General features: G+C 52.7%; 1 protein-coding gene across 5 annotated transcripts; it reads right to left on the bottom strand.

Annotated features, from left to right (window-relative positions):
• Positions 1-14502: 14502 nt before the first annotated feature.
• On the bottom strand, positions 14503-52823 carry CNTFR (ciliary neurotrophic factor receptor). Of its 5 annotated transcripts, none has more exons than XM_032307807.1 (10): positions 52764-52823; positions 44229-44338; positions 32423-32504; positions 28001-28234; positions 20961-21078; positions 20620-20786; positions 19283-19446; positions 15800-15980; positions 15214-15382; positions 14504-15121 (listed from the first exon to the last, which is right to left on the bottom strand). In XM_032307807.1, coding segments are annotated over exons 3-10 (1116 nt in total). In that variant the 5' UTR covers positions 44229-44338; positions 52764-52823; the 3' UTR covers positions 14504-15120. The 5 variants fall into 5 exon arrangements, with proteins under 5 accessions (XP_032163696.1, XP_032163698.1, XP_032163697.1 ...); XM_032307806.1 differs by lacking the exon at positions 52764-52823 and adding an exon at positions 52346-52459; XM_032307802.1 differs by lacking the exons at positions 44229-44338; positions 52764-52823 and adding an exon at positions 52346-52551.
• Between the last annotated feature and the right edge of the window lie 17927 nt (positions 52824-70750).

Below are 70750 nucleotides of genomic sequence, written 5' to 3'. Positions count from 1 at the left end.
AGGTAACAATGGTTACAAACAACGCCCAGATCTTACAAAGATGTATTTCTTGCTCGTGCTGCAGTTCGGCATGAGTGAAGTGGGGAGGAGTCTGGTCACTGTGACCCCCACTCAGTGATCTAGGCTGATGGAGGTTTCACCATCTTATGATGCCTTCCTTTCTTTCTTTCCTTCCTTCCCCCCTCCTTTCTTTTTTCCTTTGTTCCTTTCTTTTTTAAGGATTTTTTAAAAGTAACCCCTATACCCCATATGTGGGGCTTGAACCTACAACCCCAAGATCAAGAGTCACGTGCTCTACAGACCAGGCGCCCCTGTGCCACTTTCTTTCTTTCTTTTTTTTAAGATTTTATTTATTTATTTGACAGAGAGAGATCACAAGTAGGCAGAGAGGCAGGCAGAGAGAGGGGGAAGCAGGCTCCCGGCTGAGCAGAGAGCCTGATGTGGGGCTTGATCCCAGGACCCTGGAATCATGACCTGAGCTGAAGGCAGAGGCTTTAACCCACTGAGCCACCCAGGCACCCCCCTATGCCACTTTCTTGATAGGAACCTTCAGCATCTGTTGTGATAAAGGGAGGGAAAATGTGCAATGGCTTCTGCTCATATTGCATTGATCAAAACAAATCTCATGGCCAAACCTAACATCAAGAGACAAGAGAAGGGCAACCCTCCTGGTGCTCAGAAGGAAAGGAGAACCAGAAATATTGAACTTTATTGATATTTACCTCACTCATATCATAGCTCACTTCCAGATCAAAGTCTCACACGGGAGCACGTAGCGTATGCCTATAAAGAAGCTGCATAGGATGCTGCAAATTTTAGTTCTGACTTTCGCACAAAGAAGACTGGATTTTAAAATGTGAATTTTCCCATATAGGAAAACTAGTTAAAAGGTGAAGGCCATGTGTGAAAACAACATATTTTTACTACCATAATCAATACTAGAAATTTGTAGAACCATGCTCTCTGAATCCTCTGGTTTGCCACAAAAATGCAAGAGCTGTGCAAGCACTTGGAGTGATTTCTTTTCTTTCTTTTTTTTTTTTTAGATTTTATTTATTTATTTGACAAAGAGAGAGAGATCACAAGCAGGCAGAGAGAGAGGGGGAAACAGGCTCCCTGCCAAGCAGAGACCCCCCGCTGATGTGGGGCTTGATCCCAGGACCCCAAGATCACTACCTGAGCTGAAGGCAGAGGCTCAACCCACTGAACCATCCAGGAGCCCCAGAGTGATTTCTTTTTTAGCGCTATGTTTTTCAGAGTGCTAAAAGGGGCACTTTCAACCTCTCTAACTATGCCTTCTGGCGTCATGGGACATCCTAGGCTGGAGTGACAGGGCGAGTAGCCTTTCTTCTTCAGCCTGCTCTGGAATGACACCCTTCCCTCACCGGCATTCCAGTCAACTCGTTTTACTATGAGAAGAACCATGTTTGCCAGACAGGGTAGGAATATCCAAAACGGGTGGTCGGCAAGCAGTTAGGGGCCAACAGAGGAAGTATTTTGCTTGGATAAGGAAGTGTGTTTCAGCCTTGACCCCTAACTGCCAGAAGCTAGATGGTCCTGAGTCTTGCTGAATTGCAGAAGCTGAGTTCTTGGCTATTCTCTAATGTTGATGATGAGGAAACTTGAGAGGTTCTAGCAGTTGGAATGGTGGTCCACTGGGAGAATCTGAGAAACTGGGAAATCCTGCTTGTCCCCAACCTGTCTTCCCTCCTTTTTTCTCTCCAGACAAACTTCCTGTGCTTCTCTAGCCCATATAATAATAAACCCATAATAAACCCAGCTTCTGACAATTCTCAGCTTTACTGCTTAAATCCAGGTATACCCAGCAAGATGTTGGCTCATCTATTTCAGTTCCAGCTTACCCTTCTCAGTTCCAGTTTCCAAATTCCTAGGGACTTGCTTTTATCAGCCTGGCTTTGGTCAGATGCCAGTCCCTGTATCAGTGATCCACGTCAGGGGAGGGAGGTCATAACACTCTGGCTCCCATGATAACCGTGAATGAAAGGCTGTTCCCACCAGAAGGGAGGGCCATCTGAACAAAACATAAAGGCATCCACAAGACTAACATTAATGGATTCAAGAGAAAAGATGAATCTGCAAAATAAATATGGAAGTAGCTGTCACAGAGGTAGAAAGAAAACCAGGAAGGAACACAGTGTCAGAGAAGCAAAGAAGGGACAGAGGTTTGAGAAAGCGGGAGGGGTCAGCAATCCAGAATGTCATAGTAGAAGTCTCGTAGTTATAGAAAAGGGAACCATTGGACTTAAAAGAAAGGAGGTTGTTGATTATCTTGGCAAGAAGTTGTTCCAGTGGGCAGTGGACAGTGGGCAATGGAGATGGGGGGTGTGGTGGCCCCCAGATCTGAGTGGTTTGATGAGTAAGAAGCTGATACAATAGAGGTGACTCAAGATGATTATTGTAAAAAATTGGGGAAGAAGAGACACACAAGGAATGGAGCCAGAGGAACTTCATATTCGATTTCTAAAAATTTCTTTTTTAAAAAATATTTTATTTATTTATTTGTCAATGAGAGAGAGAGAGAGAGCGAGCACAAGTAGGGGGAGCGGCAGGCAGAGGGAGAAGCAGGCTCCCGTTGAGCAAGGAGCTGGATGCGGGACTCGATTCCAGAATCTCGGGATCAAGACCAGAGCCAAAGGCAGCTATTTAACCGACTAAGCCACCCAAGTGTCCCCTAAAAATCTCTTATGTGTTTCTTGCATGGGTGTGTTTAACTACTGGTGAGAAAGTACCTGGAGAAAGAATATAATTAATAGCTATTTTTATTAATGCTGTCCATCTCCCCTGGGCTGTGCAGATCCAGGCAGGCAGGGACAGGGATGGAAGAAGCAAAAACCTGGCAGAAGACATGAACCACTTCAACTTTTCTTAGGCCATACTAGCAAGTAGGGCAGAGCTAGGAGGTGCCTGACCTCAGCACTAGGTGACCCAGGTTCGGCCCCAGGACACGCCCAGGGCCCTGGGATTGTGCTGTGGTCTGTGCTCAGACAGAGAGGCCTTGTGTGAAGAGGAAAGGATCCCAAGGCTGGAGCCAGTCCTCAGAGGGTGGGGGTAGGGAGAGTGTGAAGCAGTCATACTCTGGGATAGGCAGCCTTGCCATGACTCTGCTCTGATTTCCTTATCTTGAAACCATGCCTATTGCTACCCCCTGCCCACCCACTCACTCCTCAGCATCCCTGCCAAGCTGTCACCTGCTTCCCCGCCTCCTGTCACTCCTCAGCTGCTGCCCCCACCTTCTGCTCTCATCATCCCTGGAGCTGGCTCGCCAAGGTCAGTTTCACCTCCTTGTCACATCCAGTGAATATTTTTTAGCCTTGTCTTTGTTGACTTCTTGGCAACAGTGAGGCTGTTGATTCCTTTTTGAAACTCGATCTTTCATTGTCTTGCATGAGGGTACCCTCTCTGGGACCATTTATTCCTCCTCTAAAACAATTATTGTATTGTTTGTTTAGTTTTTAGAGAGGGAGGGGGGAGCAGTGGGGCAGAGGGAAAGAGAGAATCTCAAGCAGGCTCCACACCCAGAGCAGAGCCCACATGAAGCTCCATGGATCTCACAGCCCAAGATCATGACCTGAGGCCAAAGCAAGAGCCAGACCCTGAACCACCTGAGCTGCCCAAGTGCCCCAAAAATAACCACTGTCAATTAATCTGTCAGAGCTTTCCGTTCATCATAGCTATCCCTTGCCTGCGTGCAAGACAGGCCCTTGGAACAGATGAAGGAACCGGGACTGAAGGGAATCAAGAGGTTTTCCTGAGGCCCCAGAGCAGCAGTGATAGCGTCTGGACTGAACCCTGATTTGCATTCTGTCTGTCTCCCTTACCTGTCTGGCCCCTCCTCGGCATTGGGCTGTTGCTCTCTGCAGCCACTCTCTCCTCCTCTCAAGTGATGAGGTCCTCCTCAGCGTTATGGGTTCTGTGACCATTTTATGCTGACGATGCCTTAATGCTAATTCAGACCCCAGTCCCAAGGCCCAGACAGGTTTGTTGTTGCTGCTGCTGCTGTTATTAAGAACTAAGATTTATGGAGTGTTTACAACATGGCAGGCACTGTGCTAATTTCTTTATATACATCATCTCATTAAATCCTTACAAAGACCCTATGAAGTACAACCCTTTCCCATTTTCCACTTAAGGAAACTGAACTGTAGGGAGATTAACCACCTTGTTCAAGGTCAACAGGGGCCCAGGTTTGTCTGACCCGAATCCATTCTCTTACCTACTGACCTAAGACCTTCTACCAAGAAGTCCCAACTAGTGCCTTACACTTGACATGTCCAATTTGAGCCCACGCGTGCCTTACTTGCTGTGTGACCATAGGCAAGTGATTGAATGTGGGAGCCATGATTAATTCCAACTTCCCCAAAGCCTATCCGGCCTCTGTGCTAGCTAGTTCAGTACAACAGTGCTACCGTCTCCCAGTTGACAGCATTTTGCAAAGCTCTTCCCCCTCCTTGCCTCTTCACTCATGTTCATCAGGATTTGGTGACTCTGTGCTCTAAAAAGCACTGTTGTCTCTGACCTGGGCTGGGTCCTTCTCTTACCTGCTCTCTTACCTGCCACGTCATTCATTCAGATCACCTCTCAGCTATGGCCGCTTTGTTCTCCTCCCTCCTTGCTCTCCTCTGCATGGCCTCCAGACTGGTCTTTCCCAAACACAAAGCTGACCAAGTCTTCCCAGCTCCCAGGGCCTTCTGACTCTCAATAGACGCCCCGGAAGCTCAGCCTCACTCCTCTGCAGCCCCCGCTCTCACCTGGCCCACCACTGACCATACAAGGCTCCTCACTATTCCTGCCCTTCCCTCTCATCCTTCCCCTGCCCTTCACCCGAGGGGCAAGGGGTGTCCTCTGCCTCTTCATACTGCCCCCCACAACTGGACACTGAGCCCAGAGGTTGGGGTGTTCAGGTGTGTAAAATTGGTAATGTTTCTCTATTTTATAAAAATGAAATCTAGTCGGGTGTGTGGGTGGCTCAGTCGGTTAAGTATCTGCCTTTGGCTCAGGTCATGATCCCAGAGTCCTGGGATCAAGCCCCACATTGGGCTCCCTGCTCAGCTGGGAACCTGTTTCTGCCTCTCCCTCTGCTGTTACCCCTGCTTGTGTTCTCTCTCTCTAATAAATACATAAAATCTTTGAAAAAAAAAAAAAGAAATCTAGGGGTGCCTGGCTCAGTCACTGAAGCATTTGTCTTTGGCTCAGGTCATGATCCTGGGGTCCCGGGACCAAGTCCCACGTCAGGTTTCTTGCTCAATGGGCAGCCTGCTTCTTCCTCTCCCTCTGCCCCACACTCTCACCTCTCTCAAATAAATAAATAAATAAATAAATAGAATTTTAAAAAAATGGAATCTATGGTTGTACAGCAATATATAACAGTATAATTAATACCTCGGGTGTCTGGGTAGCTCAGTTGGTTGAGGGTCTGACTCTTTATTTTGGCTCAGGTCACCATCTCGGGGTCCTGGAATTAAGCCCCACATTGGGCGCCACATATCAGGAGAGAGTCTCTCTCTCTCCCTCTCTCTTGGTTCCCCCTGCCTCTGCCCATTTGCATAGGTGTGCTCACTCTCTGAAGTAAATGGATTGATCTTTTAAAAATATCTATACATAATTAATACCACAAAACTATACACTTATAAATGGTTACAATGGTAAAACAAAGCAAAACTGAATGTAACTCCTTTCCCAGGTCTTTGCTCCTGGAGCTAGTAATAAGGTCATATTGGGAGAAACTCCTCACCCCTTCCTCCCCAACTGTGCAAAGGTCCTGAGTGTATTATGTTGTGATTCACGTGGTCTCTGCTGAGGTATCCAGTTTGGGAGATGTCCAGTTTGGGAGACAACATCCAGGGTCCTGCCTTCCCAAGTTCACCCTGCACTTGTAGGGCATTGTTAGGGAGTGTTTGAGGGTCCCACCTGCTCACGCAAACACAGATCCCCTCTTCATTTGGGAGTACTCTCTGAATACTTTGCCCCCTTTCCTCAGCATAATCCCCTGAAGAAGTTTAGGCTTCCAGAAGGCTAGAATCATGAAGAAGTCTGAAGATGACTCAGCTTTGGGCCTGCGATGCTCACCCCAAGAGACAGGGAGAAAAAAGACCCAGCCTTCTGCCTGAGATAAGAAAGGGAACAATGTACTGGAACAAAACTCCATTAACATCTCAGTAAGTTATCCCTGCACCCCAATTCCTGCCTCAGGCCATCAGATCTCTTGGGGACAGAGATCAGACACACTAATACACACACACACACCACCGACAAAGCAGAGGCACACATACATACAAGCAAAGACGCATGGATACAAAAATAACAAACCTGCCCAGGCCACAGGCGTGTGCACGAAAACACACCTCCATACAGAGTTATGCATGTCTTACCCTCACTACACACACACCACATATCCAGGAAATATACACAAAAGAGGTTCACAGGTCTCCATGACACACATGCATGACAGTAAACCTGCTGACAAACTCACAAGAGGCATGTGTTTTAAACCAAGGACTAAAGAAGTTAGTCTGAGATAAAGACACAGGTTGGCTTGCTAGAGATTGAGAGAGTATTTGTATGTGGGGGACAGGCTGGTGGGAGAGACAGCCAGGTAGTAATGGGGAAGGGAGAGATCCTAACACCCAGGGAACAGAGTGGTGGTTAGTTATATGGTATCAACCAATCACCTAGCCCTCATTTATGTATCTGTTAGTTTAATAGTTACCCAGCTAGGTCCTCTGCTGGGCTCCGTGGGCACAGAGGGCTAAGCCCTGCTTTCTTGGCACCTATGCCCAGCCTGGGAGGGAGACCTACCCATGAGCAGCCGTAACCCAGAGTGGGGAGTACTGTGAGGGGAGAATGCCTATCCCGTCTCCAGGCAGCAGTGGAAGGTAGGCAAGGCCAGGGAGACTTGAATTGAATATTGAACAAGTGGGAACTGGGGGATGAAAGAGATGGATGGGAAGGCCAAGAGAACAGCACATAGGATGGTGTATTAGTTTCCTGCAGCTGTTTTAATCAATTCCCATGAATTTAGTGGCTTTGAACAACATGGATTTATTCTCTTACAGTCAGGGTCAGAGGTCTGAAATCAGTTTCACTGAGCTTAAGTCAAGGTGTGGGCAGGGCCAGTTCCTCCTGGAGGCTGTGAGAATTGATTGCCTTTTCATCTTCTAGGGGCTGCCTGTATTTGTTGGCTTGTAGACCCCTCCTCCATTTTCCAACCCGTCCCTTTCCCTCATCCTATCACCTCATCTCTGACTCTAACTCCTACCTCTTTTCTATTGGGATGGTTGTGATTACATAGGGACCACCTGATAATCCAGGATAATCTTCCCATCTCAAGAGCCTTAACTTAATCACAGCTACACAATCCCTCTGCCATATGAGCGCACTCTCGGGTTCTGGCAATTAGGATGCGGAAGTATTTGGAGACCATTATTAAGCCCACCACATATTATTGCACACACTTCAAAACATCCCCTAATGGGAATCTTGTTGTCCCCAGATTGAAGATGAGGAATCTGAGGTTCAGAGAGGTTAAGTGATTTATCTAAAAACAAAAGAAATGGATAGATGGTCTTTTAAAAAAAAAATAGACTGAAAAAAGATATAGGCTTGTTATTTAAAAATTATACGACATACAAAAAAATACAAAGAAAAAGGCAACATCTCCCTGAAAGTCTCACCCCCAGAATCGGTCAGTATTAACACTTGGTGAGCATAACGCTTTGGGGTGGGGGGAAGGAAGTGAGGAGGAAGGTAATGTAAAAAGAGTTAGAGAAGTAGAAAAATTATACAAGAATGGGACATACTACAGAAGCTGTTTTTGTTGTGTGTGTGTGTTTTTTTTAAACACAACATACAAAATATACTTGAATTTAACTGAGGGAAAAGAAACACATGAAAATGAAAGAATGATGAACTGCAGCTAGGTATTTCTTCACCTCAAAAAATATTCACTCCTAAAAGACCCCTCTCAACAACAACAGTTCTGATTAAGAGGCTGGAGTAGGACTTGTATCATTATGTGTCAAGTTTTAGAAGCCATTAATTGCTTGCAACTATGAAGGCAAATGCTGGGAGCACCTCTGCTCTCCTTCCCACCCCTTCTCTCCAGATCATGTTGCCAGTGTTGTTCTAACTTTATGAGTTTTTATTTACATTCTGTTCTGCAACTGAAATTCCCAGTTTAATCTTAAACTAGAGGGAATTGCCATTTACCAGAGGTCCTTTTACCAGGACTCTCCCTTCCTCAGCTCATTTTGACTAACTCTTGGCTGACTGAATTTTGTTACTGTGTAGTTTTGTTTGTTTTTTATTTTTCCAGAAGAGCTCATGGGTTATCTATCCCCAGAGCAGTGACTGAGATCAGCCACTTTGTTGGTTATGCTTTGGGGTAATTCTTGTTTACCCTCACAACTTCATAGATAACTGCTTCCTCACTTTGGCTTGTGGCATGTTATGTTGGAGAGCATCTAAGATCAGACTGAATTTGTCCCCATATATGACTTGCTCTTTCTGCCTTGGTTCCTGAAGTATTCTTGTTTTATCTTCCAACTTTAGTGACTAAATCAGTCTATCTTTATGCCCATTATTCTGTATCTGCTATTCTGGCATAGGTTGTTCACTTTCCATCTGGATATTTGGTTTTTCCTTATTTTCAGGGGAAGTTTTATTCTACGTCATACCTTAAGTGTCTTTTTCTGTTCCATTTTTGGAACCTCAACGTTAGGGCAGCCAACAATCATGCTTAGGGTAGCTTGCCTTTGTTCTATTAACTTCACTCTAATTGCTTTAATATATTTACCTTTTCTTATCATATTTACTGTCAGGATCTCAAAGCCTTTCCTACAAATTACTTTGATTTTCAGCCATACCTATTCTGTGTTGTTACTGCTAGTCTGTCGTATCTGCAATGGTATTGTTTGCGTCCTTTGCTATTTTTCCTTAGTTCTGAAATCTCCCTTTTCGTTTCATTCTGTTGTCTTATCATCTTGTCTTTGAATTCTTGTTTTCTGGATTTCATACTATTATTAAGGCCTTTGATAACAGGAAGAACTTGCCAGGATTCTTTTATGCCTTTGGTTGTTTTCTTCTAGATTGGGTTCTTCCTTTATTTTTTGCATCCTGTCTTCCTTGTTCCTTTCCCTTTCCTCCCTCCTTCTCCCCCTCCAGTTTCCCTTTTTACTTCTTTCCTACCTATATTGTGGCTGTGATCCAAATGCCTAAGGGCCATTGCCATTAGCTTCCCACTTAAAACTCTCTAGCATGGCTCACAGTTAGCATACCTCTCTTCACTCTGGAGTGTAGGTCCTTGAGCCCCTTCCCATCTGGACCAATTTATCTGCCCCTGGGAGCTGTGGTTTGAACTTGGATATTGCTTTCAAACTCACCCACCCCATTTCTGTGCCCTGGCGGTGGTTTGGCTGAGGCTATCTGCTGACTTTGATGGGGCCCCGAGGAGCTCTCCTCGGGAGTCCCCCGAGGAGTCTCTCCTCTGTGGCCCTCATAGATACCTTTTTCCAGCTGGGAGGTGGGGCATATCCCATCCTGTAGACTTTGGCTTGTTTCCCCAGCCTTACCCCCATGCTCTGGAGGCTGCCAAGCCATGGCAGCTCTTCTCGCCTCTCCTGAGGTCTCACGGAGGAACACAGGATCTTCTATTTACAAAGGCTTTCCCCAGGACTTTTCCTAAGGCTACTTACTCACACAAAAATCCATTTTCCTCAGATTACAGGAGGTTAGTGCAAATGGCTGGTATTTTGACTCATCTTTTCTCAATGGTCCTTTTGGGCATGGGTTAGGAGACATACCACTCACTTGTTGCACCATTATCTTCTGTTACTTTCCTTGGCTATCACATTTTAAGGTTTATAAAAAGAATTTGCATGTTTGGTTGGACTTGAGTTTCTAGCAACATTTTTGTTTGGTTTGGGCTTTTTTCCTCTTGTTAGTGGTGGGGGGGGTACGAGGGAGTAAAGTGATTATGTGATACCTTCACTTTGCCTCCTAACCCAGAGATCCCACCCTTGCCTTGTCCATATGTCTCCCCTCAGATCCCTCCTTTGGGGAAGAACCTAGCAGCCCCTAGTACTTTCAGATCCCTGGAATGAAACAGGGGGCCAGAGGACTAGTACAAAGTGGGTGTTCAGTCCATGGCAGAGGAGTGAGCAGGAGGCAGCATCAGAGGGACCTCCAGTGCTTCTCAAGACAGCATCCAGGCAGTGCACAGCACGAATCGAGGCAGGGAAGTAGGACAGACAGGAACGATGACTGGGGAATGGGGGGGTTGGGGTGGGCAGGGGTGATATCCAGCTGGAGGAATGCCAGCTGGAGGAATGCCAGCTGAAGGGGGCAGGAGGAGAGAAGAGAGTATGGCAGGCCCTAGGAGTGCGTTCTGGTCTGGGGGCTGCACTGGGGTGTGACCAAAGCACTTAGACTCTTGGGGAATATTACAGAGAGCAACATTAGATACAAGTAGAAAAGCCTAGTTCCTGCCTCTTCTCATCTCAGCCTCTCCGGAGGAAGCGTCTCCGCCTTGTGTCCTTGTGTCCTGAGGGTGCTCTTGCTCCCTTCCCTACAGCCACAGGTAAGGCCTCAGCCACCACCACATGAGACGCCCTCTGCATCACAGGCTACACGCTAACATACCACAGATGTGCCCCTGGTCACCTAATCACACAAAACCACAACTCTGTGGTTGTATACACTCACCACAAACTTGCAGGTGATGGCCCGTGACACACGATACTGAAGGTCTGAAGGTACACTTTGCGCTCAGCTCCGCACTGTCTGGCTCCCCTCTCTGGGGCCTTTGCCTTTGATTCTCCTGAGAGCTTGCTCTGCCCCCTGGTGGCCACTCCCCTAACCACTGCCCTTCTGGAAGGATCCTAATTATCCACTCCCTTACAGGCCTGGTTCCTGGCCAAAGAAGCTTCTAGCCCTAAACAGCCTCTCCCCACAGACTGGCACTGTCAAACCAGGCCCCCTCAGATCCACGTGCCCTCAGATCGACTTTCCCATCAGTCCAGCACTCTTAGGCAAGGCCTTCTCAAATAGGTGACCAACAGTCTCAGTTTGCCTGAGACCGAAGGATTTCCCAAGACTTGATATATTCAGTGCTAGAACTGAGAGAATCCTAGGCAAACTAAGACTAGTTGGTGGTCCTGTTCTCAGACCTGTGTGCCTTCAGAGTGGTCTCTCCTCAGACAGGACTCTTTAGCAGCTCTCTTGATTAATCTACCCCCTCAGATTGGCCCTTCCAACAGAGATCTCTACAGCAGCATGTCCCAGACCAGCCTCCCCTCAGACTAATCCTGTCACACTGGCCCACTTACCTTCAGGTTAGCCCTTCCTCATTGGAGTACCCCTGTCAGAAAAGTTCTCCTCCAGCCTCTCCCCATGCTGGCTCCATCAGACTTGCCTCCTCAGATCTCCTTCCTCTCTGCCCTCCTCTAAGAAGGGAAGGGTGTGAGGATTACACCCAAATCTTTTCTCATCCTTTCCGTGTAAGATGAACTTCTCCGGAGTCCCAGTCTAGGGAGTTAATGAGCTTACCCACTGGCTCTGGGGAGTTCCAGGCCTAGAGGCTGCCCCAGAGGAATTCCTGCCTACTGTCTCCCAACAACCCTCCTCTCCTGGCTGGCTGCCGGAAGGCAGAGGTGGGGTGTGTCAACGATCAGATTAGCCCGCGGGACCCAGAGCAGGAATGAAGGGCAGGCAGGTGGCCGAGAGGGGGCAGCAGAAGCCAGGACAGTCCCCAGCTCAGGCCAAAGAGGCACAGTGGCCACAGGCCGGGGTCTGGACCAGGGCAGGAGCACAAAGAGGGAGGCAAAGAGAGAGAAGGGGCTGACAGAGTCAGGGAAGAGGAACAGAGACACAGAAATGGGGTGGAGATCCATGCAGAGCCAGAGAGACACAAAGAGACTGAGCTGGGGAAAGACACACAGAGACAGAGGAAGACAGAAAAGGCAAGAGTAAGAGACAGGGAGGAGACACAGAGAGACAGACAGGGTTGGAGACAGAGACAGGAGTTAGAGACATACACAGAGAAGGAGACAGGATAGAGATATAGAGAGAAATACAGGATAGGAACCAGGACAAAGACATGGTCGGAGATAGGAATGGGACAGACTGCTGGAAATGCGCAGTAAGAGGATGGGGCAGCAACAAGTTAGCCTTGTAAGAATGGGGCATAGAGGCAGGTCCCCATCTCCAGTGCCCCTTGGGGGAGCAAAGAGAACTAATGAGCTGAAAAGTTGAGCCAACATACACATTGGGCCTGGGATCCAAGCCACCCCGGCAGCCCCCCTCAGCAGTTTTGTGAGATCTGATTTAGCTTTAAGAATTGATGTCTATACTTACCCCAGCTCCCCAGAACCACCATGGGAAATAATGACATGGAGAGACAATACTTGGAGGCAGCAGCAGACAGCACTCTAAGACCAGCCCTCAAAGCGAGCAGCCTCTGTGAGGTTGAGGGTTAAGACTCTCAAAGAGGAACGACCACCTCCCCGCCCAGGCCTGTCAGAGGCAATGACACTGACCCTCCAACCACCTTGGCACTTTGAACAAGGCTGGGTCTCTCTCTTGAGGTTGGGGGCAGGGAGATACCTCAGTCCTCTCTGTTGGCCTCTCAGGCACGAGCAGGCCCCCTTCCTTCTTTCCCCTCCCCAGACCCTACATAATTGCTTTCCCATGTTGCTAATAGAGGCCAGATTGCTGATGCCCAAGCCCTGGGTGGGCGGTGGGTGGGTCAGGGCTGACCAAGTCACTCAAGGCAGGAAGGCAGCACAGGCCGGAGACCTCTGAACTTTAGCTACACTACCATGAGGGCAGGGAAGGGGGAGGCTCAGACCCACCCCAGGAATACAATGTCTTTCGCAAGAGTTGGTGGCCCCTACTCCCAGGAACCTGGAATACAGGTTCAGGCTCAAGCTACATCTCCCAGAAACCAGATAAACAGGCAAATTAGGGGTGCAGGGTTCAGGGGTGGGTCCACAGCCACTTCTCAGTATGTCCATCCTGGGAGCCTCTTCCTGCAATTAGTCATGTATTCCCACAGCTGAGGCTACTCAGCCTGAAAAGCCACAGGCCCCTCTATCCTGACATCAGGCCTTTGTTTTCCACGAGATCTCCCACCTGGAACACACCATCTCCTCCTGTAGTGTCTGGCCTGGAAGAGAGCCAGCCACCTTCACTCTGAGCCCCTTCCCCAGCAACAAGCCCTATCCAGGGGTAACTCGTCAGTGTGTGAGGCAACACGGATCCCTCCTCCTGGGAGCATGATCCCATGCAGGCCTATGAGACCAGCAAGCAAAGTCCATTTTCTGACCCTGGTCTGAAGAAAAGGGTTTGACTTGGGGTGTGTGTGTGTCTGTGTGTGTGCACGCATGCGCGTGTGTGTGGTCATGGGATGAGTGGCTTACTGCAGGTGTGGCACTCAGCACCTGCTGTGGGGACCGTGCACCGATGTCCGTGTATTCGTGCCTCTGATTCATCTCTCTCGTCCCAGACACCCAGAGCAAGGCCGAGCCTGGCTCCCCAGGTTGGGGCTCTGGTCTAACCCTTTGCTCCCACCCCCAGGCCAGAGGCATCCACAGCTAAGGAGCTGCAGTGGCCCCCCACCATGGTAGAAGCTGCAGCGGCTTCTACAAGGGGCTGGACCTGAGCAGGGGCAGAAGGGGGCTGGCACAGAGCCACAGGCCCCTCCTCTGAGGAGAAACCGAAGGGGCTTTGGAATCCCATTTTGAGGACTAGAAGGGTGTGGGGAGGGTATAGAGCTAGACCTCAGACTGGGCACCCTGGAAAACCAAAGCCTACTCCTCTCCCACTCACCTGGAGTCTCAACTGTTATCTAACCCTGGGGTCAATCTTGTATCCCACATTTCCAGTCCTGCAGCACAGGTCCAGTCCCTAGTCGCATTCCAAGTGGCCTTCTTCAGGCAGCCTCCCGCGCCGCCCAGGCCCAGTATACTCTGCACCCCAAGCCTCATAGCCTAGCTGAGCCCCAGGCCTGAACTGCTAGAGCCCCTGACAAGTCTGAGCTGCATAACAGGGATGGCCACCCCCCGTACCCCAAGGATGAAGTCCAGCCTTCTCGCCTTCTTGTATCTCTGCCCCCATGGGTAAAGCCAAGGCTTTCTTGGAGGCCAGCTCCGGAGATGACCCTTGACGGGCCTTTCCCTGTCAGGATTCAGCAGCCTCCAGGACTGACTGGACATCCCCACGTGGGACCTGCCTCACTGGGACCCCTCATCCCCTACAACTCTGCCTCTGGCCTCCAGGAAACCCTATCCTCCAAAGCAGCAGAAAGCCCCCACCTCCAGACACACCTGTCTGAGGGCAATACTGCCTGTCCCCATCTCTGTGGAAAGAGTTGTCTCTAAGCAGAATTTCTTCCCTCCTCCAGGCCTTAAGAGGGATCCTTGGAAGAAGGATACCCTCCCCAAATGGGTCTGGTTCAAGGACTCATGAAATGGTGACGTTTAATGAGAACCCCCCACCCTCCCACCCCTGTATATACATCTATAAAAAATTCAAATACAGCAAGTTACCATTGAGTCAGACTAGAAGGGACTGACAGGGCATTAAATACTGCGGGGTGGGAGCAGGGAAAGGGGAGGGTCATACAAAACGGGCACAGGTGGGGGAGTGAAAAGTGTGGGTGCTGGGGGGAGGGGGATGGCTGGGCCCCCCCAGCGTCAGGAGCTTATAATCTGATGGTGGCAACAGAGACCCTGGGACAAACAGGAGGCTAGGGCAGGAGGAGAAATTATGGATGTGAGGGGCTCCCCTCAGACCCCCCCAAGGGCTCCTGGGAGTCGCTGGCATTGGAGGGTCCAGCCCGAGGGGCCAGGGTTGGGGTGGGGGGTCTTTGGTGGGTGGGTTAGCTGCGGGGTCCTCCTCCCCTGAGGGACCAAGGAGGGCCAACATGGTGTGGCAGGGCTAGGGGGTGGCAGGCCCGGGCCTGCCGGGGTCTCTACAAATTATGTTTGAAGAGAATGCAGAAGGTCCTCCTGCCCGTGTGCAAAATAGAAACTGGAGTCTGCGGGCTCAGCTCCGGCCTCCTGCTCCTCTGCAGGTGCGCTGGCATGTCCTCACAGGATGCCGGGCTCTGGGGAGACAGGGCAGGGGGCTGTGAGGGATGAGGGTGGGATGGGGGGTCCCCTCAGGCTCCCCTCTACCACCCAGCCTCACCTGACTTACCAGATCAGAAGACTGTTGGCAGTGGCGGCAGCGGCAGCCAGGGCCAGAGTTACAGGGACACTGATCAAGAAGGGTGCTGAGGGTCCTCCGCCGCTGCCCAGCTCCCCAGGGTCACAAATCTTCGTGGTGGGTGGGGGTGCCAATGAGCTGGTGGTGCTGGTCGTGGTCTCTGGGGAACATGGAGGGAACTCAGGGCCGGGCCGGGGCTACAGTCCAATCCCAGGTCTGGGGGCTTCAAGAAGCACACTGTTCCTGCTCCCTGTGTTAGGCAAGTACTGCCTCCCCCATCAGACAGCCCCTGCTTCCTCTCTCAGACGTGTCCTGCCTCACCCACCAGGCAGATCTTGCTTCCCCATGGCTCTCAGATGACCCTTCCACCTGATGGCCCCTACCAAGAATGACCAGACAGCAAGGACCAGGACCAGGACCAGCTTCGGTAGGACAGACAGACAGGAGTGTGGCAGCCCGCAGAGTGCCTGGGGCAGAGGCTCTCAGGCTCTAAGTCCTGGGAGGATTTGGAAGGTGGGAGATAAAGCCAGGCAATAGCACAGGCCCCCTGGGGGAATGAGGGCGAGGGGGTGCTTACCCGGGGCCTGGGCCTCAGTGGTGAGGTGTCGTGGCTCCTCAGTCCAGGGTGTGGCATGAGCGGCCACGCTCCAGTCACTCCATGTCCCAATCTCATTGTCCTTGGCCGCCACCTGGATGATGTACTCCTTCCCAGCATAGGCATCTGTGATGGTGTGTGTTGTGCCATCTGACAGCTCTACCTGCAGCCAGACCACAGGATGGGGGTGGGGAGCCCTGGGGGTCAGGAGAGTGAGGTACCCCCAGAGGAACTGAGAACACTTCTGGGGAGAAAAGAGTGAAAATCCCCCTACTGGAGGAAAAGAGAGCTGCCCCCGGAGGGAGAAAGAGGGTATCGAGAATATTCCCGAAGGCGGGTAAAGAAATCTTGGGGAGGAGACCCCGAGGGAAGGAAGAGGATCCTGAAGGAGAGTAAGAAAATCTTTTAGGAGACCAGGAGCACCCCCGGGGGAAGAGAAGCAGGACTTTGCTCAATGTCTCACCCTGCTGTCATCCCAGCTCCCTCCCAGTGCCCAGCCTGAGCCCTGATCTCAGTCTCTGCCTGGAGGTGACAAGAGTAACAGGGTAAGAGAGGAGCTGGTGATGTGCTTAGAAGAAAGGTTGTAAATACAGATAGGGAGCTAGGCTGCCTGAGTCCAGGTTTTAGCTCTGTCCCCTCTCAGCCAGGTGACCAAGTAAATTAACCTCCTCATGCCTTGCTGGCCTGATCTATAAAATGGCATTCCTGACCTACCTCACAGGAGTAGGGTGAGGACTCAGGCGCATGGGAAGCACCTAACACACTTCGGCCAGCTCTGTCGTCATCATGGGTTCTAGCTCAGAGCCTGGCTTCCCAGATGCCCCATACGCCCACCAGCCTGGCCCCAACTAGGCTTCTCCCTCGGGAAGGCCACAGTACGGTAATCACCCTGTCTGAGGCAGAAGGAGGGGGGCAGTTCCCAAGCTGCGGGACAGCAGGACAGCTGCTCCATTTCCTCCTAGAGGCATCACCACCCCACCCCCGCCTGGGCCAGCCCTGTTCTGCTGGTCTCCCCCACCCTTCGGGCTGGCCTGCCTGTCCGGCGCCCCTCCCAGTCCCAGGCTGGGCTCTGGTTCATCTCAGCGGCACCCGCTGCCTCATTAAGCCTCCTCGTAAACAGGGGCAGCCGGCAGGGGCGGAGGAGGGGGCTGCTCTGGGCCACGTCTGGCTTCAGGGCTTTCTTGGTCCCTGTTCCAATCTCCCTTCCCGGAACACTGGGGTCTAGGCTACCCACCTGACAGGCTGAGAGTACAAGAATGCATGTGTGTGTGTGTGTGTGTGTGTGTGTGTGTGTGTGTATTCATGTGTGTGAAGATGGGTCTAAGGAAGCCCCTCCAATAACCTGACCCCTCCCGCTCCCATCTGTGGCCTAGAGGAGGAGACACTGGTAAAGGTCAGGGTCAGGGTGAAAGTCATTTAGGGCCCAGACCTGGGCTCAGTCAGTCCTACTCCCAGCTCTGGAAGATCGAGGGACCCCACAGACTCTCGCCACCCTGGAGTTGGGTCCCAGTTCCTCCTCTGGTTCCGTATACCATTTAGCCCTCCAAAGATCACCTCTGGCTGAGTAGACACAGAGAGAGCTATGGAGAACAGATCAAATTAGCACCTCATTGGTGGGCTTATGGTGGGCACCATACACTGCTAGAAACGTGGCCCAGGAGTCCAGTGCTTTCCTGGCAGCCATATCCCCTAGCCTCCAGCCCTTCTTGCTAGGTTGTCACTGATCCCTTAATCCACACCCTTAAGAGAATGGCTCCTCACTTGGCAGGAATTCTCTAGTAGCTGGCATCTGCCTCAGAGTCCTCCCTTCAGTCTGCCGTGGCACACGTCACACTCGCCCTCCAGCCTCCCTGCTGAGTCAGGCCAGAGCAAAAGATGCAGGGAACCCATGCTGGGTCCCAGTACTTGCCCTGCCTTGTCCATGCTGAGAAAGCCCCTGCCAGACCTCATGGTACCCATTCCTATTCATCCTGGCCTACAGCTCTCATTTCCCTCTGGAAATCCAGTGATGTTTTCTTCTGCTCTCCTCTCTATACCCGCTCCCGATCATACACCTGCTTCTTTCCAACGTAAAGGATCCGGCAGAGTAGATTCTATTCAGAGTGAAAGTCAAGTTCAAAAGAGCCATAAATCGAGCCAACTGTAATGCCAACAAGCTATGGAACAGGGCAAGCACGCCAGCGGCCATACATGCTCTTACCACAGAGTCCTCATACTCTGCGCGGCTCACATCGGTATGGGGGGAAGTCCTTCAGTGTGTGCTCTTGGCATGTTAGTCACACACATGTATGGAGCATGGTTGCTGCTGGGAACCACGTGTACGTGTGCATGTTCCCGTGTGTGTGGTGGGCGGCACGCCAGGTCCACCGCGAGGCGTGTGCGCTGCGATGCGCGGGGCTGCTGCCTGTAGCTCGTTAGCAGGGGAGGGGGGCTTGTGAAACTAGACCCTGGTTATTAGCAATGCATTAGGCGCGGGCAGCTGGCCAGGCGGGAGGGACTCCGGACTCCGTCAGAGAACATGTGAGCAGCCTTTGTGGGGGCCAGGCCTACAACCCGGACAGGCACCCTGGAATCAAATTACGTACTTTAAAGGGTAGCTGGAAGGGGGGCGTGAGGAGATGGGACTGGAGCCCAGTGGGTGGGTTGATCCCTGAGTACCAGCCCGGGTTAGCCTACAGAGCACCCTCATAGCCCCACTCCTAGCCAGTAGACCTCACGGGCCAGAAAGAGAGCCTGCAGCACTATGGGCCTAGGGCTGCCAAGGAGAGGGAACGCTAAGTCGGCTCCAAACGCCTGGATGCTCCTCAGAACGACTATAGCTTGAGTAACATCCCAGACCACAGGCTGACCCCAGACCGGCCCTCAACCACTGCTCCATTCCTGGCCTGGGATACCTTCCGACCTATAAACTTGAGCGGACCCCTCAGTTACATCTGACTTTGGACCGTGACACTAGTCATGGCCTGAACCCATACCATGGAACAAGTTTGACACCACTGCCTGATTTTGACCCCCTGAACCCTTGAGCCTGTGAATCCTTGAGGACAGAGATGTAATGCCCTTTGTGTCCAGTACAGGCCCACGGCCTGGGCCAGAGTCTAAGAGGGAGAGGCCTGATCAGGGCTGAGAGCCAGAATTAAGGAAAGGGAAATCCCACCTGTCCTGTCTGCCATCTCCCTTCTGGGATTTCTCCCCATTACCCTGGGAGCCCAAAAACAGATGTGTTCCCATCACACTCATGGACATCACAGGGAACCCTTTAGGGCTTCAGATCAAGATACCTTCCTGAGTCCCATCCATCCTTCCAGGCCCAACTGATCCCTTCTCCCCGAGGAAACAAAGTCTCTCTGGCTGCGCCCAGTCTTCACACTGGAACAGCAGCCTGCTGATACTGGTGTATGGACCCCTCCCGTGCCATGCGGCTCTGACTCAGGTGCTTGGGTTGTGAGGAGGGCACACACTCACATGCTGCCACTGGTCCAGGATGAGGGGTCGGTAGCGCAGAAAGAACTTGAGAGGAAAGGACTCAGGGTCAGGCCAGGTCGAAGGGGTCTGCCAAGTCACCTCCAGCCGGCGAGGGTTGCTGGGTACTGGTCGGGCTACCACATTTTCTGGAGGGTCAGGCTTCACTGTTAAGGAGACACAGCTTCATTATCTCACTAATTGCTGGGAATGACCCCACTTTGTCAACTCCAGTCGCATTGCCAACCACCATCCTAGTTGTCACAGTGGCCACCTCTCTTCTCTGCTGTCAGTTCTGGCAACTACCATTAACAACCATCTCATTATTTTCACCTCTCACATGCCTGTCACCACCAAGGACTGTCAGTACAGTCACTGTCACCAGCTCATGATAGCGATATCCCAAATTTCATCCCATCATCCCAACCCCATGCTAATAATGACCAGCATCCCAATTACTGTGTCTCTATGATGGCTCCACCATTACCAGCATTACCTCCATTGTCCCCTGGGTCACCCCCTCCTGCACCAGCATCATACACTCCTCTCAAGCTTGGCTTTTCACCTCAAGTCTTCCAGTTCCAAACTGAGATACACTGTTCCCCGGGAAGAGCCTGGGCTTGAAACTGCTCTTGAAGCTGGTCAAGGTTAAGAGATAGTCCACAATTGTGGCAGATATGGGTTGGAAGTAGGCTGAGAACATGATGGGAGTCTAAGGGCCCAGCTCATGTAGAAACAGTCTGGGGGACCCAGCCATGAGGGTCTGGCTGGGATGGGGCAGCAGCAGGCAAGGGGTCTGGCTGGGATGGGGTAGGGGAAGAGCAGGCAAGGGGTCTGGTGGGGATGGAGTAGGGGAAGGCTAGGGATCTGGTTGGGATGGGGCAGCAGCAGGCAAGGGGTCTGGCTGGGATGGGGTAAGAGCAGGCAAGGGGTCTGGTGGGGATGGGGGTGGGGTGAGGGCGGTATCTGTCCCAGTCCTGTCTCCTGTTCTGACACCTCATTCATCACAAGCCGTAAGGAAGCCATTAGCGTGGGGTGGGGGGGAGGCTGCAGCTGCACAAGGGTCTGGCCCAGCCTGCCCCCCTCCCCCTCCTATATACTCTGGGAGCCAGAGAGATGATGGGAAGAGCTGCTGGAAAGGTCTCTTGGCCCATGCAGGTAAAGGACATTCACGCCAATGTTCACAGGTCTATACATGCCATGAACATATGTCTGTATGGGCCACACATACCATGCACACATGTGAACATCCCTCCCGGTGCTCACACACAACTCTGGCACACATCCACTTACACACTCCCACCGGAGTGTGCTGCAGGGACCAACCCCATCCCACGCACCAATGGTGAACTCGTCGAAGGTGATAGCTGTAGCATTGTGGCCCAGGGCATTGCTGACACTTATCGAGACCTTGTACTTGATGGTGGAGAACAGGTGCATGTAGCGGATGTGGCAGCGGTTCTTGAGGGCTGGGTCCTTCTCACAGACCATGATTTTGGAGCCGTGCCTGGGGAAGGGTGAGGCCCAGACACTGTTACCAACATCAGGGGTCAGGTGCGGCAAAGGTTGGGGGAAGGTCAAGCCCAAGGCTGGGCTAGGGTCTGGACTGAGGGCACGGTGGGTGGCTGGAGGAGAGGTGAGAGGTCAGGGGTGGAACGGGGTCACAGGCAAGTTTACTCACAGCACAGTCACATTGAAGGTGTTGGGGATGTAGGTAGGGGTGGGCAGATGCCAGCTGCAGTAGAAGCCCTTGGGGTAAGTGTTGGAACGGCAACTGAGCACGGGCTCCCGCGGCGGCACTGAGGGGTGAGCACAGCATGGTCAGGAGCCCCTAGTCCCCTGCACTAGTGTGGGGACAGGTGGGCCCCAGAACTCCAGCTCTCCCCGTTCAACCCATCAGCAATGCCAGAGGTTGGGGAGGGGTGGCTGTCAGCGAGGGCCTGAGGCTTCCCAGGCCGCAGAGAGCCAGATGTTTAATTAAAGAAAAACAAGGGTTATATGAAGAGGGAGCCCCCCCCACCTGCTCAATGGAGGCGGGAACTGCGGGGAACAGGGGGCTGCGGGCCTCAGCTCATCAATCACAGGACGGAGGTGATGTCTGGGGGAATCGGCCCCAGCCCCACATCTCCTGACACGTTGTGTCCATTCACAGAGAAAAACTTTGCAAGGGAGGCTGCAGGGTGGGGGGAGGGGGTGTCCTGACTGGGTCCTCTGGTTGCTAGAATAATCAGAGTGCACTCCCTGGAGGAGTCATCCCAGGCTTCCCCCAGTAGAGATTAAGAAACATGAGGCCAAGCCCGGTGGTTCCCCAGGAACAGCCACACTGGGCGGCTAGGTGTCTACATGCATGGGTACATGTGTTACATGTGTCTCTGTGACATCAATGACCCACAACGGAATGTAGATACATACACAGGAGTATCTAGGGCATGGCTCAGACTGTGTGTCCATGTATGACTGACTGCATGTGTGTGCACATGCGTACTGAGAGGAAGCTATTGTTCCCTTGCTGCGTACCTCACCCAAGCCCCAGCTCCCAGCTCCACCATCACAGACCCCTTAGGAAGCCCCTTACTTGGTTAGCAGGGTAGCAGCAGCCTGCAATCTAGAGTGCGGAGTCCCAGAGAGAGATGGAGACGGCCTAGAGTCACACAGCAAGCCAGGGCTGGGACTCAACCCTAGGATGGGGCTACCTACCCACCTACATGACCACATGTACACACACTTGGGAAGTCCTTTCTGCTATCCAACCACATTTCTTGCTGCTGTGAGCACTCAGCCCAGCTGTCCCACACTCAGGCATTGGATAAGGCGTGAGGACAGGCGGCTCAGGTTCCTGGAAGGAGGCAGCTTCTGTGATCTGACCCAGGCAAGGAATGTCCGTCAGTGGCTCCAGGGACACTGATACCTCCCTCCTAGGTCCCCCTCCCCCGCCGCCCCACCCTCTGCCTGACAGGTGGACAGGAAATGGGAGGGGGGCAGTTCAATAAGCCAGGGACTGTGAAAGGGGGAGTACATGTCTATGCTTGTCGAGTGGCCATGGTGACACATGGGGAACTGTGGGCTTTCATCCACAGTGTACACGTGACTGTGACTCTGATTGCACGTACATGTCCAGTGTGTGGGAAGTGTATGTGTATCGGGGCTGAACCCCCAGGGCCCAATCTGGCTTTGCAGCAGGAGAGATGAGAGGGTCAGAGAGGCATCCGGGAAGCTTGGGTGTATGTAGCAGCTAGAGTGGACTACGCTGTGGGCAAAAGTGTGGCTCTATGCCCCAGGCCTGCAGGGATTGCTAGAGCCCAGCTGAGACCCCCACAAGGGGCAACCTGCATTCTATCCACTGCTGTCTGCCTCCCCTGGGGAGCCTTCCTGGCTCTGTGTCCATCTTGTGTCTGTTCCATGTTCATCCTGTGTGCCTCTCATATCCCTTCCCTAACTGCCCAGGGACACAGAGGCAGGAGGGTGGGGTGGGGGATGGTCAAGGACACAGGAAGTGCCTTGTGGGGGCCTGCAGGCCAGGCCAGAGTTGGCAGCCACCCCAGGAGAAAAGGACATTCTGAGGTCGGCTGAGAAGCCTCCACTCCCCCTCCTGCCACCCCCCCCCTTACCCCCAGCTTCAAAGGAGAAGGGTGCTGGGGGTGGGGTGGGTACTAAAGGCTGCAGAGTCAGCTCCTTGCTGCCTGGGACTCTCTGGAGGGCAGAGCGGGCCAAGGCACTGGACTCACAGGCCCGCCCCCTCCACCAGCCAGCCTCCCACTGACCAGTCCCCTCCATTCCCCCATGACCATCCTCTCCCATAAGACCAGCTTCCCCCTCAAACCAGTTCCTCTCTCTGACTGGGCAGGTCATGGGGGACCAGGGGGCCAGGCAGGGCTCTGTCTCTCATCTGGCTACTCCTGCCTGGCCTTGGGCCCTGAGTAGGGAAGGGCTTGGGTTTCCTGACAGGGACCAGGTTTCTCAGAGGGAAAAGGAGGAAAGAAAAACAAAGAAAGGAAGAAAAGGAGTGACTTGCTGCAGCTGGAGCCCAGCTGAGGGGCCGGGTGGGCGGAGGTAGGGGTGCTGTGAGAGACCAAGTGTGAGGTTGTGGGACAGTGTACGATCAGGCCTGTTATGAGTGGGCTGCAAGATGGGGAAGAAGCTGCTTTTAAGACATGGCAATTGTGAGGCTGTCTGGTAACTCTGAGAGGCTTCATGCATGTGACTAAAATCCTGGGCAAGCGTGTAACCGTGCGATTGGCTGTGTGTGACTGCAGACTGCATTTGTGTGGGACTCTGGGCGGGCTGTTTGATCTCAGGACCGCCTGGACGGGTCCGGCCTAGGGGCTGAGGCATTCTGAGAATACGTGTAAGTACGCCATCATGTCTGAACACGGGGAACAGCACGACTCCATACCTGAAATACTGTATGTGAGATGAAGCTGAAGCCTGAACATATTTTTCAAACTGTGGGTGTGGGAAAGTGCCCGGAATTCCAAGTGTGTCCACACGTATGAACTGACCACCACATGAGAACATGTTAGAGGCTGTGTGTGAGCAAAAACTCCTACGCATGTCAGGTCATTCTCTGGGCATACAGACATATTCCTGGATGCCCAGGCATCCCAAGCTGCCCCTTCTGGGGGTTCCTGAAATGCCCAAGTGACTGTGGCAGCCTATGGCAGGACATCCTTGGGTCCCACACAGGGCCATGTGTGCGTGTGTGCGTGTGCCCCCGCTGGCCCAGGGTTTGTTTGTTTTCCTCCTAATTGGCTTGTTTTTCCATGTCCATCCCACCAAACCGCATGTTTTTCCTCTCATCTCGCCAGCCCGCCTGGGCTGGAGCCCCCAGCACGCACAAGGCCTGCCCAGCGGCCCCGAGAGGAGGGGCAGGCTGCCCACACCCCTGGCCAGGCCAGCTCAGGCTGGGTGGGGCAGGGTGACCCTTCCAGCTCCAGCCCTGCCTGGGCCCCACCCACACTCCTCCTGTCTGGCATCAAAGCCTTATACCATGACATCTCTTAAGGCACCCCAACTCCTGGCTTCCCAGATGCCCCTCTCCTGTCTCCCACCTGTCTTTTTTCCCCCCAGACATCTTCATCCACAAGCTGCTCTTTCCTTCTCAGCAAACAGGGCTGAGGGGGAAGCAGCGCTGCACCAGGGTTTCTGAAGTTCCTGTCCTGACCAGTCAAATGCAAATATGTAAAAACTGGACAAGGAACTGTCCATGTCAAATCAGTAAATCACTCTGATTTGTTTTAGCTTAAAACCAGAAAGACACTGAATCAGCAGTGTCTAGTAAACCGAAGGATGCTACTAAAGGAAAGCAGGTGATCCTGTTTCCTGATGTGGGCACTCCTCTCACCATCCTGTCTGAGCAGACACCAGGGGGTGGGAAGGTGGACTGGGAGAAAGCAGTTCAGGGATCAGTCTGGTTAAGGGGACTTTCAATAGGATATTTTTATGATCAGTTTCCCCTGGAAATAGAAACATGAAAACCGTAAATGTTTCAGATAAATATTAAATAATTTGGCTTCAATGACTCACAAATCAGGGGTAACTCTGTCCTATTCTCTGAGTGCTGGCTAGAAGAATAATTTGATATTGAATGTTGCCAAACCCAGTCTCTTGTTACTAATATAAAGTGACTGAGACAATCATGATTAACGTCCCTTGTTCCTCTGACCAGCTCTTTAGAAGGAAATAAGGTAATGAGAGATAAGTACCTGTTACTAATGCTACAGCCAATTCATGGCCAGCTCTCCTCTGACGGGCAGAGCCCTGGGAGTGGTCAGCACTGTAAAAGGTCTGGGCTCTGGTCACAACGGGGCAGCTGTGGGCATGTCCTGTGGGTACAGACCACAGACATCACTTCTAAACCCAATTCCCCTCCAATGACCTTTCAAAAATCAAGTCATTAGGAATACGGCCTAGGGTCACCAAGGTCTAGCCATGATGGCCAGCCTTGTCCATCCTAAGGACTTCTAGGACTCAAATCGAGAAAAGAGGGGTGTCAAATTGGTCTCATGCTTTTTCCATGGCACTTTTCTGTGTGTAAGGACATGGGGCTAGGCTGAGTGTTCCACTTCCAACAGATGTCGTGGTGGGCCCGGGAGAACTCAGGTAGGTTGGTCCCGTATTTCTCAAGCTGGCCGACAGGGGTCATTCCACCCCTGGCTTGCAACTAAGACACTTGGCTATGATTGCTATCTTTCTAGTTTAAACACAGGAAGGCTCTTCTGTGTGAAAAGGAATATCCCCATCAAAACGTATTTTCAGGGCGCCTGGGTGGCTCAGTTGTTAAGCCTCTGCATTCGGCTCAGGTCATGGTCTCGGGGTCCTGGGATCGAGCCCCGCATCGGGCTCTCTGCTCAGCAGGGAGCCTGCTTCCCTTCCTCTCTCTCTCTGCCTGCCTCTCTGCCTACTTGTGATCTCTGTCTGTCAAATAAATAAATAAAATCTTTAAAAAAAAAAAAAAAAACTATTTTCACACCTCCTCTACCTGCACCAGTGGGTAAGTGTTTTGGGGATGACCATGAGCAGTCCTTCAGTCTAACATTTCTCATGCTGTCCATGCCAGTCTCCTGACAACAGGGAAAGGGCCTGCTCCTAGGTTGCTCATGTATCTCTTTCCCTCAGCAGCTCCCAGGGAATAAAGAAACCACCCTCAGAAAGTGGGGTGCATCCCCCATATGGGGTGAGGCCGGAGAAACGTGAATCTTTGGCTCAAGGAAAAGAGAAATGGAACTTTTTTCAGAATATTCTGTTGGTGGGTGCCTGTCCAGCTGACCCTCAGCAACACTGAGAAGCTCCTCATTCCAACTTCTCCAAACCTTTCTTCTGAATCACATTCACTCACTTTTCCCTCTATCTTCCTGTTGGCTCCTTCTTATCTCTTTTTGTGGCTCATCTCTCTCCATCAACCCTTTATAAAGTGATGATCTTCAGGGCCCAGTTCTGGGTCCTCTTTTCTTCTCATCCCAGAGTTCTTACTCTTGGCCATCTTACTCCCTCCATGTCCTTTCTCATCTCATCCTCAGCCCAGGCCCCAGACCCTCAGATCCACTGACTACAGCCATCAACTCCCACTGTCCCCCGAGGACCCCAACCCAACATATCTACAGCAAATGTCAGCGATGCCCTAGCAGATCCCTGGCCCATACCTACCGCCCTCTTCTGCATTTATGTGCCTAAGAGCTTTCATTGGTCACTAAAATCTGCATTGCCTGCTGAGGCATCAAGCCAAAAGTGTAGGGGAATTAAAGCATCCCCACCCCCACCCCAGGAGACTCCTTCAACCAAGGATGAGCAGGAGTTACATGAGCAGTATGTAAACTTCTGATCTCCCTCACTGCTCAGGGGGGAGACCTCCCAGGTCCATGTCCTGCCTGGGCCCTCAGAGTCCCTGCAGGGCAAAGCTGCAGTTGCCCAGAAGATAAATGGATAACTCCATCTTTACTGGTCCCCTTAACTTCCTTTTTCAAGCACTTTCTCATTTCCTTATGGTATTTCTGCCACCTGACAAATAAACTACTTGCATACACACTCTTCATCTTAGGATCTGATTCTAGGGAAATCCGAAATAAGATGACTTGCATACTACTGTCCAAACAGAACACACTATCTTTTTTTTTTTTTTTTTTTAAAGTAGACTCCACACCCAATGCAGAGCCCAACACAGGGCCTGAACTCAGGACCCTGAGAGCAAGACCTGAGCTGAGCTGAAAGCAAAGTCAACGCTTAACTGACTGAGCCACCTAGGTGCCCCCAGAACACACCATCTTTTCCTCCACAGACCCTTCCACTTTTCCTCTGTTGCAGTGATTGGTAGCACCAGCTGTCTTGATTCCCCTGCTCTCTACGCTCCTGCCCTCTCTACCTCCAATGCACCACCAACTTCTGGCGGTCCAACCAGCCCCTCTCAACTGCCCCGACTCCACGCCCTGGTGCCCAATCCTCATCATCTCCCCTGCATCCAGCAACAGCTTCCTTCCTGCCCTCGCACAGCCACCATCCAACCTGTCTCTCTTCACCACCATGAGAAGGATCTCTTAAGGACATGATGACCCTGCTCGTGTCACTCCCTAGCTTCTAGGCTCCTGATTTTCCCCATCCTCTCCTTTAGTTACCTTCCACCACCAGCACAAGTGGCCCTTCCATGCCCTCCCAGCCTCTGAGGCCTACAGCTGCACTTAGGTCTCTGTCAGAGGTGTGTCTGTCAGAGGTGACTTTGTCAATGTATCCTCCAAATCTCCCAATCTCCATGCGCCTCCCACTCTAGGAAGTGTTCTTTCTTCCCTGGAGCCTCCCAGAGTGCCTGTTCCTCTACCTGCATAGCCAGCCCCTGTAAGAGCGCACAACAGAGTAGGGTCTCTCCAGCTGGGAGCTGTGACCCTACAATTCCTCCTTCCCAGGCCCCAGAAGGATCAGGCCCTGCTAGCCCTCCTCTGCCCATCTTGTCAGAGGGAACAGGATTTCTGGATCTCACAGATCACTGGGGGGTGGGAGGGGAGATACACGTGCAAAATGCCCGGGGGTCTGGATTTTGTGGGCAACAGTGGGCTCAGAGGTCAGAAGAGGTTAGGAAAGGATCAGAGGGCAAGGGTCAGGGTGCTGCAGTATCCCCAGCCCCAAAGGAAGAGGACTGGATCTGGGCCAAGGGTCTAAGCCTCACTGACAAACCTCTTTAGTGTGGGGCGGGGGTGAGGGGAGGCGGTCAGATGAGGGGTTGGGAGCAACACTTACAGCCCACATGTAGGAGGACTTGGTGGCGCAGGTGCCAAGAATCACGGTGGAAGCAGGCATAGAGGCCGCTGTGGCCCAGTTCCAAGCCATGAAGAACAAGCTGAGAGCCGTTGAGCAGGTCGGGGGCCAGGTCTGTCCCATTTACCCTCCAAGTCACTGCTGCATCCCAGTTTGCTGTCCCACATGGCAGAGTCACATCTGAACCTAGGCGCTCGTACTGCACGTGGGGTACTTCTGTTGGGGGCAGGGAGAGCATAGGGCAAGAGTCACAGGTCACAGCCTGGCCCAGCACCACCAAGTGAATGTGAGCAGATGAGAGCCTATGATGAGAAGTCTAGGCCAAGAGGCTCTGTGTCTGATGAGGTGGGTGTCAGGAGATGAGGAGTGTGTAAAATTTCTCCATGGTTGTGAGGGTCTCCAAATTGTGTGTGTGTGTGTGCGCGCACGCACGCGTGCACGCACGCACATGTCTGGGTATTTTGTGTGTGAAGGGGTGTGATCTTCTGTGTGTATGTGTGTGGGAGAAAGTGTGTATTGAATGCTGGGAGGGGTTAAATCTCAGTGAAGACCCAGTTCACCTCCAGTCACTAGGTCCTTTAGAAAGTTTTCTTGACCCCCATGACCCTAACCTCTTGCCACCTACAGACCCAGCCCCAATCACTGACATCTGCTACCCAGGCAAGCTGGAGCTGAGGGGCCCTGCTTCTGGACTCCTTTCTCTGTCTCTTGTCCCCATCTTTGTCTCCTGTCCTGCCTCTCTCCCTCCCACTCTGGACCCTCTGACAAGCTGCCCCTAACCTGCCCACTTCAGCCATCCAGGGCTTGGGCAGCAGCAGCAGGGAGATCCAGGGCTAGAGAACTCCTAGCAGCTATCAACTTTGTGAGACAGGAACTGCTGGGGTTGGGAGGGGTGCGGGGGAGTGCTGGGGCCAGAGAGCTCTCTGACCATTCCTCTCCTGCCCCCAGGAGGGGCCTGTCAGAGCCAAAAGCAAACCCCAGCCCTGGCCTCCGCAACCCAGGCGTGATGGACTGAACCCAGGAGACTGGAGTGGAAGGGTGGGAGGGAGCACCTGTCGAGAGGCAGCCCTAGGTGGGGGAGGTGAATACGACACAGAAAATCGGAGACACTGATCTACAGACAACGCAGGAGAGGCAGGCATGCAGAGCTGGGCGGTGGGAATCTAATCTCCTCATTCCTCATCCTGCCCCCCAAGCCTGGAAGGACAGATGCTTCCCTGGTCTTGGCCAGATCTGTGGAGTGAGGATGGGAGGGGAAGAGCGAAGTGGGAGGGGGGCAGCTGGGGGGTGCTGCGGGATCCCTCGTTAACACTTGCTTACATCTCCCCTCCGGAGAGCCACCCCGCTGAGTTGGGGGATTTTCAGAGGCAATTCCTGTTAACGAGCCAATTAACTTGGGCCAGTGGCCTCTTAATTAGACTTGTTAACACCACCAGGACTGCAGGAGGTAGGGATCCCCCTATGTCACCAGCCGATACCCTCCCTCCATCAGGGCCCCCTCCCCAGTACTGCTTTTCTCTGTGCTGGAACATCTGTCCCTGTCTGCTACCTCTGTCACCCTTCCTGAGCCAGGATCTCTCTGCGTCAGGTTTCTCCCCCGCTGCCTGCCTCCAGTCTTGCCCCTCTCTGAGCCTCTCGGTCCCTGTCCCCTGTCAGAGGAGAGGGAAGCAGGAATCCCAGCCAGCCTTGACCACTCATCTGTGGGGCCTGGGACCAGCCAAACAAAGGATGAACGGCGGAAGGGCGGTGGCTGGGGGCCTTGGAGGCCACAGCTGTGAGGCTGGACCAGAGACTGAATGGGGGCCTCCTCCTGACCAGAGGCCCAGTGTCCAAGGCTCAAGCCATAGAGCTCCCCCAATCCACCAGCCCTAGCCATTGAGCGCCCCCCCCAACTTCCCCTGTCAAAACCTGGAGCTTCCAGGAAACATGCCAAGCCCCTCTCTGAACCGCCCCCCCCCACTAGAACAAACTCTGCATCCAGCTGCCTGAGGAGGAGGCTGAAAACTGACCGAAGGGGAGGGGGTGTGGCCACCACGGTCCCAGCGGCAACATGTCAACACTGACCAGCAGCAGCTCGGAACTGACTTGGACCCGATGTGGTTCTTTATACTCTGGGGCAGGTACAGCCACAAGATGAGGAAACAGCCACCCAACAACACAACAAATGAGCTAACGCTCCCAAGTCACCCTGTCTGCCTCACCAAGCAAACAGAAACACAACACAACAACAACAACAAACCAACAATGTGAGGGCAGGGCAGGAAGGACAACATGACAACGCAATGACAGAAGGCAACTACAGGCCACAGTGCAGAGACAGAGGGAGCAACGTGACATGACAATCACATAAGACACACACTGTCACAAATGCTGCAACAACACAACAACAGCAATATACACAGTCACGAAACAGCTCCAGAGATGGCAATGATTTAATCCTTTGTCTCTGGACAGCTTTCCTCCCGCCCTGTGGGTGCCCCTACTGATGTGCTGTCCATTTCAGAAATTAAATCAAGCGGCAGGGGGAGGATGGGGTTCTTGGCCTTGACGCGGTGACAAATGCTCCAAAGGAATCAGCTGTGAAAAGGTTGTTAGAAGCCAGGATGAGAGACAGAGACAGGATGAGGTCATGGACATGGAGAACACAGAAGGACAGAGCTGATGGCTCCCTCACACCTGTGCACACAGGCTCACATGAGGACCACATGCCGGAAACAGTCCCCCGGGAGTCCTAAGCAACTTCACATCACCACACACATAGGATGAAGACAGTCACCACAAGGAGAACACACACAGAACAACTGTCCACAAGGTCACAGCCACACAAGGACCCAGTCCCAGTTCAGGGATGGTTAACACCTAGTACAAGACGATCACACACATGCACAGGGAGGACATGTCCCCCAGAGGCACACTGACACATAAAGGCACAGTCTCCCATAAGGGAGACAACTGAACAGGGACACAAACATGCAAAGAGACAGAAACAGGGAGAAACTATCAAACTGTCATACAGGGTACAGTCTCAAGGACAAAGCCCCATGAAGAGCACAGTCACACATGAACAGACAATGTCACATGCAGGGCACAGCCCCCAAGAATACAACCCGAGAAATGCATTCGAACAGGAACATGGTCTCACCCACACAAGAACACAGCTTAATGCACTGGGACAGTTATCCACTCTCAGAGAGGCGGACTCACTGCTCAAGCCCCTGGGCACCTGTGGCTCTGCCTTTACCCACAGTACAGAGCAGGGCCCAGGCCAGGGGGAGTGGCCACCAGAGGTCCAAGCAAGTTAGATCAGCACACAAGCTGAAGACAGATTGACTGCAGGTGGGGGTTAATGGGCTGGCCTGGCAATCCTTTCACTCCCTGCCCACTGGGGAACAGCCCAGGGGGATGGGGGCTAGGCTTTTTCTGGGTCTCAGTGTCAGTCTCACAAGGAAGAAGGCACAGGAGCCTTGACTCATTGCCCTCCTCTAACCCACAGCCTTGAGGGTGGCAGCGTGTGCTCTGCGTCTGGGCCCCAGAAGTGCCCCAACCTTCTCTGCCTCTATCCAATCCAGCCAAGGGTGGTGGAGGGCAGGACACATCCAAGGGGAGAGCTCCATATAGCTCAGCACTTGTCTGAGGAGTTTCAAGGTCAGACCTTATGCTGATGGAGCCATGTGAGGTGTTGCCTCAAATGCAGTTTGAGCGCTGGTGGTCAAGTTAAGAGGGCACCTGTTTCCCAGCAGGGGGCAGCTTCTTGCTTTGTGGGCTGTGGGGAGAACTGAGCCCTCCCTGGACAAATGGTGGGGGGCCAGTGGCCCCACCGGAGCAATCCCTGCCCCCTCCCACCATTCCAGATGACAGACCCGTCCTTTCCTCAGGATGCCAGCCCTCCCCCACTGGTCGCCCTGCCCATCCCCACATCTTGTTCTCAGTCTGCCACCTCTGTCTCCACCTTCCCTCTGGGATAAGGGAGAAGTCTTGGCCTCTGTCTCTCTCAGTGCCTTCCACTGCACCCCCACAAGCCCCATTTCAAATGAAATCCCATTTCAATGATACTATACAGAGCCCTACCCCTCGCAGCCCCCAACTCCCGTCCCACCTGCCTGTACCCTCTACCCGCTCCCACTCCAGTAGGAAGAGGAACAGCTCATCAAGCCAGAGACACCATCAGCATGGGACCGTGTGGAGTGACTGGAGGACTGTGGGTATAAGACAACATCAGTGGGTCACCAGCATATCAATGTCATAGGACTCATGGGTGTTCATATGTGACAAGCCAGAACGTGCCAGGATATGGTCTTGGGTGGATGCATACAGCTGTGACGCAGAGGGCTCATGCTTGGCTTTGGGTGGGGGTGAGCAGGGAGCACCACCCCACCCCTCAGAATCCTCTCCTCCAGCACTCACCCTGAGGACTGTGTCTCTGTGCGTAGACGACGGCAGTGGCAGCGAGCACAGCACAGCAGGCCCACGGGACAGGAGCAGCCATCTGCTGGGAGAAATGGGGGTGAGGGGGTGTGGGGGGAAAGGAAGGGGCAGCATCAGCCCAGGCAGAAACCTCCTGGGGAGCCCCTCCCTATTCTCAGACAAGACTGGGTGATTCCAGCCCTAGGGCTAGGTATCTTGACCCCAAATGCCCTTCTTAATGGGGCTCAGGATTCTTTTTCAAGCAACAGAAAGCAACATTATTGGCATCTGGAGCCAAAGGTTTGCTAAGATGGTAGGAGGCAACCTATAGCGGTTTGTTGTTCGATAAGGCTGCTGGCTGTAGGATGTCATCAACCACGGATGAGTTATAGAACACGGGTAATGCTATAGCCATTTTAAAAACAAAAAACAACAACAATAAAAACTTTACTGGTGAGGTTGGCTAATTAGCTCTAAGCACTGCAAACCAAAAGAGTGATGTTTGAACTTAACAGAAGGTCTATACTTCTCCAAATTGCCTTGAATGGAAGGTCCTCTGCTGCGCCCCTGGGAGAGGGCCTGAAACCCTGATGCTCTAAAGCCCCTCATATCTGCACCCCCCAGCCCTCTGTGAGCCTTGCCACTGGGCTCTGGGATGTTCACAGCAGCAGGGTACCAAGGTCAGATATTGCTTTCGCTTCAGTGTACAGTGACCATGAGAGAAGGAGAGCATGTCACATGTAACTCCTTGTCAGGGGCCCCAGCCCATCCTTCACCCTAGACACATGCCTCAGGAGCCTGAGACCCACAGCCCAGATGTGCACTGTGTCTACACACACCTCTGCAGGTACACAAAGCAGTCAGGATGTCCCCAGAAGCCAGGCTGGATCCAGGGGTCCCCTCATCTGTGGTCCTGCTTCGTGGGGTAGCTCCAACTGCTTGCCCCCCACTCTACCCCAATACATGATCACACCCGAGGGCAGAGAAGTAACAATTTCCTGCAGAAAAAAAGCCTCAAACAGGACTCTCCTACCCCAGTGTGAAGACAGAGGGGGCCCATCAACCAGACAGAAAGAGAGATCCAGAGTGGAATACTGCCAGACACTCAAGCAGAGTAAGTGGTACTATTAGGGATACAGCCTGACGCACAGCCAAGACACTGTCTAAAACAACCAGACAGAGTCCCAGAGAAAGAGCTGCATGCACAGCTGGAGATACACTAGAGATACTGTGTGAGGCACTGTCAGGTAAAGCCAGATAAGCAGGTAGCTAGGACCTGAGAAGCAGGCAGAGGCTTGGTCAGAGAAAGACTGACACACAACCAAAGGGTCCACCAGTAAATACTTTAAAAGGCTCGGCCAGATGCAAGCAGACCTACCCCCAGAGAAAGAGCAAGAAACCCAGGCACAGAAACCAGCATCAACATAGCAAGGGAGCTAGAGACACTGTTGGAAACCACACCGGAGAAACTGCCTGACACACAAGCAGAGAAATACCAGAGAAACTGACAGACACAAACAGGCATCCACCCAAAAACACAGCTAGAAGGAGAGCCAGAGCCAGAGCCAGATGCTCAGTCAGGAAGTCTCTGCACCACTAAGAACACTGCCAGGGACACTCAGACACACAGACACACTGCCAGACACAGCCAGAGACACTGTCAGAAACACTGCCAGACAAACAGCCAGACATACAGCCAGAGAACTGCCAGAGAAACTGCAAACAGAGCTACAGCAGGGAGGAGACAGATGTGGGTGTCAGCCTATAGCAGTGAGTGTGAGAGCTGGGAAGAATCTGACTTCCAGGGGCTCCTTTATGGGACGGGGCTCCTGCCTGCCCGTGACTGCACTGAGCCCTCACCAGGCAAGCCCTCCCCATCTGCACCTGGCTTTCTCTAGCCATAGCAGCAGGTGCGCCACCGCCCCTCCCTGGCACAGCTTGTCTCTCTAGGCCCAGGTGGCTTTGGCTGTTCCTCCTTCCACATCAGTGACTCCCAGGGCCTCAGCTACCACTTGGCCTGGCTCCTGCTGACCCTCAGCCACTCCCCTATCTTCAACTACTCTTCAGGCTTAGAAGGTTAAGACAATGGCCAACGTCATAGTTCATAGTCTGAGAGCAGTGGGGCCAGGAAATGAACCCAGGGACTGAATTCAGAGGGAGGGAAGGAGGAAGGAGAGGGAGAGAGAGAGGCAGGCAAGAGGCTACAGTCCTACCTGGTTCCCCACCTCAACCCCTGCAGGCAGCTCTCAGATGCTGCCCCACCACCTCTGCTATCTGTCCGTGCCTTTGTCCTTACAGCTAGGAAGATACACTACCTCAGTGCCAGGACCCACTGCCTACCACAGGGGGCAGGAACCAGGGCCAGCAGAAGCAGAAGGGACCAAGGTTAGATCTAGGACCCAAGAGGGACAGGGTGGCCCTCTGCTCCCAGCTCCTTCATGGTCCCAGTTGGGGGTGCAGGGGCAAAAAGACAGCCTGGCATGAGTGTGCACACACACACACACACACACACACACACACACTCAGGCCCCCTCAGGGGGAGGGGTGGCTTCTTCATCAAAGTCGCCTCCATCAGCCCGATGAGTTACTGTAAGGGCCGGGCCCTGGGCCAACGGGGCTGCAGCCATGGGAGACGGGCGCTGCCGAGAGCGAGAGCAAGTGCTGCAGAGAGTGGGGGATGGGGTACCGAAACAGACACCGCATGGCTGGGGGCACCCAGCAAAGGCAGAGACCCAGGGAGGGGGGAGCAGAGAAGCAGAGAGGGAAAGCCATGAGCCAAAACACAGGAGACAAGTAGAGACCAAAATTGGGAGAAATGGGAGAGGAGACCCAGAAAGAGAAATGGGAACCACAGGGGATGGGCAGAGATCCAAGGGCAGAGGAAGGGACAGATCCAGAGAGGGTCTCTGTGCCCATCCTAGAGCATCTCTCTAAGCCCACGTACCTCCCCCAGTGCAGAGGGAGGATGCTGTCGGTGCAGCCTTCCTGGAGGCTACAAGGCTTCTCCCTGGAGACCGAGAAGTGCAGCACCCAGGGGATAAGGGAAGACTAAAACCCTACCCTACCCCACCCCACCCCATCTCTGCCCCTGCAGATCCAGAAAGCCCCAAGCCAATTTCACTCTTCCCTTCCTTCAGAGTCCCAGCTGGTTCCACTCCCAGGTAGGGAAGCTGAGGCCAGAGGCATCCAGGCTCTACCTCCACCCTGCCCTAGCTCATCTCAGGCCACCCATCCCAGGGCAAAGAGCATCTTCCCCAAGAATTTTCCAAGTCCACACCCCATGGCTCTGGGATAGATCAAGAGGATAAATCCCATGGCCTCAGATAGGGGCCATACAAACTGGCTGAAGCTCTCTGTAGACCCCTGCACCGGCCAGCCTTGCCACTAGCCCCAGCCGCACGATGAGGAGGCAACAGAAGACACTCTACCAACAAGGAAGGGGGCCAGTACCTAGCAGCCCACACTCCTGTTAGCACAAGATGCCCAGCACCTCTCCTGACACAGAACCTCACAGTGCCATCATTACACACATACACAGGTGATGCATTAAGAGACAAATCCTGGGCCCCCAATTTCCTGTCACTGTCCCACTGTGACACAAAGACACCATTACACAGTGAGAACAACACCCAGTGAAAATGACACGGGTATAGTTGACAATGGCACACAGGGGTGCTAATAGTCATTACAGTGAAATGACAAATAATGACACCAACAAATGGGACAATGATACCTGTTGACACAGACACAGTCACAGTGACAATAACCCCAGAATCAAAAACGCAATGAGACTGACAGTCACATAGAGTAACAACTAAGGTGCATCCTCAGTAACACAGAGATGCTGACAGTCAGACTTAGTAACACGGACAGTCACACAGAGTAACAGCAGCCCACAGTAATACTGGCACCACAGAGGCTGGCAATCACTAGCAGGAACGCTGGCAGACACAGTGACAGGCTCCAGCTTAGGGACCTCAATTACTTAGTTTCTAAGTCTGGTTTAAGATCTAGGATCCAAGACTCTTCTCTCTAGCCCCAGCAAGGTCCCTGGTGCCCTGTGTCCCCAACCCGCAGCCCTTGACCAGCTGAAGGTGCAACCTGAGGGAGGGGGGGTGTGAGTTTGGAGAGCTCCTATGTATCCCTGCAGAAGGTTACACAGGCCCAACCCTCAGGAATCCCTGCCACATCCAGAGTCAGAGTGGGGGGTTCTAAGCACCCCTGGTTGGGGCCCAGCTCTAACCAAAGTCACTGGCCTGCACTACCCACCCAGGGTCTTGGACCTGGGTGAGGTCAGGAACATTTGGATCTGCGGGAGGGCACCTAATCTATGGCATGGCCACAGCTTCTAGTATGCCTAGGTAATGGACTCCAGAATCCCTCAGTGTGAGGGAAAAGACACTTTGTCCTAGGGCCTCATCCCCTTCCCTCTCCCCACATCAGCTGTAGAGGACCCATCCTGAGAAAAGGCAAGGACACAGGACAGGAGATAGCATGGACTAAAGGACTCAAAAGTGTGGGAACTCTAGAGGCCTCAGACCTGCAGAGGAATTAGGGTGGAATAAGGGAAAGAGACACCTTCATTTGGAGGTGGAAAGAGAAAATGAGAGAGCAGAGGCAGAGACAGAGACAAGGATGTGGTGGGCAAGGAGGAGCAGCACTGGCTGAGGGAGTGCCTGGAGAGACAGTCAGGGCTGGCTGGAAGCTCCAGGAGGGGGAGGAGAGGCTGAGACCAAGAGGCCCCCAGATCCCACCAGGCCCAGGCAGCCTGGACAGCGTGGGCGGTGGGGGCGGGGGCAGAGGCCTAAGCAGTCCAGAGGGTGTGTGTGTTGGGGGGGGGGGGGTGTGATTCGCTGAGGAGGGAGGCCTGGCCCCTGGCAGCTGGCCCGGCAGACCCCCCACTGGGGAGGGGGTGGGCCTGGGTCAGGGGCCAGCTCCTGGGGCTGGGGCTGGCTGGCCACTGGGCAGGCTCCCATTCCCTGTGGTGTCTCTACCTCCTATCTCTCAGTTTCTTGTCTCTGGCTCATTCTCTCTGAATCCACAGCTGGTCCTTCTCTCAGCTATTGATGCCCCCACCCCGAGGGGCATAGGAGTGCCTGGGTTTAGGATTCAAGCCTTATCTCCTCCTGGGCTACCACACATTCACCCACTCCAGGGTCAAGCCCCAGTGTTCAGGGGAAAGGACCCCACCCAAATGTACGCCCCTGTCTCTTCCCATAGAAGGGGGCAGGAGAAGCTCAGCACCAGTGGGAGGGGGGCCAGGAGGAAGGCAGGGGGAGCAGTCCCCCTGCTCTAGCCGCTGGCTGGCTGAGGTTGTGGAAAAGGAGGCGGCTCAGTGTGAGTGAGTTGGGGGGGGGCGGGTATCCGCACCTGCTAATGTGACCTCCACAGCCGGAGATGGGGGCCTGGGGGGGACAAGATTCCAGTGGATTTTGGCAGCAGCCCGGATTCTGAGTGCTCAAACCCGCCACCCCCAGCCTCTTGCACTGCGGGGACCCTGAGATCAGCATGTGCGTGCCCTTCTGCACGTGTTGTGGGGGAGCTGGGGGCCTTCCCACGATGGGCCTGGGTGGGCCGTGGGGAGGTGCCTGGGGGAGGCAACAGTCTGAATCCCACAGCCCATGCCCCTGATGTGCAGCCCTACCGAGGGCCCTGCATGCTGCCTGGTGGCCTGGCATGGGCTTGTATACACACATATATGCAGGCCTGGGCTTAAGCAACCCTCTAGGTGCAAAAGGCCTGGGCTTTCTCCCTCAAAAGTCATCTGGACCAACCCCCCGCCCTTCAAATGGGGAAGAGGAAGAAGCAGATAAGTGCATATCTTCCCTTTGGGCACATGGGCTCTGCACAACTTCACAGAAACTGGCGTGCAAGCACCAAATCCCCTACCCCCAGTCCGGGGTCTCCTCTGGCTTCTAGAAGAATTGGGAGGACACCTCTACCTAGAAAAAGGCCATGTACCAGTCAGGTTAAGTTTGCAGGGAGTGGGGGCTGCTCCTCTTGGATGGAAAGACCACTGCAGCAGGAGGTTAGACATCTGGAGGAACTCCCACAGTGGTAGGGGATGGGCAGAGCAATACGGTTGAATAAGACTTCCCTTAGCTGGTGGGGTGGGGGGACATCCCACAGGAACAGGGCTCCCAGCCGATGAGGCAGGGCCAGAAGGAGGCTGCAGGCCCTCCATGAAGAGAGGATGGACAGAATAGCTTTCAAGACTTGGGGGCTGGGACAAAGACCTATTTGCCCAGGATCTCTCACTAAACCCCACCACCCCACCCCTGGCCCCATCACTGCTATGGGGCTGACACACCCTCAAAGGCCTATGCTTGCAAGCTTGTGTGTACACACACACACACACACACACACATGCGCACACGCACGCAAGCGTGCGGGGTTGGGGGCTGGGGTGGGTGGGGCGGGGGCTGCATTTCATAGAAAGCATTGGTTTTTAACAAAAAGAACCGAAAATGGGCTTTCTGACAGCTCAAGTTGAGTGGAGGGAACAGAAACTTCGCCTGTCTTCATGTAACAGTGTCCTGTTCTCCCTGCCCCCCTACCCTGCACTCACATTGCACACACTACTTCTGGGGAAGCTTCTGGTCTGCTGGGCAAAAGCAAGCCATCCTTCCTCCCCCTTCCTCCCTCCTCGCAGTGGGGAAGCCAGAGCAATCTGTTCCTGATGGGTAAACACAGGCATGAGTACGTGCACACACAGGCTCACACACTCCCCAGCAATTCAGGGTCACACAGCACCCAGGGCTCACCTCTCCCCAAGATGTAGCCCACACGTGGATTTTCACTACCACCTGGCAGCACTCTCCAAAGCCCTCCCCACCTACACACACACACACACACACAGCCAGAGCTTCACAGACACAGGCCGGTGGCCTCTCACAGACACTGGCACTCAGAGTTCACCGCCGTGACCGCACATCTTGGCCTCCCACGTGGACACCCACTGCCGCAGCTTCACACACACTGTGCACACACATGTACTGCAGTCACAGTCACACACACAGACTCTCACACGTGCTCGCTCACAACAGTCACGGGCTCACATATGGATGCCATCACACACTCAGAGCAGTCTGTCTTCCACACAGATACCATCGCACCTTCAGAAACCCAGAGTCCCCCAGTCACCCTCAGCCTCTTGCGCTCCCACATCCGGCAGTGGGAAATACAAAGATACACACTCACAACAGTCATTCCATGCTGGGACCTCAGATGGCCCAAGCTGCACTTGGGGGGTGGAGGTTAAAGCTCAGGGTGGCTAAAGGAAGGAAGGAAAAGGGAAGGACAAAATTTCTTGGGCCCTAAAAAGCAAGTAAATAGGATAATTTCCTAGATGGCTCCTTCCTCCCCTGACCCTGCTTTCCCAGCATTTGGGAATAAGCAGACAGAGACCCAGGCCAGATTGGGCAGCGGGGGGGGGGGGGGGGGGGGGGGTGTTGGTGGTGAGAAGCCCCTGGGTGAAGAGATGGTGGCACTGATAATAGCAGGAGCCAGAAAACCCCCCAAACCAGCCCACTCCCCAGGCACCTCCTGCTTCCCCTCAGCAACTCCTCTTCTCCAAGATGAGAATCAGCAGCAGCTCTCAGCCTACCCACCTGCTGTGTGATCCCGAACCTCTTCAAAACCTCTCTGTGCCCACAACTATCTAGAGTGCACCTGCCTGTCAGGCCTGGCTGCAAGAGGCAAGGTAAGGAGAAGGAGATGTGGCTCAGACCTTGACCCCCAGGCCCTGCCAAGGCCCTGTCATCACTGTTAGGCCCAAAGAGAGATGGGGACAGCACCGGCCAAGCCAGTGCTCCTCTAACCACTGAGGACAAGAATCCTAAAGGTCTTTGGACCCTGTAGCCCTGCACCCCCCACCCATCACAAGAAAGGACGCTGTGTCGCTGTCCAGGCAGAATGGAATTCAAGCTGTGCTGATCAGGCCCCAACCCGGGAACAAATGGCAATGCTGATGACATCCTTAGCACTTACTGCTCCAGGTGTAGTTGGGGCCCTGATGCCCTATCTAAAGGGAGCATGAGAGGCTCCAAGGAAGCCAGGCAGGGAAGCAAACACCAGACAGCAGGCACCACAGGACATAAGGAAACCAGGTAAGGCAATCCTACAAAGCCAGGTGATAGGGACTTCAGGAAAGCTGACAGTGCCAACAAAAGAAATCAGGCAGCAGTGTCTAGGGAAACCAGGTGACATGGCCCAAAAGAACACAAGCTGTGGGGACCAAATGAAACTAGGCAGTGGGGACTAAAGTTTGCTAGGAGGTGGGGACAAATGAAGCCAGGCAAGAGGCCCACAGGATGTGAGAAAAGAAAGATATCAAGAGCTCATCCCCCTCTGTGTAGATGTCACCCCCACACCCTGGGCCTCTCTCTCGGTAGCCCTCTTCCCACCCAGGTGGTGGTCCCCTCCCCCAGGCCAATGGACACAGCCAGAGCCCCCTCCTCTCTCTGAGGCCTGGGCCGATTGCAGCCAATGGGCCCCAGCCCCATCCCTGGGACCTCAGGAAGTCCCAGTCCCTCCCACTGGCTGCAGAGGCAGGGGGGCTGGGGGGGGGGGGAGAAAGAAGAGAGACAGCTTGGCAGGGGGAGCGCGCCGAGCAGCCGCGGGGGGCGGGGGCCGAGAAAGGAGCGGGAAGCTTCGAGGCGGGCTGGTGGGCGGGCGCGGGCGGGGGCGTCTCAGCGGCGGAGGTGGGGGTGACAAGTTCTCCGGCCCCGCGGCCGCGCGGCCACTGACCTGGGTCCCCGCGCAGGCGCCCAGTCGGTGCCTCCGGCGCCCCGTGGGTCCGCCCGGCAGCCCTCGGGCATCGGGCCCCCAGGGCACAGGGCTTGGGCCCAGGAGGCCCGGGTTGGCCTGGTGGGGGGCTATAGGAGCCCCCCGCAACAACAGCCAGAGTCCGGGCGGGCGGGCTAGGGGCCGGGCTGAGCTGTGAGCAAGCGAGCGAGGCGGCGAGCGGGCCGGGAGGAGGGGAGGAAGGAGCGCGCCGCGAGCGAGCGAGGCGAGCTAGCAGAGGGAGCGAGTGAGGGACGGCAGGCAGTGAGGTCATCCTTTGAATCTAATTGTCTGAGTCAGGAGGAGATGTGGCACTTGATGCTGGGGGAGGAGAGGGAGGAAGGGGCCCTCGGCTCGGAGCCGGGCCCCTCCTCACGCCCAGGGCGGCCCGGGCCTCCCTTTCCCCCCTCCCGGCGCCCAGGGCAAAGTTGCCTCAGGCCAGCTCCGACGGACCCCTTCCTGTCGCAGGATTGACTGACCTCTGCAGCCAGGGGGGATCAATATGCCATTAGATGTGGGACCCAGTTCCCCATCACCCCAATGAGTGGCCCTCTTCCCACTCTCGGGGGTGATGGCCCAGGTCAGGTCCCTAAATTTCTGAGGTTAATGGAAAGTCCTCTACCCACCTCCAGGTCTTACTCCTACCCTTTAAGGATAAAGGGAGAACTTCAGCCAGCCTTCCAAGTTACCTTTGTGCACTTTAGGAGCATGGAGTCCCCAATTCTATTCCCCAAGTTACTTCTTGCTCTGGGAATTTGGCGGAATCTGGACATTGGACCCCAGTTCACCTTCCTGCCCTGTGAGAATGATAGTGCTGTGCCACCCAGTCTTCCAGTTACTACACTTTGGGGGGCCTGAGGACCCCCAATTGACCCCAGAGGTCTCCGTATTCTATATGCCCAACTCTTCAGGAAGGGCAAGACCCAGGTCAGATTCCAGGGCTCCTCTATGGTGGGGGTGAAGGGAGACAGGATGGGCCCTGGGCCTGTTGGGTATGCACACCCATGCACGCACGTATAAGCTCATGTGCACATGTGTAAACACACTGGGGGGAGCACCAGGCAGCTGGGGATGCTCACACCAAGGACCACACACCCCTCCCCTCACCCCATGGGGGAGGGGTGATAAATATTTAAGGGGCTTTTAGCTCAGAAGGGGTTGAAGCTGGAGGAGGGAGGGGGGGACCCACGATGCCTGATTAATGGGGTTACGGGCTTGGATCAATCCATCTGCCTGCTGCTCCCTGCTCCCTGCTCCCTCCTCCCTCCTTCTCTATCCTCCTCCCTCTCCCTCCCTCTCCCCAGCCTAATGCGCTTTATCAGGAGACGCTTTTCTGACTTGGCAGCATCGGGTGTTTTAAATAGACCCATTTAGAACAGGGGTTGGGGGAGAAGGGGGGGGGAGGGAGACAGAGATTGAGACAGGCTGGGAGACAGAGACGGTTCAGGAGAGAGACAAGCCCTGGAAGAGAGACCCGGAGGAGAGGAGAGACAAAAGGAGATGCAGAGACACAGAGATAAGAGACTGAGGATGAGACTCCCAGGGAGGCTGATATGGGAGATGGGTAGGGGGAAGCCAAGGGGAAACTAGAAGGCCATGGAGCAGAAACAAAAAAAAAAAGAAAGAAAGACAGAGAGAGGGAGGGAGGAAAGGAGCCACCAGAAGCAGGGAGAAACCGGGAGAGAGTTTCTCTACAAGGGCTGAGTGCTAGCCTAGGAGACAGCAGATATCTTTTATTTCCAAAAACAGTTTTTCATCCACTTTGTTAAATTAAAAAGCTGTTTTTAAAGTGGTGCTGGAGGTGCTGCAGAGGGAGGGTGGACAGAACTGCCAAGTCTTGCCTCCCAGCCTCCTCTTGGGTGGGTGGTGGGGGCCCACAGAAGCTGTCTAACCCTTAACCCCCGGGGGTGTTCTCTACCTCCCCGGCTCTCTGCGATCCTCTGGGATCCCCAGAGATATGGGTCAGGGCATCAGAGCTACTGTTCTTGCGGAGGAAGACTTTCCTGCTGTCTGGCCTCAGTCCCTCCTGCTGCAGGGAGCCCAGCCTCTTGCCTGACCACTACTAGCCTTCTCTTCTCCGGCACCCTTCCAAGTAGATAAGGTGTTCCCAATTGTGGGGGAGGACTGTTTACCCTCACAGCCAGAGCTCACTTTACTAACAAGCCTTGAGACTCCTCCCAGTTGTGCCCCCTATAAATATTTATTATCTGTTGCTGCATAAATCAGAACTTCTATCAGATACCCTACCCTATGTCCTTGGGTCCTCAGGGAACAGTGAGATTGCAAGCTTAACTCTCTATAGCCCCTCTGGAGCCTCCCTTCCTCCTCTTCAGAACCCCAGCTCCATTTTAAGTTTCTTTTATAGCCATGTGTCAGGCTGGGATACCCCACCCCACCTAACAACACCCCAGTCCTCGTTCTGAAGGGTCAGTCAGGCCCCCATTCCTGGGCCGGGAAAATGGCCAGTCTGTTTGGGAGCTGAGATGAAAAGCCGGCTGGCCTTTGTGGGCCTCTGGCGGGTTTTGGACAATAGGCCCTTCCGTTCCGCTCCAGCGCCTCGATTCCTTGGACGCCCCCCACCCAGGGCTGCCAATCGGGGGCCTTGGCTGGCCTTAATGAAAGGCAGGGAGAGTCAAGCCCAGCCCCAAGGCTGGCCCCAGAAGATTTTGGAATTTCTGACCCCCATCCCATCTATTGCAAGCCCAGCTGCTCCCCCAGTCACGCCAGACAGATGCTTTGGGGGCAGAAAGGGAAACAGACAATGAAACAGAACATACTCCCACATCCAGGATTCAGCCCTCTCATTGCAGACCTGGCTTTGCCCTTGCCTGTGTGACTGCAGGTAAGTCCCTTCCACTTTATGGACCTATCAGAGGGGCAGGAAAAGCCTCAGGAGGAGGAACAGAGGAAGAGAAGGAAGGGATCTCAAGCCCTTCTTCACTCACATCCTCAAGCCTGTAGCTCCACTGCACCAGTCTAATGCCCAGAGATGGACCTGCCTCATTAGGTCCCCAGCACATACCTCTTCACCACTGGCTGCAAACTGAGCACATCAATGTCCTCCTCCTCCAGACCGACTGTTTCCAGGACTTCCAAAACCAAGGGGGCAGGATGATGTGACAAGGCTGGATTCTAGGAGGGCAAAGGGCACAAATCAGAGGTCACAGAGGAGCCACAGGCCTAAGTCCAAAAAGAACTCATTCCATACAACCTCACTGAGAGAAGGGGAGACTGAGGCAGGCAGCAGATAAGTGTCTCCAAGAGGGAAAGTTGGAAATAGTCCAGACTCCCTCGAGCACTTCCTTTGCTAACTTCAGGTTCAAAGCCACAGGGAGAAAAAGAAGGCCAGAAGTGGCCTAACACCATATATGCATACATACTCATACACCCCCAGACAATCCAAAGTCCCCACACAACCAATTCACAGGCACAAGTACCTGAACATCACAGGCTTTCTTACGTGGCCACTGGCAGGGCAAAAACACCCACCATTATACTCTCCTCTTCCCTCTGCTTTGTCAACACGATGATTTATTGAGCATCTGTTATGTACCAGGAACTGTGTCAAGCACTTCATATGCATTATCTCATTTAATCCTCATGACCTCTCCATGAAGTGGGGTCTATAATTATTCTCCATTTGACAGTTGAAAAAACTGAGATTCAGGGAGGTTAAGTAACTTGCCTAAGACCACATAGATGATTAGTTCCAGAGCACAGATTTGAGTCCGAGCCTAGCTCTGAAGCCTGTGTGCTGTACCAATTTACCTCTGCAGTTCTCTCTTGCCTGCACAGTGCCTTTTCCAGTAATAACTGTAACAGCTAACACTTGTTCAGGGTTTGTAATAAGTCAGATATCATGGTAGGTACTTAACATACATTTTGTACAGAATCATCAAAGCAACCTTTGGAGGTAATCCTGTTTCCATTTTACAGATGAGGAAACTGAGGCTCAGAGAACAAGAGCACCTTGTCCAAAGTCATACAATTGGTAGTTGATAAAGGAGCTAGTATTGTACCCAGGGCTGTCTTGAAAGCCACAATTGCTTCTATGGGCTCCAGTCACTTAACAGAGCCCTCACTTTCTACAAGACCCCAAGAGATCCTCAGGGTCCAACTTCCTCTCTTCCCCTTAAAAAAACAGGTCCCAGATGTGTCTGACAGAGGCATGATCAGGTACCTAAACACCCATGAGAAAGGGCCTCCACATCATCTAATTTGGCACAAAGATGCAACCAGAGAGACATGGCCACAAACTAAAATAAGGTGTCAGAGACAGGCTGGCTGGTGGTGATAGATACAGACACACCAAGAGACAGGTCCTAAGACAGGGAGACAGAGAGGACATTAGAGACAGAGACACTCATCAGGCCAAAAAATAGTCGGGAAAGGAGACAATAGAGGGACAGGAGGGTACAGGCTGACATGAAAAGACACAGATACACACCAACATAAACAGACACAGATACACATAAAGAGCTCTCCAGAGGTGCCTGGCTGGCTCAGTCAGTACAGCATGTGTCTCTTGATCTTGTGGTTGTGAGTTCGAGCCCCATGTTGGGTATAGCAATCACTTAAAAAAAAAAAAAAAAAAAAAAGCCCTCTAGCCTTCACAAGAAAAGAATTGTGTAAGCAAACAAGGCTCAGACTGCGCATGGCTCGTGTGTGTGTGTGTGTGTGTGTGTGTGCGTGTGCATGTGTTGGGGAGGCATGCAGAGTCTGTATCGCTACGCACATTACACCAGCTGCTTCCAGCAATTTCATCTGATTAATAATAAATGCCCCATAATTACAGCTGCTCCCCCAGCCCTTCTTCCTGTTTTTTGTCAGATGCCGCCAGGCCAGCTGCTGTGGGCCCCCATGGCCCTCTGCTCCTCACCTACTGCCTTCTAGGAGGCTGAGGGGACACAGGCTGATGGAGGAGGCCTGGCTCCCAATTTGAGAGGGAATACCCATCTCTCTATTTGGGATTAATGCCCTCTGCCTCCAAGCAAAAGATCATCTCCCTCAGGTCTCATTTAGCTCTCTCCCCTAACCTGGGTATAACCTGAGACCCCTAACATGGCCTAGAAGCCCAAGTCTGGGAAGCAGAGAAATGAGCTTTGAACTCCCCTTGCCCACTCTTTATAACTTGTTGGTTGGAAAAAGTCTTCATTGTTAAACTTTCCCTAGCCTTGGAACCCCACAGGCTCAAAGGAGGAAGGGACTAGTTCAGCAGCCCCACCCCATCATTCCAACCCAGGCAGCCCCAGAATCTCTGCCTACTTGTGCACCCTCATATTTTGGACACTTCGTGGCTCCACCTCCATTCCTGAGCCCCCCACCAGGTCTACCTCCTTCCAGGCCTCCCACCCTAGCTCTCCAAGGCAGCTCTATCAGAATCAGCTGCGGGTTTGTGCTGATCTGTTTCTAATCGCTGGGGCCTGGTTCACGCTTGCCCCCCCCCCCCAATATTGATTCCATTATTTGGAGAGTCATTGACGTCAGGGACCTGGATGAGTGCCAAAACCGCCTTCTCTCCGGGCCTGGGCCAGGGCCCAACCCCCCATCCTGCGATTTCACAGAGGGGCCCAGAAAGGTCAGCTTACAAGCCAAGGTCACACGGCATCTGCCCTCAGAGGCTGGGATCTTCTTACCTTTTTTGGGACCACTGTGCAACATCCATCTCTGGGAAGAGGAGATACACAGAGGCCTCAGGGTCAGATGTGAGGTCAGGGGGCCGATGAAAGGGGGGGTGCAGGAACTCCACTGGGACTCAGGCTGTGGGGAAGGGCTCCAGGAGGTAGGGTTGGGGGCAGTGGCTCAGAAAAGGCTACTTGGGGAAGGTTTTTGGTTGGTTTTTTTTTGTGGTTTTTTTTTTTTTTTTTTGTCACATACTTATTTTGGAACATCCCGAAGCTGGACTTGAAATGGTTACTACTGACTATTTAATTTTTATGTCCGATTTCAGACGTATCTTCAAACTTTCCAAGAAGGAAATTTTCTGCAGCGTAAGACAATAGATTACTCTACGTGTTGCCACAATTTGAAGAACTGACACCACTAATTTTATAAATCTTTGTTCCAAATAAAACAGAGACTCTGTCTCTTGTGCATCTCCGGCCCATGCTGCCTCAGTTTCCCCATACTCTCTAGTGTCTCCCAGCATCCATCTTATCAGGCTGCACTACTGCTATACCAGCCCACACCAACAACTCCTAGGCTCTGGCTGGATAGGGTATTTTTAGGATCAGAACCCCGTGTTCTCAGACAAACATTAATAACTAATACAATTTGTGGTGTCTACAGCAGCTAAACAACCTCAGAGCCTAGCCTCAGTGGCTCAGAGGTGGGGTCCATTGTCTTGGCTAGAGTCCAAGAAACCCTGACCTAGAGAGACCAAGGGACACATTCCATCACATGAGGAGAAAAGGGCTTTCCCACCTTCTGAAAAATCCTGAAGCTGGGAGAGGACAGAAGTGACCTCCAACCCCTGCCACAGAATCAGGGTCATCACCCTGTCCCAGTCTCCCTTAGTCCTGACCTTTTCAAGGAAGAAGCTGCCTATCCTCCACACTACTTCCCTGACTGCAGGCAAGTCCTTCCTTAGTGTAGACTGCAAATCATTCAGCGTTTCTTTGAGCCAAATAGGGGTAATACAACAGAGTGTGTTGGATCTCAAGCCACAAACTCCAGAGAATCCCCTCTCGCTATGGTTTGTCCCACTCAAGGATTCATTCCTCAACATTTAAAAAAAGATTTTTACTTATTTGAGATAGAGAGCACAGGAGGGGGGTTTGGGGGGAAGGCGGGAGTGGGGGGAGGGTGAGAAGGGGAGAGGGGGAAGGGCAGAAAGAGGGAGAAGCAGGACCCTGGGATCGTGACCTGAGCTGAAGGCAGATGCTTAACCAACTGAAGCTACCCAGGCGTCCCCCCACATTTTTTTTTTAACATTTTATTTATTTATCATTCCTCAACATTTATTGAGCACCTAATCCCTGTCAGGTACTGTGCTGGGAGTTGAGAATATGGTTCTGCCCACATGCAGCACTCAGTTGGATGGGAGAGGAAAAGATGCATTTTTTACTCCACATGGTCTTCCTACTGGTGACAAAGTCTGTGCTGGGGCAGTGTACACCAATGAGCAAAGCAGACCCAGTCCCCCCTCCCACAGAGCTCACAGGCAATTACTATGTAACCCTGATGTGTTCTGTGAGGAGAAAGTATAGGTTCTGCCTGGTGGGGCATACTGACCCTCCCAGGTCTGGAAAAACTCCAACAGGATTGAGGATTCCTCAGTACCTTCCTAAAGTCTGACCAAAAGTCACCATCATAGTCTGGCTTCCATTCCTTCCACTGCAGCTGTAGTCCCAGCTTCCAGGACTTGGTTCTGCAAGCAGTTGGGTCTAATTCTGCCTCACATCTGCCCCAGCTCCCTCTTCCACCCCTTGGCCCCCAGAGCTCCTGGCTGTGGTGACACCCCCCCCCCAGCATGGCTCTGGGCTCTGGGGGCTCTCTCTGCCCTCTCGAGACTGAGATAAAGGAGGGTAATGACCTCAACACTCTCAGCCCACAGGGACCTCTTGTTTCCCCACCCCCTCCCCACAGGAAGCTGGAGCCTGGGTGGATGTGGTCACCGAGGGCCACAGTTTACACAGCTGAGGTCTCCCCAATTCCCTTCACCTCATGGTGGGTCTGGAGGAGGGGTCAGCTCTCTTCTCAGCCTCCTAGTTCTCTTGGACCCCCCCCCCCCCAACCCCCCCCCCGCCCAACCAAACCAGGCACACATGGTCCCCCCAACCCATCTGCATTTCAAAGAAAATCTGCTCCATATGTTTTGATTCATTTACACTTCAACTCACCATGGGGGGGGCAGAGAGCAGGCCGCCTTGCCTTCAAGCCCCCCACCCTCATAGGGGGGCTGGGGAGCATGTGTCCCCTCCAGGGACAGGGAGTTGATACAGCCCAGCCATCTGAGCCTAAGGGCCAGATTCCTACTGCCCTCAAGGTGCCCATGGGGTGACTGTGTACTTCAGGAAGCCCTAACTTGCTGGCCTCCATAACAGGGAGGGCGTGTAAGCCCAGCAGCATCTCTAAGGCAGGTGGAGTCCTAAGATAGGTTACAACCTAGCCCAACTCACCCCCATAGGGCTACTGTTCTCTGCTCTAGGGAGAAGAGAACACTGGTCATACCACAGAGATAGGATAAGAGCATAACAGACATTCCAGGAGACATTGAGACATCGTGAGACACAATATAACACTCTGCCCTTACCCTTCCTCTCTAGCCAGGGCAGAGGAGGGAAGGTGGGTTTCAGTCCAGTCTCCTCCTTCAGCTACCTTCTCACCACAGATCTGGCTACCATCTCCCTTCCAATCAGGGATCCCACGCTCTGGAATGTTCAAAGGAGCCAGAGGTCTACCCTCTTATCAAGTCAGCCTTCATACTCCTTCCATACTAAGGATGACTGGGGTGGAAAAAATGTCTTGGGAGGACAGGAGTCTTCCCCCACACTCACATGTGATTCTCTTACCACAAAAGAGGTACCCAAAACTATTTAAGGGGGATGTGATGTACATGGCACATGGGAGACTCACATGTATATATCATATATATCAGTGATATATACAGGAGTATATATCACTTCTGTACCAAAAAGCCACTCAGACATTTCTGCCAATATAGTCTAGTCTCCATGTGGAAAGAAAGACAGAAATGTTCAAGCCTAACTGGGTCAGGGTTTCCCCACCACCCTCTCCATCAGCCCATAGCCCAAGTGAGTGACATGCCTAAAGATGTATCCCATCTCCTCCCTACCTCTGGAGGGGACAGGTCTTGTCACAGTCTCTGCTCCTTACCCAACTACCCTCATAACACCATAAACCAAAGAAAATATGGGTGTATTTGACTATGAGTTCCAAGTTTCACTGGGAGTGTAAACACCACAACCCTAGTTTGGATTTGAATGTGAGCCTCAGGATGGAGCCATTACTAGGTGTGATTCCAAGTGTGAACCCCAGGGCCCTCATGGGGAATATAAAAGTCTTAAGATGGAAGCATAAGTCTGAGTTTGAGCACTAGAGCTTTAGTGTGAGTCTAAGCCCCAGGATGGAAGTGAGTTTAATGTAATCGCCAGGAATATAAGTCTGAGTGTGACCACCGGGTCTCTAAGTAAGCCCAGGATGGAAGTGATCATCTTGCTAGTGTGAATCTGAGAGTGAGCTCTAAGATGGAAACATGAGTTCATGAACTTCAGTGTCCTGTGTTGGTCCTTGAGTTCAAATGTGAGCCCCAGTTTCCCCTGGGAGTCTGAGTGTGAGCCCTTGGTCTTAAAATGACTCTGAGTATGAGCCCCAGCATGTAAGTGTGAATCTGAAATGAGGACCAAGTATGAACTTTAGAACCCTGGGAGATTCTGAGCATGGGCTCCAGGTCTCAATGTAAATCTATGAACCTCAGGACAGAAATGTGAATCTAAGTGTAAGCCTGGAGTCCCAGTGTGGGTCAGACTGTAAACCCTAGGACTGGAGTGTAGAGCTGGATATAAGCCCCCAAATTTAAGTATGAATGTGAGTGTGAGTCCCATTGTTCTGAGAATTCTAAATGTGAGTCCATATGCATTTACATGTCCCAGTGTGAATCTGGGTATGAATTCTGAAGCTCCAAGAAGCCTTGAATTTGAATTTTAAACTCCTAGTCTTTGTATAAGGTCAGGATCTGCTGGAGTTATTAGCCCTGATGGAGTGTGAACCTTAGCTCCCTGTCACCAATCCTGACCAGGAACCCCAAGAACCAATTCAGAGGATTTGTGTAGGTTTTGACAGTGGAGACAGAGAGGCATAGTTTATTGAGAAACACAGGCCCCTCCACCCCTCAAGCCCTGGCTAGCCCTGCAGCCATAGGAATATTCAATTGTTCCAGTCCCATCCCCACACAAGCAATGATAGACCTATCACACCCAGAGTTAGACACACAAAAATACAGTTTCAGACCCCCTGGACATACAGCAATTGTAAAGGCACAAATACACCCAGCATTTCAAAGTCCCACCTCCGTGATTACAGCCACATGAACACTCCCAGTGACACAGACACAAATATACCAAGTGTTACAAGCAAAACAACTAGAGTTACAGACACACTCCCCCAGTGGCATGCAGACATACACCTAGTTTTGCAGACAAGCTGCCAGCCACAAAGACACACACAGAGGCTTCTCAAAAGAGAGGACTAGACGGAAAGGGAAAGAAAATCCTGAATTTTCAACAAGGCGTGAAATAGTCCTGCCCGCCTGAAGCTACTGAAGGGGGGAGGGGACGAAAGGAGCGAGCGAGTTCGAAGAGCTAGATGCAGGAGGAGAGGCTCGGGAGAGAGAGGAACCGAGGAGCAGAGCTGTCCGTCTGGTGACCTCCCCGCGGCCCAGCCCCCACGTACGGGGAGGTACACTCCTTGGAGCAACACAGGGACACCCAAGCCGTCTCACACAGAGCCGCACCAGAGGAAACACACACGGGCAGGCTCACAAAGAGATGGGGATACCCCCACAAGCGGACTCACACAAACACACAACATAGGAGGTCTTACAAAGAGACCCTGAAGGAAACCCACCACATGGAGGGGCATACAGGCGGACTCACGAGGAAACCACAGGCAGGATCTCACACACACACACACACACACACACATACACGCGCGCGCGCGCGCGCGGATTCACAGACGCTGGCAAACGCGCAGCGTCCGTTCACACCCCTGGGCGCTTTGTAAGTCTAGATTTCTGCGGGAGAAGGAAGCCACCTCCGGGCGCGAGGGGGTCACTATACGACCCCCCAGTTTCCGGAATTTTCCCGACCCCGGCGCGCGCCTGCTGAGGGGTTGAGAGAGAATAGGGACCTTAGGACAATCCGCCCGGCCACCTCCCCCCAGCCGATTGTCCGCCCCCACCATCACCACGCCCAACCCCCCGACGCGCCCGGACGCGGGGGGCGGCTTCTCACGCGCCCCCGCCCCCGAGTTTGCGGGCAAAGTTTCCCTTGAACTTTCCCCGGGTCGCGGGCCCACGCGTGTCCTCTCCCTCTTCCCGCGCGCACGAGGCCGCGGGTCTGTCGGTCAGCCAGAGGGTCTGAGGGTCCGGCCGCGCGCGGTCCGCCGCGGGGTACTCACCGCGCCCTCGGGCCACCGGGACTCCGCGCCTCGCCCTTCGACCACCCCCGGCAGGGAGCGAGGCACGGAGCGCGGAGCTAGCACTGCTGCCGAATCCCGCTGCCGAGCCCCGCGCCGCGCGGGCTGGAGCCGCCGCCTCCTCCTCCGCCGCCGCCGCCGCCCGCTCTGCACCGGCTCCTCGGCGCTCCGCGGCTTTAACCCCCCCATCCTCCTCCCTCCCTCGCGCGCTCCCTCCCTCCTTCCCTCGCCCATGTGACCGCGGGCGCCCACTCGGCCGCGCGCGCCCTCGCTCCCCTCCCCCTCCCGCCTTGTCTCCCCGCGCCTCCGCGGCCGCGCGCCACGACCCCCTCCCGGCCACTGCCCCGGCGCGCCCCCGCCTTGGCACGCTCCCGCGCCTGGCACGCGCGGACACACTCACTCTGCTCAGGCCTCTGAGCCCCCACTCCCACTCGACTCGCGCTCGCACGCACCCTCCCCCCGCTGGCACACTCGCCCGCACTGGCACGCGTGGCCCGCTCACATTCGCCCTTTCCTGGGAACGCCCTCCAGACGGCTGTGGCCCCTGTGCTTCTTGCGCAGGGCCGACCGCGGGTCTCAAAAACGCGCGTGCACACGTACCCGCACCCACTCAGCCGGATCCCCTAGGGACGCTGGGCGCGCCCCCCCTTCCCCCTCCTCCCAGGTCGCTCATTCACGCTCCCTCTCTCACTCAGCCTTGGCCAGGTCTCTACTGCTGAACGCTCCCGCTTGTTCAGGCCCTGAGTGCCTCGTACCGACACCCTGGCACACCCTGGGCCCATTCTGAGGGTCCTGCCGCCGGCATCTCTGCGAGAGGAGCACAGCCAGAGCCCCCAGACCCCAATTTGGGTACTGGAGGCCAGCAGTCTCTGCCCCTCCCCTATTCCTGCTGCTCCCAGAAAAGACTACCCTCACAGTCACAAACACACACTCCCCGCGCGGAGGGAAGGGGGCTTTACGCCCCCCTGACCAGGATGGACCAGGCTGGGAGCCCCGGCCCTCATCTCCCACCAAGTCTCCGGTGACCACAACCACCTTGGCCTTCTTCGCCCCACGGGACCCATGGCCTGGGGAGAAACCTCCGCTGGGATAAACCGGGTAGGGAGGGTGCCCTCTCTATGCCTGGATGGGCAGTTCCAGAATGCTGAGCACGCGCGAGTTTGGCGCTGGAGGTTCACCCCTCGAGTTTTCCTTTCGCAGCCTGGGCCTCTAAGCGTCCAGTGCGCTCACTTCACTTGCCCCCAGGCCTCCAGTCCGGCTACAGCATGCGGGATTAAGGTTAGACAACCCGACCAATTTCTGAAGCCAAGCGAGAGCGGAACAGAAAGGTTGAATGCCAGAAACGGAGAACGAGTGACCCACCCCCCGTCTCCACCCCATGGATTTTTTCACCTGACCTCTGACCCATAATCCCTGCGCCTTGCCCCTCCTGGAGCTGGTCCAGGGCTGGGGGCGGGAGAGAGGGGAAGGAACTATCTCGCAGTTTTCCTCACGCCCTTCCCCAGTAGGGCTGCCCAGAGTGCCCGGGCCCTTATCCCAAGAAGTGCCTCAGGGATTCTGGTTGCAAAGGAAAAACCTTCTTCGCGCCACTGCCGGGGCTTTTCACTTTCACTTCCGTGGCTTCAAAAATCCCCTCGGTGCAACCGGTAGGGGTCAGCCGGAGCTGAGGCTCAGAGAGGGCTGACTGGCGCTTAAAGACACACAGCGAAATAATGGCTCTCAGCTGAGACCCCGTCCATCTCCATTCACAGTAAGCGTTCCCTATTTGGGTCTCTTGGGCCCGCAGCCTCCAGAGTCCCGAGCCACGGACGAGGACGAGATGGTGGGCACCGGGAAAGAGCGGGGGCTGTGCGAAGAAACTGGGAGAGGGAAGGAGGGCCCAGCGCGAAAACTAGGCCTGGATGAGGTTGGGTGCCTCAGAGGCCCGCTCCCCTCGAGGGGCCGAAGGGGCGTTGAGATCGGCGGTCATTGGTGGGCTGACTTGACCTCCAGAGGCCTCCTGTGTCCCGGACACTGCCCTCCTTCTTGAAAGCAGTGGAGAGTTCACCCGGACAACATCCCTTCTCCACCAGTCAGCAGTGCCGAAGTCCGCGGGTCCCCGGGGCAGGGTCTGCGCGGGGCAACCGGGATCCGGAGCCGGACATGTCGGTCTGTCAGAGGATTAGCGAGGACAGGAGGCGCACGTCGGACCGGATTCCGGCATCCGTTGATCCTCAGCAACTTCCAGGCGCAGACCCATCGGCCGCTCTCGCTTCCTTCGGTGCCGCAGCGACACCTGGCGGGAAGTTAGAGAGGCGCGTAACCCCTAAGTCTGAAGATTCTGTCTCAGAGGCAGCGCCCACCTACGGAACAACCTGTGGGTGCGGCCCCTTCCCTTCCGCCGCCCCTCCGAACAGATTCTGCCACCACCCGGGCTGGGCAACAGATTACGTTTCCGCTCCTGCCGCCTTCAATGCCCTATCTGCCCAGGAGTTTATGAGCTTCCTAAGTGCCTGTTGTTGAACACTCCCATATCCCAGAGCCGAGGGGGCACAGGCAGGCTTCTTCAGGTGGGGCTTAAAAACCCTTGCAGGATCTGGTCGAGTCTCCCTCTCCAAGCTTTTTAATATTTATTTATTTATTTTTAAGATTTAATTTTTCTAAAAAGTAATCTCTACACCCAAGGTGGGGTTGGAACTCACAACCCTGAGATCAAGAGTCACATGATCTAGGGACTGAGCCAGCCATGGTGCCTCTCCTCTCAAGCTTTATTAGGCACCCCTCTTCCCAGCCGCCCTAGCTCTGCACCAGCCCCCTTCTCCGTCATGGTGCACTTATCCTTAACTAAACCCCACTTCACTGATACCCTCCCCCAGCCCCATCCCATCTCATTCTTCAACATCTGCCTCTCCCTTAAGGGGCAGCAGGAAATAACTCCCTTAGTTCAGAGCTCCTCCTGCAGGCAAGTAGTGTAGTTTTCAGATTTGATAACTCTGGAAGGCCTTGGGAAATTGAGGGAAGTTCTTGACCTTGAAATCTCGGAGTTTTACACCTGCCATGGCAGGTGGCTCTATGGCAGGATTTTTGGCTCCACCTTACTCCACCATGGCATGTGACCTAACCCGGGACCACCTTGTGCCCTCGCTCTCAGGAATCAACTTGGCCATCCCAGGACTGGGTAGCAAGGACCCTTGCCCCCATTCCTACTGATGTGCCCTCAGGGAAAGAGAGCTTCCACCCCACCTCCTGTAGTCTGCCTTTTCTAGTGCTCCTTTGGGAAATGATGCTCTTCTAACCAGCCATACCATCAGAAAGCTCCACTGTGGTCACGTATCTGGCTACCCAAGGTACAAATACAAAGAGGCTCTCTGTCTTGCCTTCAAATACCAAATACACCATCATGTAAGTCACATACTCAGTCTCAAAGAGTCCAAATGTTTATATCCAACCTTACTATGTTCCACTGGGCATCAGGGTCCTCTGCTTGCAACTAGCAGCTAGAGGTCCTAGAAGGGCAGGATTCACCAAATCACACACTTGTACACCATCCCCACACACAGATCTAGCCCCACACACAGCCATGCACTCACACCACGTGTCACAGAGGCACACACGCATAGGCACACACTGTCAATCACACAGTCCCACAAAGTCCCTTAGCAGTAGGGGCGGGCTCTGGGAGGCAGTTACGTAAAAGCCCTCATAGCTCCCCCCTCTCACTCCCCCTCACCGCGCCCCCCCCTCCCCTGCTTCCTCTCGCAGTGCCAGCGCCCAGGGCGGCTTGGCCGGGGACCGGGAACAGCTCGGCCTCGCGGAGGCTCCAGGCGCCGAGAAACCCGATCCTAACACAGCCCCAGGCCGAGCTAGGGAGGGGGGCCCCTTGAGCACCCACACACACACACACTGAGGGTCCAGCCCTGGCTCCCCAGGGGGGACTCACCCCTATTCTGGGACAGCACCTAGGGCTCACTTACCACACTCCCATGCTGCAGAGCCCCTTCTGGAATTCTGTTATTTGGACCACTGCCTAAGTGTGCCCTGACCCTTCCAACCTTGGCACCAGAAAAGGGCAAAGATTCCCTAAAGGTAGAAACTAGGAGAGAGCTGCAACTCTAATGGAGAAACCTAAGTATTCAGCCCGAATTGCCCTCAGTTCTCCGGAGTTACCTACACTTCCCTCCTCACTGGGGCCCTCTAAACCACTCTGATAGAAAACAGCGCTTTCAGTCCTGCTCCAGGCCCCCCTCAGATTTGCTGCCTACTGATCCCATTGTATTCTACAAGAATTCTAAATTATTTGGATAGACCAAAGCCTCCCTTCCTTTTCTTTGATACCCTTCTTTCCTCCTTAGTTGGAAGTTCTAACGCCAGTCTAACCCCAGTTCCTCCTGTTTTGCTAAGAAGGAAGTTTGGAAGGCAACCTGAGACATTGAGAATGAAATCCCTGAAAGGAGGAAGGATTAAGGTTCAGGAAGCCCCTGAAAGTCCGGAGTCTAAGAGGATGGAAGAAAATGTCTGTATCTCTCCTCCACCCCCCACCCCCCAAAATAACCTCCACCCTACTCTGCAGCCCAGACTCTATTTTTCAAAATAGCTTTTGAGTATTTGCCTGGGCTGCCCAGGCCCAGGCAGCAAGGGAATTTCCCCCTATGTTCTCTGCTAATGAACAAAACATTTCATGTTGAAATTTCTCCTCTGCCCCCAATCCAGTGTCTCTAGGGCCCCCCAGGCTGACCAAGCAGAGGGATCACTAGGAATAGAGTAACAGTAGGGGGAAGCCTCAAGAGGAAACATAATTTACATGGGGGTGCATCTTTTTTCATAAATAATTAGAGTGGCTTTTTTTTTTTTTTTCACTTTTGGCTAAAATTACCCACTCCTGTGGCAGCTTCCCAGAAAGGGCGGCGGGAGGGCAGCCGGAGCTGTCCCAAGGCCCACGACATGGCCCCCCTCCCCTGGGCGAGGAGCTTTCCCCAAGTTGTTTTCCTGGTCTCTTCCTCTTGGATGTTTTTTTGATTATTAATCACATTTTCCATCCACAGGCTCAGCCCAGACCCTCTCCCCCTTGGGTCAGGGCTGGACAGAGAGAGGAGGAACAAGCTCCAGAAGGATGAGTTGGGGACAAGATGGGCAGTGACCCCTGATTTGGGCTGACCTGAAAGAAGCTGTGAGTGGTATGTCACAGATCACACTCTCGCCATCCTGGCACCCATCATTAGCACCTTGATTGGTACAAGCAGAGTAAGTGAATGAGCAGGTGTCTAGCTCTCACAGTGCCTAGTAGCTGGCACTGGAAGGCAAAGCCCCTACTGTCAGTCCCCTTATGCTACAGACAGGGCAACAACTCAGAGAGGGGGATTCACCTGACCAGAGTCACACAGCAAGTTAGTGCCAGAGCCAGAACAGGACCCCAGGAATGCTGATGGCCTCCCCTTCATAAGGTGGCCAATAAGTATATATTGAGCATCTACTATATGCCAGGCATTGATGTAAGTGATAGAACAGAGCAGTGAGCCAAACAGACAAAAATCCCCCACCCTGGCAAGGATGTGGGGCAACTAGGAGGCCACACACTGCTGATATGTGTACAAGTTAGTACAACCATTTGGAAACATTGTTTGGCAGGATCTACTAAGCTGAACATAGATATACCCTACCACCTCACAAAGAATGTTCATAGCAGTTTTATTCATAATATTATCAAACTGGAAACAACCCAAACGGATGAAGAGATTATGATGCAGTTATGGCAATAAAAAAGACCAACAGGAGCTACACGCAACCAAAAATGGATAAAGCTGGCAGATAAGATGTTGAGCAAAGAGAAAAAAGTAACCAGACCAAAAGGGTCCATAATGAATGATTTCATTTGTATAAAGCTCAAGAACAGGGCACCTAGGGGGGGCTCAGTTAGTTGAGCATCTGCCTTCAGCTCAGGTCGTGATCCCTGGGTCCTGGGATCGAGTCCCACATGGGGCTCCCTGCTCCACAGGGAGCCTGCTTCTCCCTCTGCCTCTGTCTCCCTCTCTCTTTCATGAATAAATAAATAAATATTTCTTTAAAAAAAATAACGCTCTAAGAAAGGAAAACTCGTTTATGGTGATAGAAGTTGAATTGCACTTACTTTTATTGGGTGGGGGGGGAATGGTGGTTCCAAGAGTTTAGACCCATGCTCAAAATTTAAGCTGTACCCTTAAGGTTTGTGTACTTTACTCTTTACTTTTTGTCAAAAAAAAAAAAAAAAGTTTAAACATCCCCTGCCCTCATGGAACTCTCATTCTAGTCAAGGAAGATGGATACTAAACAAAATAGCTAAGGATACAATTTGTCCACATGAGAGGGCCCATGTCTGACTCAGCCCCCTTGGGCAAGAGGTGACAGCCTAAATGACACCTAAACTGCAGCGTAGATTAAGCCCTTTGTCTTCTTCCTTAGTGCCACAGTCTTTTTCCTTTCAGTAATTGTGTGATGCTTAACTACCTAGTTACTTGTGAGCTCCATGAGGGCAGCCCTGTGGGTCTGGCATAGAAAAGGTGCTCCTAACATTTGAATTAGATTTAAGGAACTATTGAATGAATGAATGAATGAATGAATGAACAAATGATATAAGCAAGCAGGACAATGTTCACCTGGAGGAGTCAAGTCCCAGGGCACAGGAGAGGGAACTACCTGAATGGGTTACAGCCTCAAGGGGTGGGAAAGGTTTGGTAGGCAGTAAGGGAGTAAGCAGAGACCCAGAAGGCAGACTGAGACAGTCTGAGTGGCTCAGAGACCTCATCCTGAAGTGCGCTTGGTGCTAAGGCCATGCAGGCCTGGAAAGGCAGGACGCAGGTGAGGAACATCACCAGATCTGTGTTTTAGTGTGATCCCTGAGGCTGCTGCTGTTCGGGGTGGTGGGCGAGAGGGAGGATAAAGGTGGGACACCCAGGGAACAGGTGTTTGCAGTTACCCTAGGAGGGAGAGCTCCAGCATGGGGCTGAAGAGAGAACAGAGCTTTGAGGGAGGAGAGTGGGCACTCAGATTCATCTCCACCTGCTCCCATGATGGAGGAAACCCTGTGTTGCCCTGTACACAGAGAAGAGATCCCTGGACACTTAGCCTAGCATCTGCTCTCCTAAGGACCCTCCCTGCCATGATCCTGGAGTCTGGAATAAGTTTGGGAAAGGAGCAGATGGTCAGGGAGAAAGAAAAGGATCCAGAGAGGATGGGGAGGTAGGGTGGGGAGAGGGACAAGAGAGGACAGAGAAACTAGGAATTAGGACACTAGAGCAGGGGCATAGACTTGCAAAACCACAGATGCAATTTTTCATTTTGTGTTGTAAAAATTTGCATGAAACGAGTTCCAAATGAAGCACAAAGTCCCTCCTACCTTTCCTCCCCCTCCAGTGGGTCTTGAATCCCTTTCTCCCACAATCCTTCATGGAGGAGGCTTATGTCTTCAAAAGGAACTGCCTCCTTCCAGTGACAGCCCAGAGTCTGACCTTCAATCCCCATTGCTATAGGCCGCCTCCTGATAATGGCACTGGGATTTCAAATAGGAAACATGGCTCCAAGATCGGCTCCCTCTCTTCAGCTCCCACAGCTCCATTTCTAGCCAGCCTGCGATTCCCTGGGGCAAGGGCAGAGGGAAGAAAAGAGGCCCAACTTCTCCCTCAGAAACTCAATTGCAGTGATTCAGAAGACAGAGGAAAATTCGAGATTTGAAGACCGAATGCCAGAAACACCAAGTCCCAGAGAAACAGACAGAAGCAGATGGGAGTCCAAAGGAGAAAATTGAAATAAGTTCAGTTCAACAGACATTTTATTAGCACCTACTGTGTGCCAGGGCCAGAGGGAACATTGTGTACAAAAGCATAGATGACGCCCAGCTTTTTGGCATAAGTGACAGGGAGATGATGGTGCCATTCATTGAGCTGGAGAGAGCTGGGGCTTGACATGTCCAGTTGAAGGGTCTGTGGGACGATGGCCAGCAGGGACAAGGATGGGGAGGACAACACAGAAGGTAAGAGAGGGCTGCCTGGTGGCAGTGTGCCGTTCCCTGCTCAGTAGCTCCCAGTGCCCTCTGTAACTGGCTCTTGGGGGTTGTGTGGGTATTCGTCAAAGTCTCAGACTGATCCAGGCACTCTGAGTGATGTAGGAGATAAAAAGATCATGGAGCGGGGAGAGAAAATGAGAGGGAGGGGGAGGGGTAGAGAGGGTGGCGGCGAAGCCCTAGGAACCATGACTGAAGAAGACCAGAGAGGCTGGGTGACTGGGTGGCTCAGTCAGTTGAGCCTCTGACTCTTGAATTCAGCGCTGGTCATGATGTCAGGTCCTGAGATTGAGCCCCACAGTCTCCCTCTGTCCCTCCCTTTGCCCTAGACCTAGTATGGCATGTGTGCTCTCTCTCTCTGATAGATAAACAAACAAAAAATAAATCTTTGAAGAATAAAACAAACAAAAAACAGAGAGGGCAGAGAAAGTGTGGTTGCTCCAGAGACAGAAGAGCAGGAGTCAGGGATGTCACAAGACCAAAAAGGAGCCTGGTGAGGCCAAGAAAGAGCTCTGGGCTTTAGCAGCCAGGACTGGGCTGAGGTCACTGGGACCACGCTGGTGTTAAGGAGCTGGCTGACGTAGCCCTTCCACAGAAGCTTGGGAGCAGAGGGTGGGCCCCTCCTTCCCCAGCCTCCCTGTTGTCCTCAGAGCCCTGCTTGGTCTGGGGGCCTCTCTCAGCCAGACATTGGGAAGAAAAGGTTGGAAAAGCTCCCTCGCCCCCAGCCTCCTATCCCTGAGTCTCTAGTCTCTGGCATTCCCAGGAGGGTCCTGAGCATTCCTCAAGCTTGGGAGCCCTCAACAGCCAGGGAACCCCGGGGACCCTGGGGGTAATTGAAACCAGGGTTAAGACATTAGAAACCATAAGGCCAACTCCCCGCCTCCCTCAGGATAGTTCCTGGTTTTCTTCTCAACCCTATCCTCCTTGCTGCTGACAGCTCAGCTCTCTGGGCCCCACCAGCTGGGCCATGACCTTCTTCCCCAGACCAACTACAAGGGGCCTCCAACCAGAAGGCACCCAAAGCCAGTCCTTAGGGACCTCTTCTCTGTGCTTAGCTAGGCTAAGCCTCCATATTGAAGTGTCCCCAAATTCTAATCTGGATCCTTTATTGCAGAATTTATCTTCGGGGATTTACATTAGACAATAGGAAGGGTTTCTCAATAGGGAAAGAGAAAGAGGTAGGAGATGTGGGGCAGGAGTGCCTCTACTAGTAGACGCTCAGTAAATCTGTAGGGAAGAAAGAATGAATCTCAAAGTCTGGGTCCCACCAAGGCAAGGCGTTGGCTGGGCCAGATCCGAATCAGGAGCAGGACAGGCTGTACACCTGGCAGGAAGGAGGGTCTGACAAGGAATTCTGTGGCCTGGAGATCCCTTTCCATCTCTCTCCCTGCTCTGAGGTCTCTGTCTCTCTCTCCTTCTATGTCTCTCTCTGTTACAGTCCTTGTCTCTGATAGAAAGGATGGGAAGCTGCATGCTTGTTGACCTGTGGGAAAGCCCTCCCCTGCCAGCTGCCTGATGACTTCAGGATTCCCAGATTTCCCATGAGTGCTGGTGGGATAATCTGTCCCCACCTCAGTCTCTATATTTGTCTCTTTTCTTAGCTCTTCGGTGAGACTGTAGGGTTCAAATACCTACTCCACCATTTACTGGCTTTGTGACCTCAGGGAAATGACTTCATGTCTCTGTTCTTCAATTACCTCAGGAGTAAAATAGGATCATAATAGTGCCTATTTCCTAGGGCTATTGTGAAGATTCAATTAAATGAGATAATCCAGTCAAGTGTTGAGCACTAGCCTGGTGGGCACCAGACCCCCCTTCATTTGCTGGCTTCGGCTTTCTCCCCATCAATGTCTTTATGTCTCCTCTGTCTTCCTCCACCTCCCTCTATGTATCTCATCCTCTGTCTCTCCGTCTCTCTCACTCTCCATCTTTCCCATTATCCCTTTTTCTTTCTCCATATGTGGCTTTGCCAGAAGCCCCCCAGACAGCCTGTTTGACCCTGCTCCAACCCCGTTGGCACAACTAGCCCAGATGGGGTGGAATGTCCAGGGAGGTTTTTAATTCAAACATGGAATTCCTGAAAGCAGGATCACGCCTGGGCCTGAACATGGGTGAATCACAGTTGGTGGGAAGAGTGATTATGTCTGTGTCCTCTGGAGAGACAGGAGAGCTGGGGGCTCAACTTGGCACTCTCTTGGAGCAAGGGGGACTTGCCCTGACTTCTCTGACTGCCCCCACACCTGGGCCCAAGCCAGATCCCCCATGTCTAGTGCCTGCTTGGAGGTAAGGCAACCTGCCCAGAGCCCAGGACTGAAGGGGGAAGCCTTCTACCTCTAAGTGGCTTACCTGCCCTCAAAACATTCTGGGCCACCCTTACCCTGAGTCCTGCCTCATTTCCCACACCCCATCCCAAACCCTGTATGGAGACATATTGTTTCTCTATCTTTATCTCTGTGTCTCTGTTTCTCCTAACCTTGATCTATGACTTTTGCAGCTGTGTATGCTTTACACCCCCGAATGAGCCCACCAGGGATAGGAAGCTGTGGGATTGAAGAGTCTGTGTTCTTCCACCTGGACCAAAGAGCACATTCTGGGGCGGGGGAGGTAGGGGGAGGAGGCAAAAAGTCCAGATGTCATTTCTCTATCACTGTGGATCTGTGAAGACAGAGACACGGTGTAGAACAGGTGCTCTATAAATAGAAATCCAATGACAGAGGGGCAAACAAAGGACCCTGAATAGGTAATTGGATGGTTAAGGCTGCAACAGACAGGAGCATGGATAGACTGTGGATACGTTGCTGCTTGATTTTGTGGCTGAACAAGGAGTCTTCTCTGGGGCCAGGATTGGTCTCAACTAGCCCTAGACACCCCCATACTTGGACCCCAGCCAGACCCCTCACGTCAGCCCTTAGGCAGAGGGCCAGATGGATGAACCACTAAGACTTACCTCTCAATTGCCTGTTCTCTACACATCATTGCCTCAGGATGCCCACCAGATTCATGGAGCGAGAGATGAGATTACAGATCCAGAGAGAGAGAAATACTAGGTAGGGTCACACAGCAGGCAGAGGCTGGAACAGGAGCCCGGGTGTACCGGCAGCCAGTGTGGGCCTGTCACGGGGATTCTGTGCCAAGGCTGACAGGAGCCAGACCTGAAACTGGATTATATGTAGGCAGAGCACTCAGGAAACTTCGAACATGCAGGCAGTCGGGCTGTCAGGCAAGGACGGATATGTAGCTTTCTTTCCTTCCCATCAGACAGAGACAAGCATTGGAATAAGAAGTTCAGAGAGAGAGAATCAGAGTGAAAGAGAGGGGGGAGAACCTGGAAGAGAGACCAAGAAATAGACACAATTAGACAGAGTCAGACACAAAAATAGAGATGCAGAGAAAAAAAGATGTGAGTCAGAGACATGGAGAAAGGGAGATGCAGGAGGGAGAGCCATGCAATTTAAGACATAAAGATAAGGGAAGACATGAGGTCACAGAGAAATACTGTCTCAGAGTCATAGAGCAACAGTTACATGGAGTCAAATATATACAGACAGGGACAGACAGAACTCAGAGACTGAGAGACAGAAATGAAAAAACAGGAGGGAGAAATAGAGGTGGAGACAGAAAGATCAAGGGAGGCAGAGAGATGGAGAGAGCAAGGAGACAAAGACAGAGTAAGGCAAAGAAAATGATCAAAACAGCAGGAAAGGGAAAAGCAGGCGACAGAGGAGAGGCTCTTGGTCTCCAGTCTCTCCAGCCTGGCCTCCCCAGGGTTTGGGCCCCCCTTTGCTATTCTTTGGTTTCCATAGCAACAGGGAGGGCAGCACTAAATTTGCATATACATTTACATCCTTTCGGTCTGCATAATTCAACAGGTTTCTGTGCATATTCATGAGACTGTGAATGAAGGTGACTCTCCCAAACCCTGCTCAAAACCTGGCTGTGGTGCCCCCTGCCGGCAATACATGGTCATGTCTCCAGGCCCAACCTCAAGGGTTAGCCAGACCTCTTAAGACATTCCCCCTCTTTCCCCCGACACTCCCTTGTACTTTCCTATCTCCAGACCTTTCTTCAGGTGATGCCCCTCTGCCTGCCAGAGATGCCCTTCCCTCAGCATCAGTCCTGCCAATGGTACACATGTACACGTACAAACACACACACACACACACACACACACACACACTGGTGAGGTGGGGGGCATGGCAGGGAGTGACAGCTGCAGAGGAGGAAGGCCCCTCAGTCACACTTCTGTCTGTTGTTTCTGTCAAAGAAGGAGGTGGGTGAAAGGATCACGCTGCGGGAAGCTGGGATGTAGTGTGAACTGAAGGCTGACACATCTACCAAAAGAATGGGGACATAGGAACTGTGGGCCTCACATGGAAACTGACAAAGGACGCTGGTTCCAACCAGAATAACCAGGAGAGCTAAGACAGACAAAAGGGGCCTCTGAAACAGAAGGGCTGAGGTGGCTTAAATGGTGGTGAAGAGGGTGCCTAGGGCCAAGAACTCTTTCAAAGTGCCAGGCTTTGGAAGCTCTTGTGGACTGGGAGGGGCTTCTCTAAGGCTCCACCCATCATTTTGGCTTTACCATCTCTCCCTGGACCCCTACAGAACCCTCTTCACTGCCCTTTCTGACCTGTGTCCCCAATCTACTATCCACACTGGAGGAGCCAGGGCTCTAAGACATGAATTTGATATGCCACATTTCCTCCTTAAAGCCTGGAGGTGACTCTCCATCACCCTCAAGAAAAAATCCAGGCTCCTTGGCCCAGCACTCAGGCCCTTCCTCACATTCCCTGCCTTGAACTTCATGCTCCAGTATGATCTCTGTGCTCTTCTCACCTCTATGCCTTAGTTCATGCCGGTCCTTTAAAATTTTTTTTTTTAATTTATTTGAGAGAGAGAACGCGAGAGTGAGCATGAGAAGGGAGAGGTCAGAGGGAGAAGCAGACTCCCCGCTGAGCAGGGAGCCCAATGTGGGACTTGATTCTGGGACTCCAGGATCATGACCTGAGCCGAAGGCAGTTGCTTAACCAACTGAACCACCCAGGCGCCCCAGTTCATGCCTGTCCTTTACCTAGAATGTCCTCTTCACTTTCTACTTCTGGAGTTTTTTTCGAGATTCTACATAGGCATCATCTCTTCTTTGAAGCTTTGTCCCTAAAGACTGGATGAGGGCCTCTGAACTCTTAAAGTCTAACAAAATTCTCTAATCCCTCTATGTATCATACCAATAATGAAACTATCTACATATGTGGCTATTAGCCTCTTGCGGGGGGGGAAGTTCTGAAGCCAGTGGCTGCATTTGTCACATTAAGGGTAGCCATTGGCTGTTTGTTGAACAAATGAATAATCTTTGTAAGCCTAGACTAACTATCCCTGTCTTGAGGCTCCTGGAACCTCTGCCCAAACCCTGCAACAGGATGGGGCATCCCTTTGTAAATGCTGCCACCTTGTGGTCATGTTCAGAAGTGCAGCCAAACATCACCTTCCCAGGGGGAGGACTAAAGTGGGAGTTGGAGGTACCCATCAGAATCAGGCCAAGTCCCGGGGCGCCTGGGTGGCTCAGTGGGTTAAAGTCTCTGCATTCGGCTCAGGTCATGATCCCAGGGTCCTGGGATGGAGCCCCGCATCGGGCTCTCTGCTCAGCAGGGAGCCTGCTTCCTCCTCTCTCTCTGCCAGCCTCTCTGCCTACTTGTGATCTCTGTCAAATAAAAAAAAAAAAAAAAAAAAAAAAAAGAATCAGGCTAAATCCCAAATGGCGGAGGGAGGGGGCAGGGAGAGGAGTGGTGAGGAGGGAGGTCCTCAGGGCGAGTGCCCAGAGCTTAGCGTTCTTTGAACAGCTCTGATGAGTTCCAAGCAGACAGAATGGCTCAGAAGCAGAAAATATCATGGCATGTGAGAAAAGTAAGGCATTAGTGTGGCCAGAGCCCAAGTCCAAGAGCAGTGGGCCAAAGATGAGCTGAGCAATGGCAGTGACTAAGCAAGGGGGTCCTTTAAGACTATCCAGTGAATGGGTGCGCCTCTGTGGCTCAGTGGGTTAAGCCTCTGCCTTCTGCTCCAGTCATGATCTCAGGGTCCTGGGACCGAGCCCCGCATTGGGCTCTCTGCTTGGTGGGAGCCTGCCTCCCCCTCTCTCTGCCTGCCTCTCTGTCTACTTGTGATCTCTCTCTCCTTGTCAAATAAATAAATGAAATCTTTTTTTTTTTTTAAATAAATAAATAAAAGACTATCCAGTGAATGAATTTGGATTTTGTCTTATAATCTGGACATGGGGAGGTTGAGGGAGAATGACAGATGGCCTAAATATTTATCAAGCACCTACTACGTAACCAAGCAATGTTCAAGATTAATCAACAAAACAAAGATTCCTGCCTTTTCTAAGCTTACATTCTCATCTAGAGGAGACAAGACAATAAACAAAAACACTATTTTAGAGAAGTAAATTAGAAGTGGGGGGGAAGGCAGGGTCAGGGAAATCAAGTGCTTGACTGATGGGGCACCTGGGTGGCTTAGTCAGTTAAGCATCTGACTGTTGGTTTCAGCTCAGGTCATGATCTCCTGGTCCTGGGATTGAGCCCTGTGTTGAACTCCTTACTCAGTGTGGAGTCCGCTTCAGATTCTCCTTCCCTCTTCCTGCTTATTCTCGCTCACATGCGCTCTCTCTCTTATTTCTTTTTAAACAAATTAAACCCTTTAAAAAAAAAAAGTACAGAAGTGTTTGACTGCAATCTTAAATGGATCAGTCAGAAAAGGCCTTGCTGAGGTGACATTTGAGCAAAGGCTTAAAGGAGAAAGGGAGACAGCCAGGAAGGAATCTGGCAGAAGAGCATTCTGAATAAAGGAAACTTGGTTTGAAGGATAGCTCAGAAGGGTGTAAAGCAAGGAGACCAGTAAGGAGAATGTTCTAAGATAATAAGGGGCACAAAACAAGTGGTCATGTGGGAATGGAGAGACACCTAGGAAGCAAAATTGGCAGGACTTGGTGCCTGCTTGCATGGGGAAGGTATATAACACCTCCAGTCATGTTGTGTTTCTAAGTTCCCATCCCAAGACTACCAAAATCACTTGACATGCCACCTCCAAACCAGGCAACAAGAATGCTCAGCACATTCCATCCTGGATGACTCCATTGCCCATCCTGATGCCCAACTCCTGCCCCCAACACACTGCCACCCTCCCCAGCCTCTTAATTCTTCAGCCTCATCTTCAGTGACTTTTCCTCCAGGCCACCCAGCTATCCACTCTCATGGCCACAACAAAGTCCAGTCAGCTCCTAAAACTCTCAAAACCACCTTCTTCCATCTCATCCTTTAGTTAATGTTAAATTATGTCCCTCTATAAAGGATATGTTTAAGTCCTAACCCCAGTACGAGAAAAGGTGACTTTATTGTAAATAAGATCTTTACAGAGGGACTCAAATTAAAATGAGGCTATTTGGGTGGGCCCTAATCCAATATGATCAGTTTCCTTATAAAAAGGAGAAAACTGAACATAGAAACAGACACAAGGGAAGAAAGGGTGAAGATGAAAGACTGGAGTCATTTTAGAATGACATCTAAAAGCTAGGAAGGCCAAAGACTGACAAATCAGAAATTGGGATGAGTCTGGGGCGCCTGAGTGCTTCAGTTGGTTAAGCGTCTGCCTTGGGCTCAGGTCGTGATCCCAGCGTCTGAGGATAGAGTCCCAGGGCCTGAGGATGGAGTTGTGCATTGTCGGGCTGCTTGCTCAGCGGGGAGCCTGCTTTCCCCCTTGCCTGCCACTCCCCCAGCTTGTGGTCTCTGTCAAATAAAATCTTTTAAAACAAACAAACAAACAAACAAACAAAATAGGACAAGTCAAGGAAGGATTCTCCCATAGGTTTCAGAGGGAAAATGGCCCTGCTGATGCCTACTTGAGAGTTCTAGTTTCCCAACACTGTCAGGCAATACATTTCTGTTGTTCTAGGCCACTCTGTGGTACTTTGGTATGACTGCCCTAGAACTAGGGCAGTGCCCTGTCCTAGTTCTCTCAACTACTCCATTTCATTCCACCCCACCCCAGACATCTTCATGTGGATCTCCAGGACAGTGACTTCTACCCCTTTCTATCTTCACTTGTCTCCTGGCCCACTTTGGATTCCTTGACTCTTCACTACATCTTGCTCTTCTCCCCACTCTTCTTTCATCATTTCTGCCAGTCTCAACCACAGTCTGGAAGAATGCAACAGTGATTTCTCTTGAGTCCTCACCTATCCTATGGATGCTACTGAAGCTCACACTCTGATAACACTACAAGTTCATGGTCACCAGCCTCACCTGGGCTTTTAGACCTGCCTGGTCATCCTCCTGTACCTCTCTGGGTCTCTCTCCTGCAACAACTATCTCGTACTACTTTCCCACCCGCCTCCTCATTCCACTCTCAGCAACAGAGCTGGTTTCCTGCTTCAAGAAGAGAGAGAAACCTTCTGAACTCCCTCATATCCCACCTTCACCTCCACATCCTTCCTCATGCACACCCATCTTCAACTCCTTCTCTGGGAACTTACAGGGAGTCCTCTCTCCTGTCCCCTTTGGGAGGCCCATACCTCCATGGTTCTGGCTCCCATTCCCTTTTACCTCTTACAGAGTCTCATTCTGAGTTAACCACAGTCTCTTGCATCTTTCTCTTTCTCTACTAACTTCTTCCACCAACCTACAAGTTTGCTCAAATTTCTAAGTCATTAAAGTAAAAAACTCTCTGTATCCCGCATTCCTCTACATTTACCACCTCTCCTCCCATTCACAAACCTACTTCTGGAAAGAGCTATCTCCACTTCCTTACCTTTCATACCAAAGCATAACCTTTCCTAAGAAATTATGGAGGCAGAAGCCACACTGGAGTGGATTAAGAATGTGGGAAGAAACTGAATCAGCAGTTACACACAACTCTTATGTCCCTCCTAAGTTGGGTCAAGATTTCTGGTTCTAAAGGTCTATCTTCTCTCTGGCTCCCTCCCTATAATTCCTCCTCTAGGTTCCAATAGGGCCCCACAGAAACCCAGGAGGAAAAATACCCCAGAATCACTAGTCATCCCTCTCTAAGCTTCTGGCCTATTTCCTGATTCTTGGAACTGCAGATAGATCCTGTTCCTCCCAATTTTGACTCCAGCTGTTTCCCTCACCAACTACCCTGCCATCATCCTGGAGTTGCCAGGTGGTGCCTCAGTGTGCTGCCCAAATGGGAGCCCTCCTAGGACTCCCAGGGCTTGTGATACCACCTTACTGAAGCATTCATTCAGTACCGGTCACCATGTTTATTCCACTTGACCATTACACCATGGCTAGAGCAGACTGGATCAGGATGGGATGTTGAGGTACGTAACAAAAGTCTTCAAGAGGCTGGTCCTGAAGTTCTGGGGACTAGTGGCACTCGGAAAGCTTTTCACGGTAGAAAACACCAAGTGATGCTTAGAGAAAAGTCAATATGCAGAAGTTGGGAAGGACCAAAAACCCGAGTTAGCCACAAAGAGAATAGGGAGAAGTCAGGCAGTTGCTGCTAGCAAGACACCAAAGTGCTGGTCAGAGCTTCTAGGGGTGTGTTAGATGCTCCTTGACCTTCTGTGTTTGAGAGGCCTGGCTGGGGAGCTGGTCAGAGGATTTCACGTCTCTAATATCCCCTGAATCTGCATCACTTGCCTCTCCCTCAGAGTCTTCTCTATTACGCTGGGCAACCTCCTTGAAAAGCACAGAATGCAGCATTCAAAGCTTGACCACAGCCTTCTGGCCTTACGCTTGGTCCCCTAATCCCTGCCCTAAAGCCCTTATTGAGGCCTCTGTCCTCCATTTCTCCCAACCTCCTAACCCCTCCCACCTAGACTCAGCCAAATATCATTTCACCACTCTCAAATTGTTGGGCCCTCCATGCCACAATGTGAGCCCAGAAGAGCCCCAAGTTTGTGCTTTCCTGGTGAATGGACAGTCTACTGGATACATTGGAGAAGACCTCAAAATCCAGTGGGAGACTCACCTGACTTAACTCTTCACTGAATCTATACTGCCCACAATCCTGCTCTGTTCCTGCAGACTCCTGGCTACCACTGCAATCTTCACCTCTCCTCATGCCCCTGCCTTACCATGGTGAATGTAAGAGTCTATGGCCAAGTTGAGACAGAAAAGGAGCAGCAAGGGATAAAAAGGAAGGATGAAACCTGGAGAGGAGATATGAAATTGAGCTATTTTTTTTTTAAGATTTTATTTATTTATTTGACAGAGAGGACAAGTAGGCAGAGAGAGGGGGAAGCAGGCTCTCTGCTGAGCAGAGCCTGATGTGGGGCTCAATCCCAGGACCTGAGATCATGACCTGAGCTGAAGGCAGAGGCTTAACCCACTGAGCCACCCAGGTGCCCCAAGCTATAGGTTTTT

The sequence above is a fragment of the Mustela erminea genome, chromosome 12, assembly GCF_009829155.1.
Source record: "Mustela erminea isolate mMusErm1 chromosome 12, mMusErm1.Pri, whole genome shotgun sequence".
In the NCBI taxonomy this organism is placed as follows: Eukaryota; Metazoa; Chordata; class Mammalia; order Carnivora; family Mustelidae; genus Mustela; species Mustela erminea.
The sequence above is the reverse complement of the archived record's forward strand: the minus strand, read 5'-3'. Positions and strand labels throughout refer to the sequence as shown.

Excerpts from the sequence above, each read along its gene's own strand:
- CNTFR (XM_032307803.1), bottom strand. The coding sequence starts at position 52,552 with ATGGGGGGGTTAAAGCCGCGGAGCGCCGAGGAGCCGGTGCAGAGCGGG. Across the intron at positions 21,079-28,000 it reads AGTCCTCCTACATGTGGGCT|TGCCGCCGCGGGAGCCCGTG; the intron begins GTAAGTGTTGCT and ends CTCACCCCTCAG. Across the intron at positions 20,787-20,960 it reads ACCTTCAATGTGACTGTGCT|GCACGGCTCCAAAATCATGG; the intron begins GTGAGTAAACTT and ends ACCCTTCCCCAG.